This window comes from Leptopilina boulardi, unplaced genomic scaffold (assembly GCF_019393585.1).
Source record: "Leptopilina boulardi isolate dan_hultmark-lab unplaced genomic scaffold, ZJU_Lbou_2.1 LbouV2_243, whole genome shotgun sequence".
NCBI classification, from domain to species: Eukaryota; Metazoa; Arthropoda; class Insecta; order Hymenoptera; family Figitidae; genus Leptopilina; species Leptopilina boulardi.
Window position 1 is genome coordinate 80469 of NW_026137800.1, and position 72089 is coordinate 152557.

The window sequence follows — 72089 nt, forward strand, 5'->3', positions numbered from 1 at the left end:
AAAAAAATTCTAAATGATTAATAATAAATTAAGAAGTTTTTATAAAAGTAAAAATAAAAGTTAAAAAAAAGTATATATATCATTCTTATAATGGGATTCAACGCGCCTCCCAGCTAACTCATCTACGCTAAATGCAGCTAGAGTTGCTGAGAATAATGCTAGTGTCTCTCAAAATTTTGATTGCCAATAATTATCGATCATACAATCGATCGCACACCTTTCATTGAAGCGAAGTAATAATAGGCTTGAAATTACGCTGAAATCACTATCATGCCTCTTCGAAAACATAAGCGCGAAAGATTAAACTTTTCAAAAAGTTATTCTAGTCATTCGATTGAAATTTCAACGCATTCCTTAGTAAAAGTAATTACGCGAAATGCAAGTAACTTTACCGAGTACTTTGCTAGTGATTTTTCAATTGACGATGAGTTCATCTCGCACTCACTGAGTAACCGCAGTCAAGTAAATGATCGCCTCAAAAATTTTTATTGAAATTAAATTTAAATTATAACAAATGTAAATTTCTTATTTAAATCGAATAATTGTTTAACATGAAAAATAGTAATTAATACTCATAAAAAAAATTTAATTTAAAAATATGTTAGTTAAAAAGCGCCGCAAAATAATTAATAAATGCGCCATCCACATTACAATCGTTTCTCCCAGGACCGAAGGTGTCTCTCTCAAATTGCTTTAACGTCTTATATTGCGTTTGGCCAGTAGAGATTTCACGCAGTAACTCCAAAAGCGAAAACGTACATTGCCTTTGCTCGCGAAACGAGATAGAATACTTAGACTCTAGCGGGGAACTCCCCTCCGTCGCGCCGAACTATCGCGTGCGGTAGGCCCAGTATATCCCCCCTTACGTCGCTGACTATAACAAAGCCGACCGCTTGCAAATCCGCACCAACTGGCCAGTCTATAGTCAGAGTATTTGAAAGGCTCGCGTACTGCCTTTAATTTCTAATCATATTATGATTATTAAACGCATCGATTGAATAATCAAAATAAGGAATATTCAAAAAAGATTAATCGCGATAAACTATTGTTATCGTTTCAAAATATATAAAAAAAACTATGTTTTGTTTTTGAATGATCAATAAATAGAAATTTCGTGAATCTGATATTAAACAAAGATATTTCGTTTATTTAAATAAATAAAATAAAAACTATGTTCCACTGTAATATTAACAAGTTAACCAATTATTTTGTAGCTGATGTGCAGCTAAGCCAAGAGCGCATTATTTTATGAAAATTGAAAGTAAAAATGACTATTTCCATGAAATATATATATAAAAAAAAGAGATGATGCTTATCACTTAGATAAGACGCATAGAAGCTCCATTCGTGATCTTCATCTCCAATCAATTGTTAATTGATCAACTCGCATTAAACGATACTCTCATCGTGCTTCTTATAAATTAGCGTTTATTATATAAAAAAAGGGTATTTTTGTACGACGAATAATAAAATTTAATAATGATTAAATAGTGTCGTCAAGTTTTCGATATCAAAAAAAAAAAAAAAAAAATCAGTAGATTAACTATCGAAAGTAGCGTAACGAGAAATAGCTTCTCCATCATCAGCATCCGCGTTCGCGTTACACGCACCAACGCAATGATCGTCAAAGTTGCTACCATAAACTAGCCGCTTTCTTCGAATTGGTTTTGAGAACACCTGAAGGAAGGATGATTCCCATCAACCGCGCTATCTCAAGATTAGTTTCTTGGTAACCAAGGTCATGTGCGTTTCTTCATCACCTGAATCCAAGGGTCTACAACACTATTCATTTCTTATTTACGGTTCACAACACCATGATATGCTGAAGATGCCGGACCAGACGTTCAAGGCTCCAGCGAATCCATTGGTATCGATAAAAGGAAAACGACTTCTTGTTTCAATTATCTACACCACGATTCATACTAGTGCTATCACCATATGCACGAATCTGATGTGTCAACGCACGCCACTTGCATTCTACACATAAAGACGAGAACGATTTACTGTGCTCGCAATTACATTCGCATAATTTTCGATTCGAAGGCAAAATGATGTTTCATCCGCAGCATCATTATCGATGGTCCATATGGCTTGGCGCATCGCAAACACGAGCGTGCCTATTCTCTGGACGTTTACGCTTCCTTCAGTCATAATCTGACAGATACCTCGCCATCGTCTCCAACGTTCAAGAATGTCTATCTTCCGAGTGCGCAGAAAAATTCCGAACTCTGTGCAATCCACAACAATCAAGGATGACAGCAGGCCATCTTTAGGGACTGGGTTAACGCGCATGACATGGTTGATAAGAAACTATTCGTTTCCCCACCAACATGAAAAAATTCAACCAACAATTCGCAAGGAGCCACTCCAGATAATGAATCATCGTTGCCTCGACAATATGTTTTGTTTTCACGTGTTTCGTTATATTCGTGCTATTACGATATTTTCTTTTCGTTAAAATTCTAACAAGGACATTTTTATTTCGACAACATTTTCCAATGTTTCTTTTAAGCGCAATATTATTTGTAGCAAGTCACTACCTCGTTCGAATAAGCACACATTGTATACGACACTACTTAGCGAATAATAACTAGAATTAATTCTTTGAGCAGTTGCGAATCAATTATCAAAACAATTAAACTTTAATTTAATTTCATTATATGATCCGATGAAAAAAAAAATTTTTATTTTATTAATAATTTTACTTTTGTACTCTATTTAGCAAACTGCTTTTACTATTGAGACGAGTGAATACCAGGTGAGATTTCTATCTTTAAAGGAAACGATTGATCGAGCTTGGACAAACCACCGGTAACTGCAATTTAGAAGGGGGGAATTGTAACGATCCATATCGTTTTCTATTTCCTCGAATAAATATGCCGTTCCCGGTTGTTTCCCTACTTCCTAATTTCTCGCGTCAGCCGTGAGCGTAATTGTCTACGACAATGATCGGTCGTTAACCGAATCATATATTCGGGTGTCATCGTGCTATATACGAAGGATGTCATGGGTCACGATGACGATTGCGGTCGATCCTCTCATCAGAGAGAACCGAGACTTCTTACCGTAGAAGCACCTTCCGTCATGATTTTTCGCGCGTAATCGATGCGCTGATTCGCATCTTTATAAATTGTTGTAAACGCGCATTTTATTTTATTAAATGTTTTGTTTGTTCAATATAATATTTTGTTTATTTTGTGTTCACACATCCGAAGGATTATCCTTCAGGAACTCCGATGTGCGCCACAGCGATTCGACGATCTGCGAACTGGTAAGTTCGATCAATCGATCTCTATTCCTCATCTGTATGGACTCGTCTCGGATCAATTGCTCGCAGCTGCTCATTTGATTGTATCGCAGGTCTCTGAAACAAACAACTTTTGTTTAAGGCGTAAAAAATTTTTGTAAGTATTTAAAAAGTTTCATTTAACACTAGGAAGTACCCAGAAGCATATTTAAAGTTTAGGTTAATCATATTTTGCATGTTAATTACTTATAGGAACCTATTCAAGGTTTCAGTCTGAGATCCAGGTAATTAATCGACATTTTCCAATGTATTAAACTGAAAAAAAATCAATAGTCGATTACTAGGATCTCTCCAGGTTCTTCTCTAAAAGTTAGTTAAATTTCGATAACTTCTTCGAGGAAGAAAACCCTAAAATATGAAAGACGATCGCTATAAGAGATTTCCAGGTACCTATGATTACTCAGGGTAATTTTTCGTCAACTTCTGGAACAAGTTAACCTTAAAACGTGATAAATGATCACTAGGAAGTTTCAAAATACTTTCCTAGTGTTCAGGTCGTTTTCATAAACTTTTTCAGGGAAGTTTAATGTTAAACAGCTCAATCGTTTACGAGAAGCAATTATCATATTACCTAAACTCAGTCAAAATCAAATATCTACAATTAACCTTCAAATATTTGCTCAGGTCAATTGATTTTTATCAACTGTCTCCATCAAATTAAATATAAATCAGTTAATTATTTATTCCATGTAATTTCAAACAAAAAGTTTTTATCATAATTAAAATTTTTTCTTCTGATTATTTATTTATCAATTTATATTTATATTTTTAATTCTTGAAAAACAACTAAAATATCTTCAAAAATATCGTTGATTTTTAATTTTTATTAAACTTTTATGTACAGACATTTACTAAATTACAGAATAAAACATTTTGATTAATTTTTTTTAACTATAAAACATTCTCGAAGTATTAAACATAACATACAAAAATACCAACAAAATTGTCTGAATTTGAAATTTCATAACCTAAACTTTAAATATGCTTCTGGGTAATTCCTAGTGTTAAATGAAACTTTTTAAATACTTACAAAAATTTTTTACGCCTTAAACAAAAGTTTTTTGTTTCAGAGTCACCTACAATGCTTCACGTAAGGGTTAACAAGTTTGCGGGAATTTTTTCTGAGAAATTCCCGGGAGTCTCCCGGGAACTTTTTCACGTGGGAAGATTCGTTGCAGGATATTGGGACAGGGATCCTGTACAGGAACATTACTTACTTTGGTTCCTCTGCAGGTTCCTTTGTCTAAAAGTTTAAAACAAATTTTCAAGTAAAAATTCCTGAACATGAACCTCCACAGAATCCCATGCAGGAACCTTTGTTCCTGAATGTTAACAACTTTACTTGTTGCGCAGTAAGTTTCTATAGCTCCTACGTCTGCGTAAATGACTTTTCAAATTAAGTGCTTTAATATATATTCATCACAAAATTCCAAAAAAAAATTTTATTGTAATTAAAAAAATACACACTGGATCCTGCGTGGTATCCTCTTATGGTTCCTACAAATACAAATTTTCCTACACAGGATCCTATACAGCATCCCTGTTCCAATATCCTGAAACGGATCCTGCGTAGGATTCTTAACAGAATCCCTCAGGGAACCTTTAAGGATCCTTTACAGGAATTTTTAGCTGTGTGGATATATTTAATATATAGTAAACTTTTATATTAGGTAATATAAATAAGTATCTCTGTTTTAAAACTAGTAAAGTTAAGTTTTTTTGTATCTATTTTTCTCAGTGTATTATATGAATGGTAATTACGTTGTTATCTGATACAGATTGTTAAAGATGAATTTTGAAAATTAGAAATTAGTGTTTATCAATATCAATCAAAGATTGATATTTTCAAAAACTCTAAAATATCTTGGTACTTTACTATACGTTGCCTTTCGGACAAATAATGTTGTATAGGTAGTGGATCCCCTCCTTACCTCACTATTATTCAATGAGTCCCTATTAAAAATAAACACGTGTAATTCCACGTGTCGATTTGGACATGTAAATACACGTGTAGATACACAAGGAAAAGTTCATATACACCCCTAGCGGATGGGTTCAACGCGATTTGAACGGAATAGCGTTGAAACACCGTTGGGAAGACAACGGTCACTAAAAATGTTATTTAAACAATAAAATATAATAAAGTATTTATTGGTATTTGTAGAAAAAGTGTTCATGAGTAATTTAAGACCTTATTTGTATCAATTTGGAACACTGTTATATCAGGGTTTTCTGTCAAATTTTTATATAATTCAATGAAAAGTGTTTTAGCCCTACCGGAAGGGTGGTACTGGATTGGAACTGAGATCTCAGTACCAACTCAGTACTAATTTGGTGCATTTTGGTACTGAAATGGAACTGGGAAATTTACCTGCAAAAAGGGTCGAGTTACCGTTAATACCCTCATAAAAGTGAAAAGCAACTAGCTTTTTCAATATGTTTAAACTAAAACTTTATATTTATTTCAATATTATATTTGTTTTTCATGGATTTATATTATTTTCATACATTATTATGCATATGATATTTCCTTTGTCAGCTAAATTCAAAAATGATGTCTATTTTTTTATCAAACTTAAGGTATACGAGATAAATTATAACTTTTTTAAATGTAATTATTTTATGATAAATTTTAGATATTCATAATCTGGAAATATTAACGAATCTGAATATATATTTTTTAAAGTTGAGTTATTAAAATTACAAATTTTTTAAGCAATAAAACTCGGGTTAAAATTTTAATCCTTCAACAAAGGACCTAGGGGTCTATTGTTCAAGGAGGGATTGCAATATAATTTCCAAACTTAACAGAAATTTTCTACAAACTATTATGTTTTTTTTTGCTGTTTTACACGTATATCGTGAGAGACGGTTTGTTGATCTTATATACCTTTAAAACTATTGTTAAAGTACTTTAAAAATGTCTTCTTATGGGTTATCAGGTAGTGGTACTGAAGTGGAACTCAAGCCAAGTCCAATTCAGTACCATTCCAGTACCACTCTTTCGGTAGGGAGATATGATTTTTTAATAATAAAAAAACAGTGAAAAAGTATTAATTTATTATTTTAAAGCATTTGAAAGGGTAATAAATAGTGAAAATTAATGTGTTTTTTGTGTACTATTTGTGTGTACTGGACAACGTTTATCGACTGCAAGTTACAGGTTACATCGGTGAACGCTAGATGGCAGCACAGTAAACAATTAATAAGACTTTGACAAGAAAATTATTTAACACAGTGAACGTCGATGATGCATCTAGACACAATTAAAAAAAATGCTAAAGACTTATTGATTATTCTTAAAAAATGTTACTAAGGGGTTTTTTAAGACAATTTTTTAAGACTCTGATAAGTTCCTCCAACGTGACCGGATGATCCAATATTTGTTGGTCAATCTCGTTAAAATTAGACACAGTGCAAGGAAAGAAAAGTACTGGTGCCATTGTTCCAGATTTACATTATTTGATAAAGTAACTTTAGGCCTATATTTTTTAATTAGTAACCAGAATGTTTTAGAGTCTCTGCAGTTGTTGATTGATTCAAAAAAAGTTTTGTAAAATAATTTTTCTTTCTCCCCCAATACCTGTCTAAACTTTTTTTTGGCAGTTGTGTCCTCTGCAAGGGTCAACTTCCTATTTCTCTAACGTCATGTCTAAGCAAGCTTATGGAAAGAGTAGTACATAGAAGGCTCGAGCATTTTTCCGAGAAAAACAGATTAATTCCTCCTCATCAATTTGGTTTCCGAAAGGAAAGATCCGCCTTGGACTGCGTCACGGTTCTCGCGACGGACGTTGTCAAGAGATTCGCTAAGGGACAGGGAACGGCGGCGGTAGCGCTGGACATAAAGGGAGCGTTTAACGCCCTCTTGCCAGCTGCTGTTTTACAGGAGCTGTCCAGGTGCGGGGTCGATTCCAGAATTATTAACTTTGTTTTTCATATGATCTCAGAAAGAAACTTATACTTTCGCGAGGATCAAACGGAACCGAGGGTGTGCGGGGTTGGAGTACCGCAGGGGGGTGTACTCTCTCCCATTTTGTTTAATTTGACGTTACGTGGAATTATAAAGATCTTGCCACCAGGAGTCCGAATCCTCCAATTCGCGGACGACATTCTGCTCTATGTCAGGTACGACAACTTGAATGAAGCCCAAGCATTGATTGAACGGGCAGTTGATTTACTATCACCGTGGCTTCTCGCCTAGCAAGACCCAATTTTGCGTATTTTCCCGGGGGAAGTCTGATACTGAATCTGAATACATTAGGATTGAGCAGGAAAATATTGAATGTACAAAGACACTGTTTTATTTAGGAGTTAAGCTAGATTCGGTGTTAAATTGGCACGAGCATATAAGATATATCTCGGACAGGGTGACAAGGTCTCTTAATGTCATGAGAGCTCTTTGTAAGGTTTCATATGGAGCACATCCTGACTCCATGCTGGCAGTCTATAGGGGTTTCACTAGGGCCATCCTTGAATGGGCTGCAATTCTGTTTGCATCCGCTGGAAGAGGTATTCTTGCAATCCTAAACAGAGTACAGTACGCGGCGCTTCGTATCGTACTGGGGTGTATGAGATCAACCCCGACACCAATTCTGCTCTCGGAGGCAGGTGAGCCTCCACTCGAGTTCAGGCGAACTCTCCTCCTGAATAGAAATGCGGTTAGATTATCCGGATGGTCAGACAACCCCGTGGCTCCGAGACTGAGAAGCCTTGGAGAATTGGAAAACGTTCCTAAATATGTCAGCAAGTTCCCGCCCTTAAAGTATGTTAATCCTATCAACGAGATGAGTAGACTAGCCAATAGGCCTCGTCGACCCTCTGATTTTGATTGGCCATGGCAGGACATAGTGTTGGAGTTGGGAAACTTTTTCGATACTGACATAGGTTACGAAGTAAGATCGGCTAAAAACGCTGAAAGGGCTTTGCAGGACTTTCTCAATCAGAAATATGGCGAATATATGATAATTTATACTGACGGATCTTTCTCTGAGGTCAGAGGTAGGGCAGCCTCAAGTATCTTTATCCCAGAAATTAATTACAGGCAGGGGACTAGGTTGATTGGTTGTAGGTCGGCTATTCAAGCCGAGCTAACCGCCATATACGGGGCGCTTAAATACTCCTTGTCGCTAAAAAAATAGAGGGATAGTTATTTGCACAGACTCTCTAAGATCGTTGAGCGAAATCAAGATAAGGATCGCTAGTTCTACTTCTTGGATAATAATCCATGCCATAGTGGATCGTATCTAGGAGCTGCTTAGCAGGGGCAAAGATATCAGATTCATATGGATCCCCTCTCACGCAGAAATTCCAGGAAACGTTGAAGCCGACAGGCTGGCTAAATTCTCGCTGAGTTTAGAGGTGGGGATAAGGTCGAATTATTCCGGGGAAGATCTTAGAATCGTTATAGAAAATGATTTTAAATCCAATTTAAAAAAAGATTGGCCTTTTTTCCAGGAAGCTAGGACCCGTGAGAAATATTTTAATTATATCACGGCTAAAACAGAGAGACCTTGGTCTTGGAACATTCCAAGTCAATGCCAGTGTGGAGCTGAGCAACGCTCGATCAGTCATTATCTGAACGAATGCGAATTGTTCTCGGAGGGCCGAGAGCAATTTAAGGATTTTTTTGAAAAGAAGTTCAATTCTAGAGACATATTTGAAGTGCAATGGAACCAGCTGATTTATCATCCCAATTTAGAAATTGTGCAAGAAATCGGGAACTTTCTCAATCGGGAGGGAATAATTATTTAATTCAACGGTCACATAATATCTATGATAAACACAGTACTTAAGTTTCAAAAGAACTAAATGAACAAATAAACAAAAAATCTTAATTTTTTTTTCTCATTTTTGTTTTTTTTGTAGAGTGTAAGCAGAGCTAGATATTAAGCATTTTCTTTTTCGTTTTTTTTTATGAGACTTCCTTTTTTTGTTGTTATAAGAAAGCAAGGAGACTGCTGAGCATAAGCAGAGCTAGATATTAAGCATTTTCTTTTCCTTTTTTTATGAGACTAGTCATAATAAACTTTTTATGGCTACCAAACGTGCAAAACAATACAAACAATTAAAATGTGCAAACATTGAACAAATACTGTAAATCAGATATCTAAAGAGAAGATTTAACGAAGACTAAAATTTATGAGTATATATTCTAGAGAGACTCGGAGTTCATGTTAATAATTGTTCTAGGTTTAAGAAAGGAAGAGGAAAAAAAATTTATATTTCTGGTTTTCTGACACATATCACATATGCAGAGATATAGGAATGAAAGATCAATTAGCACCACAGTAAAAAAGTTGTATACCAGAAGCCTGGATTCCGTATACCAACTCCTAAGAAGAAGGCGCTGCTTCTGTTCGATTTTAGTATTGTGTTTGCACAAAATCGACCTACAATATTTATTCCTCAAAAAGTTCAGATGCTGAACTAAATTTCTCTCAGTGTAGGTAAACTGCATATGTTTAATAAATAAATAAAATACACATTGTTTGTACAAAATTTTTTATTTATTTTTTTCACAAACATCACAAAAGCTCCCTTTTGTTATACATGTAATTTAGAGAAATTTAATAAATATTTAGATTACATATACAAATTCTATAATTTCCACTGCCGAAACTTATTTATACAGAATATAAAGCATAAACAATTGTAAAATATTGATTTAATGTTTAAAAAGTAATAAAAATTATAAGGAGATTCACAAATAAAAATTACTTAATCATTTGTTGAGAATACTATATTATTAGGCATACATCCTGTACTATTATTTTAATAAAAATATAATACATTTTTGTAAAATACTAAGTTTTCATTTCTTGTATGAAAATAATAATTAAGTTTTCTTTAGGAAGATCAACAGGTTATTGGAAAGAAAATCTATTTTAAAAGAATACATTTGTTGTCAACTATCATGCATTAAGTATATGGATAAAAGGTGAGAGGTTTATGAATATCCCATAAAATTCATTAGTTCAAATTTTTATTTAGATAGAATTTTTTTTAGCAGAAAATTTATTTTTTTGAATTATCATTTGACAGAATTTATTTTTAAACGAATTTTTACTCAACACATTTTTTGGATAATTTTTATTTTAACGAATTTCTTTTTACTAGCATTTTATTTAATGTAAACTTTTTATCAATTAAAAATTATTATTAATTATTAATTTATAAATTAAAATTTTTGATTAAATTCGAAAAATAAAAATTCGAATAAAAGAAAATTTTATCGAAATTTCACATCAAATGAACATTCTGACTAATGAACATTATTGGATATTCGTGCGCTAAAAAGAGATTAAACCAACCTAGGAAAAAGGTACATTTTTAAGAAGAAATTGAAAAATAATTAAAAATAAATTTATATGACATATTTTTCATTAAATTTTTCTTATATATTATTAAATTTTTTTCCATTACTTACAACAATTTGATAAATGTGTGACATTATTTCTGCAGTCGTTCATAGTTATAATATTAACATTTTAATATTGTTCAACGTAAATTAAATTTTTTTTCTAAATTAGAAGTAAAAATCCTGCAATTACTTTTTAGAAATCATTTTAATTAATTTTTAGATACTGCTTGAGATCTCTATTGTTCAGAATTAATTAAATACGAAAAAACTGAGTTAGGATTTTCTTTAGAATATATTTCCAAAAATGTACCTTTCAACTATTGGTTTTATTTTTTCAAAAATGTACTACTTTTCTATATACACTGTTTTAATATATTATATATTCATTTGTAAACAAATACGTGAGTGAAAAAGTAATATGATATTTTTTACTAACGATCTGCTGGAAAATTTGTGTTCACAACAGTAAAAAATATAATATTTTTTTTGTTACATTAAGGAGAATGGAGCCCCTAACATAACCTCAAAACTGAAAAATAATTTTTAACGTTAACACAAATTTAATAAAAATCAATTGCAAACAATTTTGGAAAAATTTAGTTATACATTTTCCTTAAAAAAATTATATTGAGTGAAAATCTTTTGATAAATAATTTTATTTTTTTTTCATTTTGACTTATTTCTTTCAGGTTAGACAAAAAAAGCAATTTTTATCGAATTTTTATAAACAATAGCTTACATTATTGTAATTATTCTTTAGAATACTGATTATCCCTAGGAGGTTTGTAATTAAATAAATACAATAAAAGTAGGTATATTGTTAAAAAAATTATAAACACAAATATTTATTAAATAATTTTTTAGTAATATACTTTTAACAATTGAAAAAAGTTTACATAGAGATAAAAATTCTGATTTTTGTCTGTTCTGAAAGAAAAAAGTAAAAATTAAAAAAAAATTATTTAACAAAAGAATTTAATTCAACATATTTTTTTCCGGAAAGCGTACAACTAAATAGTTCCAAAATTGTTTAAAATTTATTTTCATTGAATTTTTGTTTTCGTTAAAATTCATTTTTCAGTTTTGAGATTATGTTAGGGCCTCCATCCTCTATAACACATCTTGGAGGTTTTTTTCTCTTTTTTTCCCCCAAAAAATGATAGTATTAAATAGGAGAAAAAAATTTAAATGAAAACTTAAGTTATTTCTCTATAAATATTGAGAAAACCTTATTAATTTTTTAAATAAATATTCTTTGACAATTACATTTTTGTTCTGTTGTGAACACGTTTATAGTTCATATTGTAAATTTCATCGGCATAAAAATATGTTACAATCCAAACAACTTCACGAAGAGAAGAAGAAGAAAAAACTAACTGACTGTATTCTTCTCTTCATGCACAAATTTCTTAGACGAATAAACACACAAAACTTTTCATAACCGTTTTAATTAAGGCACATTTGTATATTAAAAATCCTGCCCTTGTAGAGAGTTAAGTTTTTATAAAACTTTATTATTATGACACAATTGATATAAAACTTTCGTATAACTGATATGCTTTTCATAATTACAATTATTTTCCAATTAACAAAATTTTATTACATATAAGAATTAAAATTCTAAGCTGTTTCTTTTTCATTTATATATATATATAATTGTATTAACTGAATAAATAATTAAGGTTTTGTTTCTCTTGTCACTATAGTTCACACATTAAATAAAGCAGAGTTTATACAAAATAAAGACAGAATAAAAAATGTTTTAGAATCAAAAGATAGAAAGAGTATCTTTTGTATCTAAAAACGTTAGAAATAATTAAATTATTTCTTATTGGGTAATTCTTTATGCAGAAAATTTAAAAAGTTAATTTAACTTTTTCAAAGTATTTTTAAAAGTATTTTCAAAAGTATTTTAAAATTTCACTTAACAATTGTAATAATCTCAATTTTTTTTGAACAATGTCCTGCTTTACACGACAAAACAAGTTTAACATTGTTTATTTTATTTGTAATAAAGATGTTAAAAAATATATATACTTAGTTTTTTCAATAATACATTTTCGAAAGATAACTTTAAGAATTATTTTTTATCCCAAACATATATATTTTTTTCTTTTTGTACGCAAGAAAAGTCGTACTTTCATAAAACACAAAGAAGACACGCTTGACGATATGAATAGTATATTTTTTGGATTCCTTATTTAAATGTTATCACTGATGATGATGATGTGACGCATAATACATCAATCTACCATCAACTCAAAGTGTACAGATCCTAATTTTTCATGGCGATTATGTATTATATTTTTTGCCCATGCTTTGCATTCAACATTTATCAGAATTCCTCCTGAAAAATTAAATTTAAGAATATTATGCAATCATTTATCAAAACTATTTTTACAAATTGTGAAATTTTCTGAGAGATGTGATGGTTTTATCAGATTTGTGATATTTTTTTAATTACTAAAGTTACAGTGGAAAATATACACGGTGTTTTTAGAAATAGCGCAACTTTCAAATTTCGCCTGGGTTACGCTAACCCAGTCACAGTATCCTGAGGGTTAAAAAAGTAAACTATAAAAAAAATTTTTTTTAAACTATTCAAATATATGGGACGCATAAATATTCCCCACATTGAACTTACAAGAATTTTCGCGGTGTTGAACTAAAAATTATCGAATTTCTATTTAAAAGAATTTTATAAAGTAGATTTTATATTCAACTGAACTTTTACATAACAGACACTCTACCCGGTAAGAATGCTATTGGCTAAATTTTTGACATTTAACAACTAATATTGGTATCGTCTTCTCAATTTCCTTTCCTTACAAGCGACGCCTGGAAAAATTTGCCCAAGGGCGCAAACAAGGCTAGGACCGGTACTGAGTCCGGCTAAATGAAAACTTTACGATATAAAAATTCTGTTGGATTTTATAATTTATTTTATAAACTTCTGTTAAATATAAAATTCGATAATTTTTAATTCGATATCTTAAAAATTCTAATAAGTTCAATATTGGGAACATGTATAAACGTCGTTGACACTTTGAGACCACATATTCTATGACAAGTAATAGAGGTATAAAAGGGGTTAAGGATCATGATGCAGCATCATGAAAATTTAGAAAAAAAATTATTAATTAAGAACTTTTGTAATAGAACTTAAAAGTCAGGAAAAATTGAAATTTGAACTTCTTTCACAGTTTTTAATATTTTTCTTAGACAATTTTTTAAAAACTTTTTTCATCATTCTGAACAATCAATCGTTAAATGGTTAAAAAATGTCAGTAACTTTTTAAAAATAACATACTTTATGGGAAATAGGAGTATTTTTACCTGAAAATGTTTTAAATAATTAAATTTTATAAGAACTGGATAAACCAGGAGGGGTTCTTTATATTTATTTCATAAACATTTTGCTTCCTCGTGGAGGAAGCTATGAATTTTTCTAATTCAATTGATTGATTTAAAACATTTCGAGTTAAAAACTGATTTAAATTATTTAAATTTTTTGAAAAATTAAGAAAATTTTAATTCATTTTGGGTGTAACATATACTTTATATATACGAATCGATTCGTTTCAATGCAAGGAATTCAATTATTTTATGTATTAACTTGAATTAAAAAAAACACCAAATTTTTTAGCTAAAATGTAAATTTTTGATTTTTTAACTTTCATTAATTCTTTAAATTTCAATCAAATCTATACTTTATATATATCAATCGATTGGTCTTGGTGTAAGGAAGACGATTATATTATATACAACCTTAAATTTTTCTATTTAAAAATTTTTTCAATTAAAAAAAAATTTTAGAAAAAAGGCGATAAAATTTTTTTTTTGGTATTTTTAAAAATCCTCTCGTCATTTTTGAGAGATTAATGTGATAAATAAGCCTACCAAATTTTATCCAAATTCATTAAAACCTGTTAAAGATATCGTGTTCACAATTAAGATTTTTAGAAATAATTGAATTACAAGAGATTTTAAATTGAAATTTTTGTAAAATTTAATTGCTAAAAACTTTTTATAAATTACAGACAATAATTAAATATTCAAAATTTTTTAATTAAATTAAATAATTAAAAAATTTTCTAAATAATAATTTGTAATTTAGAAGGAAAAAGACCGGTTAAATTTCAATTCAACAAAATTAATATTGTTTAGGATTGTCAATTTGTTTCCTGACAAAGTTGAGTAATATTAATATAATATGAAAAATTAAAAAACCATTAATTTGTTAATATTTTTTTAAATAAAACTAAAAATTCTCGAAAATTAAAAAATTGAATTTCTCTCACAATTTCTTTTATTTTTATTGGTGATTATTTTATAGGCTTTTTTTATTGATTTTAAACAATCAAACGTTTAGATTTTAAAATACAAAAATTTTTTAAAACATTAAAAATGTGAAAAATAAAAGAAAATTTGAAAAATAAAAGAAAATTTGTAAAATAGTTCTAAAATTAATGTTTTTTATTTTTCATAGTGAAATGTGATTTCAGATTCTGAGAAAATGCCAAAAAAAATTGTTTACCCCTAAACAAGATTAATTTTGATTGGTTTAAATTTTACTTACTTTAAAAATTCAACTTCATCCACAATTTTAATTATTTTTCATCGTCGAAATTTTATACGTTTTTTTTATTATTCTGAACAATCAATCGGATGGATTTTAAACATTTTTAATTTTTGCAAAAAAAAAACAAATTTCCAAAATGGAAAAAAATAATTTTTTTTAATTTTAATAATATATAATATTAGATCCTAAATAATGACAGAAAAAAATGTATATCCATTAACAACATTAATTTCGATAGGCTGAAATTTCACTTAAATAATAAATTAAATTAAAAAATACATAAATACTTAAATTTCCCCTTAAATAATAAAATTTGAATTGCTGAAGATTTTTAAAATAAATTTGAGACAATAATTGACTTTTAGAGAATTCAAATTTTCAAAATAATTGAATTTTGAAATATCTTCAGTTTGCACCAAAAAAAGTTATATAGGTATTTTGATTGAATAAATTGATTTTGAATAAATTAGGTAATTATTGTTTAATTTTATTTTGTAAAATAAGAAGGTATCTTACTTGTTAATCGTTTGAAATGCACAGCAACTAATGGACTTAAGTATCCTTCTGCATTTTCAAAAGGATAATAATAACCAGGAAATCCTTGTTCTTTTGGTATTATTTCAATAGGACCAATGTTTTCTTCATCAGCTGGATTTTCACCTTCACAAGATACCCAGATTGTATTCAGCTTTCGAGAATCTTGCATTTTCAAGGTACGAATATGACTTTTCAATGATTCTGGCATATTTGATGGCAATTCTTCGGTGTTATTGTAAAACTCAGGTCTCCATCCATAAATCTGAAAATTTTTTATTTTCATAAACAATGTAAACATTTTTGTTTTAAGAGAACAAACATTTTCTCTGGAAATTCTTATTAGAAATTCCAATTGGAAATTGGAAAATCTGTAAAAATTTCGATTAAAATTACAATAAATTTTTTTGCAATTAATAAAAATGTTATTTTAAAATTTCTAATATTTCCAAAAATTCTTTTCATCAAATTCTTTAAAATTTTCATAATTTCAATTTTTTTTAAATTGTCGTTGGTTATAAATTCATAAAAATAACCGATAAAACTAAAGATCAAATTAGTATGAAATTTCAAAACATCGAATTCGAAACTTTAACACATTTAAAAAGTTAAACTAAACATTAAATTTGTAAATAAAGAATAAAGATTTAATTTTGCTTCCTCATGAGGAAGCTTTGCATTAGTGACATTTTTCGATTTTTTAAAATTGGGTTATATAGACTCATTTTCAACTAAAAATAATATATATATGAAGTCCTGAGCAAATGTGCAGATGTATGTGTGTGTGTATGTCACAAAATATTGTGTACAAATTATCTCAGAAACGTTTTAACGGATTGTCCTGAAATTTTGTATGCTTATTGTAATCATTAATACCTAAAATCTGACACAAGGTTTTCCGAATATATTCACAACATTTTATTTTTTACAATTTTTTCAAAATTAAAAAAAAAATTTTTTTTTCTAAATATTTTTTTCTTTATAAATTTAATTTTGTTTAGTAAAAAAAACTTATTTCTTGCATTAAAACGAGTCGATTAGCCTATATAAAGTTCATATTTTACTGAAATCTATAGATTAAATCATTTTTTTGAATTTTTGAAAATAATCGTTTTTTGTATTTTTTGAAATAACTTTTTCTGATATAAAAATTTTAATTAATTCTTGTCAAAATTGTATTCCTGGCATAAAAACGAATCGATTGATGTATATAAAGTTTACATTTTACCAATATTTGTAAAATTGATCGCTATTTTAGTTGTAATCCCTCTTTTAATCTTGAATATAAGTGTATCATGATGAGGAAGCTAAATGGTCATGAAATGAACACTTAGTTTTATTTCATCAAATCGGATTGAAGTTTTTATTTAATTTACAAATTTTATGTGTATTTTAAATTTTAAGTTAAAGTTACGAGTAAGATGATTGCAAATTTTTTTTATTTACATATTTATGTAGTTTTTCCTGAAGTTTCTGAAAATTTTAAAAAGTTAAAAAATAATTTTTTTATTATTTGTAAAAAAAAAATATTTATTTACGATGGTAAATAGGTTTCTCTTATTAAGTATTTCATTAACCTAATCATATCTGATAAGGTAGAAATTTTATTGACCAACAGTCAAATTTGTATGTACGAAACTCGTACAAATATTTTCGTGCATGGTTTCTGAAAAAAGTGGATCGCCTCTCGCTGCTGGGGTATGATCCCAGAACTCTCTGTAGCTCAATTGGTAGAGCATCTTACCGGCAATAAGAAGGTTCTGGGATCATACCCCAGCAGCGAGAGGCGATCCACTTTTTTCAGAAACCATGCACGAAAATATTTGTACGAGTTTCGTACATACAGATTTGACTGTTGGTCAATAAAATTTCTACCTTATCAGATATGATTAGGTTAATGAAATACTTAATAAGAGAAACCTATTTACCATCTTAATTACAATATTAAATTCAAAACAAAATTACCATCCTCACTAAAAAATATTTATGTTTGAATTTCCAACGAAATTTTCGTGGATTCTTCAACCTGAATTTGCCGAAAATCATTACTCGTGACGATACTTCTATAATGGTATAGTTTTAGTTTCAAACTTTTAACTTTAATTCAAGATTACTTCAGTTTCACTGGTTTATACACTGAGAAAAAAAATTTAGTGTTCGCAGCAAAATTGTTTGATTAGGCAATTATGCTTCTTGTAACCAAATTTTGGTTGGCTGAAACAAAGTCGTTGAGTTATCTCAACCAAACATTTGGTTTGGCCAACAAAATTATTTGGTTGAACATTTTTAAATTCCAACCAAAATTCGGTTACGACAACAAAATAATTTGGTTAACACAACAAAATAGTTTGGTCTAAAAAACCAAATGATCGTTTGTTGTCCTAACCAAAATTTGGTTGCGACAACTAAATAATTTGATTCGCTCTCAGCTCATAGCTCAAGAGAACAGTTAGTTTAAATCTCTCACTAGGATGGGTAGTCCAGTGATCAGAGCTCCCGATCTTCAGTTTTAAAACAGATGTTCGATCCCAGACGGAGATGAGATTTTTCAAAGTCCACAAATATTTCAATTGGATAAATATAAATTTAATGTTAAATTGATAATAAATAAATAATGAAACAAATAAAAAAAGAAAAGAAATAAGGTAGAATAAAATTTTTAATTTTACAAAAAAAACTGTTTGTTTGATCAACCAAACATTTTTGTTGACCTAACAAAAAAAATTTGGTTGAGCTAACCAGACATTTTTGTTATGCCAACAAAAAACACTCAACCAAATTTTTTAGTTGACTCAAACAAATAGTTTGGTTGCTTAAATACCAACAAAATTTTTTTGTTGGTCCAACCAAATTTTGGTTGCTCTGACTAAACATTTTTCTCAGTGTAACATTTTTGCAGGTAGTATTATATTGGGCTAAAAGTTTGCAGGAAACTAACAGCAACTATAGTGTAAATATATGATTCTTTGTCTTATAAATCATTTAAATTTATTGCATAGTTACAGCTGCTTTGTACAATTACAGCCCACAAGTATTCATTACAATTTTGTACTGCAAATTTCCTGCAAGTCTGTTAATAAAATTATCACAAGGTGAACATTTTCGTACTTGTTTCATGTTTCATTTTATGAAATATAAAATAATATAATATAATAAATTTGAACTGAGTTCTCAAAAATTAAGGGTAGGTTCTTGTAAGGTAGCGCCATCTACATCAAAAACTAAAATTTCGAAAAATTTTAATCAGAACTTACTTGAAAACAAAACAAAATGCTTTGTTCTTTAGAACAATTTATTATTGGCAAAAATACACCATCCAAAAAAAGTGCTCATACGTAATTTATCGAATGGTAAATTATCCTAAAGAACAAAATATATATATTTTTGAGTAGTACTGTTAAAAATTTTCCGAAATTTTAGTTTTAATGTAGATGGCGCTGCCTTACAAGGACCTACCCTTGAATGAATTTCTATATTACAGAATTATTAAGCGAATTTTAATTTTATAGATTTTTTATATCATCAAATTTGAATTTGACAAAATTATTATTTGCTAAAATTTTCATTCGAAATAATAGTCATTTAAAGGAATTTTTATTTTACAAAAAGAATATAAGAAAGAATCCAGACAAATGAAATTTCTGTAAAATAAGCATTCGGTTTTCTAAGAATTCCGTCAAATGTAAATTCAAACAAATGAAAATTCATCTAGTAAAAAATTCTCAGACTTATGTCTAATGAAAATTCGATCAAATAATAATTCAGTCAAATTCAATCGATGAAATAAAAAATATGTAAATGTAAAATTCGCTTAAGAAACAATTCTGTAATAAAGAAATTCAGAATTTCTATTAAATAATAAGTCGAAAAAATAAAAATTCGGTTAAAATTAATTTAAAGCATATTCATGCGTCTTTTTTTTCATCACACAAAACTTTACCTTGTTCAGCTTTAAAAAGATGCATGGAGCTGATTTATGATAATTAAACAAATTTTTCTCAGTGCATGGATGAAATTTGTAAATATCCACATCGCATACTTGTCCGGGTGGAGGATTATTTCCATATTCACAGTTATAAATATTTGCTCCTAAACCAGTTCTTTTTCCTGGAGTTCTATATTCTATAACGCATGAAATTGGTATGTATAAAAATATTGTTTTTAAATTAAAATTTAATAACTAATTTATCATTAATTTTTATATTAAAATGTTGCTATTTATTTTGCAAATTATAACTAAGATTTTTATGTACATAGTATACAAGAATAAATAAATAATAATACTAAGTATTTTATTTTCTTTTTTAGAAATGGTAAAATAATAATTACCTGTCAAAAACTCCTCTAAAGATTTCACCCAGTATTTAAAGTTATCTGAATCTGTTGCTTTGTACCAAATTAAGGTACTTTCAACATTTTCTGATGGTGGTTGAGGTCTGAAACCCAAACCTGAAATATGATTAAAAAATTATTGTTTAAAGAAATATCTTTAATAAATAAATATAGGGTAAGTTACCGATGGTACACCAATTGTCGATGGTTTTAATTTTCTTTTTCCGATAAATAGTATATTGTAGAAATATTAAAAACCAAAATAATTTCTAAATTAACCTTATATTTCCAATTACATATTTACCCCATTAAATTTCATATCGATGGCAGATCGATTATTGACATGGGAAAAGGAATATAACGTAATTAACGAGTTTCAGTCGGCATTGAGAGGGGGAAGAGCGCACAGAAAAAAAGGTGGGTAAAAAGTTGTAAAGATAGAGGATAAAAGTCGTTAGGATACAAGGATAAAGGTTAAGGGTAAAGGATAAACTTGTGATGGATAAAAATGTTACTAAAATATTACTAAAAAAATGGATGTCATATTTGAGTAAACTGTCGACTTTTAATAAAAATATAAGTAATTTTACACTTAACTTATTAAATCCAGAAATTTTTTATAAATAAGTAATTGCATGTGGAAATATTTTGCCTATAATTATTGTCTATTAATAAAAATGTCTTTGACTAATACAACTGACAGCTGACGACAGTCCGTAAATAATCAGAACTGGGAAATTACAACTCAACGTCTGTATTGTTGCACGAAAGCAGAGTTGGGTAGTAACTGAATTTTTTGTGCAAAAAAAGTGTCAGTTCATGGCTGTGTCAGTTCATCGAGATATTTCGAGTTCAAGATATGACGTCAGAGGCCTGGAGGCACAACAAACAGACGACACAATGTTATTCTTACGGGGAACAAAATTTGTTTCCACTTTCATCAATTTTATTCATAATTTAATTATGGAAAACGTTTGTTGACATATAATAAAATTAAAATGTGTGTTGATAATTAATTTTGTTATATATTTGATTCATTTGCATTGATAGATTCTTTGAATTCGTGACATTTTACATTTTAACATTATTAAACAATATCCAGTATGCATGTTATTAAAAAAGATATAAAATATATATTTTAAGTGGGAATTACCGCAGCAGTAAAAGATTTCAAGTTAGTAAACAAACACCCCTAACCTCAAAATTTATATTTTATCACGAATTCAGAGAATCTATAAATGCAATTGAATCAAATATATAACAAAATTAATTATCAACACACATTTTAATTTTATTATATGTCAACAAACGTTTTCCATAATTAAATTATGAATAAAATTGATGAAAGTGGAAACAAATTTTGTTCCCCGTAAGAATAACATTGTATCGTCTGTTTGTTGTGCCTCCAGGCCTCTGACGTCATATCTTGAACTCGAAATATCTCGATGAACTGACACAGCCATGAACTGACACTTTTTTTGCACAAAAAATTCAGTTACTACCCAACTCTGCTTTCGTGCAACAATACAGACGTTGAGTTGTAATTTCCCAGTTCTGATTATTTACGGACTGTCGTCAGCTGTCAGTTGTATTAGTCAAAGACATTTTTATTAATAGACAATAATTATAGGCAAAATATTTCCACATGCAATTACTTATTTATAAAAAATTTCTGGATTTAATAAGTTAAGTGTAAAATTACTTATATTTTTATTAAAAGTCGACAGTTTACTCAAATATGACATCCATTTTTTTAGTAATATTTTAGTAACATTTTTATCCATCACAAATTTATCCTTTACCCTGTATCCTAACGACTTTTATCCTCTATCTTTACAACTTTTTACCCACCTTTTTTCTGTGAGGGTGTTTGGATAACCTCTTTACATTGCAAGCTGCAATACAGATTCATTTAAATAATCCTAAGGGGGTGGTTTATGCTTTGCTTGTAGATTTTAAGAGTGCTTTCCCCTCTGTATCCCATGATATTCTGTGGAGTAAGCTACACTCGCTTGGCATAAGTGTGAGGTTCAGAAAAATTGTTCAGGACCTATATAGTAAGTCTATGGCTTGTGTGAGGAGTAGCGAGGAAAAAACATATTTTGTCAAAGTTTCTCAAGGTGTGCTCCAAGGAGAAGTACTTAGTCCGCATCTGTTTTCATTATTTATTAATGACATAGATGAATTTTTGAGGAAAAAAAATTGTGGAGGATTATTGTTGATTGTAGTATGAGGAATGCGTGTGACAGTCGAGAGAAGGATTTTAGGAGAAAATATTACACGGAAAGAAAAAATGTAAAGAATATTTTAATACTGGTATTGAAAAGTTGGATGAAATGGGATAATTTTAATATTTATTTGATTTGCTAAAGTTTCTTTCAAGACTTTTAAGCAATTTTATTATGTGTATAATAAAATGTCTGAGACGTATTAAGAAAATTATAGCTAATAATTATTATTACATAATGAAAGAAATACTTTCAGATGTAGTAAATTTAATATTATATTTTACGAAATTATCATTATACAGAACCTAAACTCTTTTAATACTTATGAGAAAGATGATTCTAGACAAATTTCCAAACCATGCTTAAGAAAATTATTATACTGTTTAAAAGATTTTGTAGAATTGCGCATGTGTCAGTTGCGCGCTAGCCTGCTGCGCATATCAGCCTGTTAAATATTCAGTTGTGCCGCTTTTTCTCAAGTTTCGCACGTGTTTAATGTGTATTCCGGTGATTTTTATTATTGTGAGAGTTTTTTGTTTTATTGAAATATTGATGGTGAGTATAATATTTATTATTTATTACTCTGTGTCATTATTGTTATTTTTTAAATTCATTTGTTTCTTAATTTACAAAACACAATTTTTATTTTTTATTTTTCAAAGTAGATTTTTATTACTTATAAAATTTTTTTATATTAGGTTTCGAAATGGATTCTCTGCAGCCTAATGTAAGCATTTATATAAAATATAATGAATAATGTGAAAGGGGAATTTTACTTAATTTTAAAAACTTATATTCGAGTTCTAAGTTTTCAATTAAATTCCAGAACTGTTGCCGTGTAGAATCGTACGAGTTTGAAGGCAGTGTAAACAAGCAGTTTACAGATTTGAGTCCTGTTTCGAGGTCAAATATTGTTGATGTCGGTGCTCCCTGTTTGTTCACAAATGTATCTACAAATAATGATAACGATTTAAGTGAGAAATTGATTTCTATTGTACAAGAAAGTGTACATTATAATGGATCCTGTTTAGAAAAAGACGTACTTAATTTCACTTTAGAGCAAAATGATAGCAGTTCAATGCTAAATGATTGCCGTTTAGAGCAAACTGATTGTACTTCAGGATCTTCAGTCAAAAACACTTCGAATTGGGTAAGTAATAAAAAATTAAATTCCATGAAATATTATAATTATTAATAACTATTAAATACTCTCTAACTTGGCGACTTTTTCAATAGATATAAATTTGTTATTGTATAAACTTCAATATTTTTACATTCTCATCACATGAGAAGGTATTATTTATAACAATTTTTGGTACAATTTAATTACCTATTTTCGAAAAAATACTATTTTATGATGAAAATAACTTACTTACATTGTATTATAATTTACTGTTTTTTACGAACTGATTTAATTTAAATAAAAACATTGATTTTAATTAAGAAGATACATAAATCAATAAAATTAATTTGAAAAATTATTGTTTTTGTTAGCCTAAATATTTAGCAATATTACTTGTTTCAGGTTTTACAACATTTCTTGGAGAGCAGTGGCGAAGGGAAGGTAATTCTCAAGGCCTACATTGATAACAGAAACTTCCTCAGTGATCAATCAAGGACTCTGTTAGTGCATTTGATAATTAGAAGTGAAAAGGAGAAATTGCTTAAGTACCTCAAAGTAGGAGAACAGATAGATGATTGGAAGTAAGTAAAATATAGTTAAAATGAAATATGGTCATCTCTGTTTTATTCTCTTTTAAAAAAATTAATATTTAACTGTTTTTGCTGAAGATACTTTTAAATAAATATTGTATTAACATTACATATTTTTAAATTCCTTTTACTCTATTGGGATTTAGTACTTAGTTTATATTTCATCTAATAATTAAAAAAGAAATAAAATAAAAATTATTCTATTAACAATTTTTTAAATAATTTTAAAACTTTAACCTTCGCTTGACAAGATGCCCACCCAGGGTGGGCCAGACAAATTGAAATTGCCATATCTTCTAAAGTTTTGCCTTAATTGAATCGCGATTTTAAGTCACTGAACAAAATCTTAAGAACTTTCAAAAAATGTAAAAACAAATTTTTAAAAAAAATTTCTTCTTGATTATTTATAACTTTTATCAATGTATGTACGGAGATAACGGGGATAATTCAGATATTTTTTTAATTCTATTTTACAAAAAGACTTGAAATCATGCAGACTTTTCACTGTGAGTGTTTTATGATGTCAAATAGTAGATATAAAAAATATTATATTTCATTTTTCATTTGTTTAAACAATTTATTGTTATTATTTATTAACTTTCTTTGTTCTGCACCTAGAAAGATGCAGTTTTTTTCTAATTTTGCAATTTATCAAGCGGAATATAATAAAAGATAGATTTGATGTAAAATTATTAATTCAACAATTGTTTAAACAATTATTGTTATTATTTACTAACTTTTTTTGTTCTGCACCTAGAAAGATGCATTTTTTTTCTAATTTTGCAATTTATCAAGCCGAATATAATAAAAGATAGATTTGATGTAAAATTATTAATTCAACAATTGTTTAAACAATTTATTGTTGTTATTTACTAACTTTTTTTGTACGGCACCTGGAAAGTTGCCTTTTTTCTAATTTTGCAACTCATCAAGCCGAATATAATAAAAGATAGATTTGATGTAAAATTGTAAATTCAACAATTGTTTAAACAATTGGTTAAATAGTAAATTCATATAAAATCTTTGTGTTATTATGTTGTGCTTGTTAAGTTGCAAAATTAGAAAAAAATTGCAATTTTCTAGGAATATTATGAAGAATGTTAATAAATAGCAACAATTATTTGTTTAAACAATTTATAATAATAGTTGTTGCAAATTGAATTATATATTTTATTTTATTTATAACCTTTGAATTAATAACTACGAAGAAAATGTAACAAATTTATAAAATTCTTCTACTGTCGTATGTATATTTGAAAAAGTTATAAATTATTAATAATAAATTGTTTAAACAAATAAAAAATCAACAAAACATTAATAAAATATATTATTTGGTAACATATAACAATTTTGGAAAAAAACTGAATGATTCTAAGTTTTTATTGCAATATACAAAGAAGAAAACATTTGGCCCACCCTGGGTGGGATCTTGTCAACCGTGTATATAAAAAGTATCCAGTCCGGCGAAGGTTAATTAATTTACGAAGTTTAACATATTTCTGTTTATTTTATAGAATCGATAAACGTAAATTTAAATTTTTGGCTTCCGAAATTGTAAAAACTTTTCCAAACGAAGGGGTGGCAGTTTATTATTCGCCGTTTCACATCGAAAACGGATGTAGAATTTTAGCATCAGGCAGGCTTTATGATAACTTTAATTACGAGAAAGCCAAATTGAGGAAAGCAGGCATATTAAAGCCATCAAAAAAAACTAAGCCGGAGGAAAAAACGTTCATAATATCAGGTTAAACTTTTATTCACTACATTTTTTTAAAACTTTACAAGTAAAAAATTTTTAAACGTGAAATTAACTTATTGCAATTTTTTATAGCCAATAAGATTAATTTAAATTACTTGTTAAAACAGAAACGTTTTTTTATTCTTTATTTTTCAAAACAAATCATTTAGATTCACAATCAAGAGATCTTCGTTGGCTGGAGGAAAACTCTACACCTTGGGACGTTATTGAGAAGCTTTGGAAATCAACATTTTCCGACCGAAGGGAAATGTTATTGTCTAATAAAAAAAGCTTAAACGAGTACCTTGATTCAATTAAAGCTTTTAAAGAGCACGAAGGAAGAAAATTAGTATTTTATTTTTTTTTATTAGATATTTTCTTTAAAAAAGTATCACTGATTTTCATTATTTTAATGACAACTTTTTTTCAGATTGAATTAGACTTCAAGCTGTTGTATCCGGATTCGACGAATCCTTTTCCTCAATTTTGGAATGTAGTTAAGCCAATTTTAGTTCAACATTTAAATACAACTAGAATTGCAGATGCGAATGATAAAATTCTTTTGTCGTTATTGTCAGCTCTGGATTCCTGTAAGCAATTTATTCTTTTTTTAACTTTTACAATTTCTTTTTCTTTTGCAACAATTTACTTTTTTCAGCTTCTCAAGATGTTATATTGTTTTATTTGTTGCTGTATGTAATTCCCTGCGGGAATTCTTTTGTTCAAGGAAAACGAAAACGAAAGGACCAAAGCAACGAATTAGCAAAACAGTATACAAAATTAAATACACAGGAAAAACGTGATACTTACATGTTGCATGTCAAGGTAAGATGATTTTAAATAAAATAAATAATTTTTTTTTATATAAAACAAATTAATTTGTAACTGCAATTTTTTAGACCGTAAGCGAATTCCAGCCAACATTAGACAAAATACGAGAGAACGCTAACGAAAAAAAGGAAGATTTTAAACCACTCACAGTTATTGTTGGCCCATTGGTAAAAATTGAAAAATTTTACGTTGTCTTCAGTAACATAACCTATGAATGTGATACGTTGCTTAATGCCTTTCACTTGAGTTTCATGAGTTTTCAATCTTTTAACTGTGAGTACCCAATGTATTCGAAATCTATATGGCATTTTATTCAAAGCGCCCTGTATGGAATTAATATCACCGGGAAAAGAATTTCAAACAAACTTAATGTTCTTATAGCTCAAACAAAGCAGGCTATTGAACTTTCGAAAGTGATAGAAAACTAAGCGCCTGTTAATATGTTTTAATTTTTAAAACAAAGTATTTTTTTATTTAAGCAGAATTTAAATACAAGTTATTTCGTTTTTAAGTCTTCTAAAGACAAAATTTTAAGTTGTATTGTAATGACTTTAACGGGTATTTTACGATTTCTTTATTTAGCGATAATAATTTTCGTTATGTTTCGTTGTTTTGTATGCGAATCTTCTTTTGCTGATAATAAGCAATTAGTGGCACATATCCAACTGTCTCACGTTAATTTAACGACTTTTCGTTGCGCCGAGTCAGATTGTTCTCGAGCATATTCAAAATTTAATTCTTATAAAAAACATCGATTTTTTAAACATGAGATATTACAAAAGCAGACAGTTGAATTTAAAAAGGCAGAAAAACTTTCAGTAGAAACGTTAGAAATAACAAATGCGGAAGATATACAAGAATCTTTGAATTTATTAGATGAAACCGATGATTCATCTGATACTTCGTCTGATGCTTCAGATGTAATTTTTGAAGATCAAGATATTTTCTGGGAATTTTCTGATACATTAGATGAAAATTGTTTGAAAGATTGTCAATTTAAAGAAAAATGTCTCCACTTTTTCGCGAAACTTTATAAATTTCCGGATATATCAAGAATAAGAGTAGATGAAATCGGGCACGATGTAATGACATTGGTTCACAATCAATGTGATGATATTCGAAAAGAAATTCATAATCGAGCTACACAGTTAGGGACTGATTCGATTTCCGTCACTGAAATTGATTCAATTTTTAAAAAAAAATTAGAACCTTTCGATGCATTAAGTACTGAATCGCGACGTTTTTCTACCTATAAAAAACTTGGAACTTTCATTCCTCCTCAATCTTACGCGCTTGGTAACCAAAAAGTACCAGTTGAAAAAGAAGGAAAAATGGAATTAGTTGACAAAGTTATTGTGTCCCAATTTATACCAATCAGAGAAGTTTTTAAAAAATTTTTCGAAATGCCGAATGTTTTGGAAAGTACTCTTCAATACTTAAAAAACGCTGAAAAACATTCCACAATAGTTAAAAACATTGTCCAAGGATCTCTATGGAAAGAAAAATCTAAAATTTATGACGATAAAATTGTTCTTCCCTTAGTAATGTTTTTCGATGATTATGAAAATAACAACCCTTTAGGAAGTCATAAAGGAGTATCAAAGTGTGGTGCTTGTTATTTGAACATTCCAGTGTTACCTCCTGAATTTCAAGCTAAAATAGAAAACATTTTTCTTTTTATTCTTTTTAATACAAAAAGTCGTGCAGTGTTTCACAATAAAAAAATTTTTTCTAAAGCAATCGAAGAGATTAACTCTCTTCAATCCGAGGGCATACCTGTAATAATTAATAATGAAGAAATTCGAATCTACTTTTTATTGACCCTGATTATAGGCGATAATTTAGGTCTTCATGGTATTCTTGGTTTCACTGAAAGTTTTTCTGCAAATTTTTTTTGTAGATTCTGTTTAACTGAGCACAAAAATATTTCCAAAATATTTAACGAACGTGATTGCATACTTCGCGACAAAAAAAATTATGAGTCTCTTTTATCCCAAAAAAATGCTTCTCGCTCTGGATTAAAAGAAACTTGTGTTTTTAACGAAGTCGATTATTACCATGTAACTCAAAATACAGCTGTTGATCCCCAACACGATCTGTTAGAAGGTGTTTGTCGTTATGATGTCGCGCTTGTGTTATATTATTTTATATATATAATGAAATTATTTTCACTACAAGATTTTAATGATAGATTAAAAAGTTTTATGTACGGTTCGAACGATAATGAAAATAAACCTCCACCTATTTTAGAAAAACATCTTAAAAAAAAATGTATAATAATGTCGGCTTCTGAAATGTTATCTCTAATTCGAAATATATTACTGATTATAGAGAGTACCAAATCTGTATCAGAGGATAACAAGCAATGGTTACTCCTTAAGAAACTTAAACAAATTGTCGATATAGCATTCAGCAAAACTGTTCATGAAAAAACTTACGTTTCTCTTGATAATTTAATCGAAGAGTATTTAAAGTTACATTCTGAAATTTTCCCGGGTAAAATGAAACCAAAGCATCACTTTCTAATACATTATGCTCGTATTCTTGAAGCTCTCGGTATTTTAAATGTAAGTACGTGTATGCGTTTCGAATCAAAGCACCAAGAGGGAAAAGTGACTTCTCATGTATCTCGTTGTAGAATAAACGTTTGCCGAACGATCGCGATTAAGCATCAACTAATTTTAAATTATAGATTCTTGAGCAAACATTGTTCTTATCCTCTGTTTACAAGTGGTACTATTAAACAAGTTGCACTTACACAAATTTCGGAATCTAACGAATTCATCTCTCTGCTATCTCACTCAAATGGTTCAATTAAAAAAACACAGTGGATTAAATATCTGGGTCGAAAAATTAAAGTAAACAGTATTATTGTCGTTCCCTCAGAAGAGGGCCCACTGTTTCATGTAGTACACGTAATTAATATTATCGAAAAGTATGACTGTCGCATTATTACGAAGAAACTTAATGATGTGTTTTTTGATAATCATTTACAAGCCTTCCAAGTATTTGATGATAATAATTATTCATGGGATATGTTAAAGTTGTGCAACCTTCAAGATGTTACAATCACAGTTAGAAATAAGTTACCGAATGGTTGTCACTATATTTGCAAGTCTTGGCTGTGAGTAATGTAAAATTCCATGTAAAAAAATTGTATGAAAACGTCACATGGAATTTTCAAATGAATTATTTTGTGATATTAATTGTTGGTAAATAAATAAATGTTAATTGCGATTCTCAATTAACTTTGCAATTTAGATAATTTGTACTTCTTGTGATACTGAACCTGCAAACTCCTATAAAATATCAATACATGTTTATACTGAAATAACTCAGTTTAAATTTTTTTAAGAAATAATAAAATAAATAAAACAAACTTATTTAAAATACATATATAAATTCTAAAGATATGATATGCAACTTTATCATTATTATTACTTAAAATTAACTTATTAATATTTTCAAAATATTTGAAATTTTTTCCAATTTTTCACATTATAAATTATTAATTTTTTAAATATAATTTATTATTAATTAATAAAATTAATTTAAAAATATAAAATGAATTTGTATTTTAAATATTTAAATATATGAAAAGAAAGGTAATTTTACTGTAATGCAATCAGTAAAATATATTCATAGAGTAATTATGGACCTAGGGCACTTCAAATCTGTAGTTAAAAGTTTTTATTCTAAAGGAAGAAGGTCATCGAATATTGTACAGTTTCTTGCAGCGAGCGTTGCGTGGTTGGTTGGTTAGGGTTGCGATCTATAAGTTTTAGGGCGTGCGTTCAATTCCTTGCGTTGGAATATTTTCTGTTAGGTAGGCTATTATTAAGTATATAAATAACCGTTAGAGGTTAAAATGTATATAAGTGGTGAAGGATGAACAAGTTGTTGGGTGCAATATCAAGATATGTGGTGATTAAATAAACTAAAAGTGCGAAATATTATTTTTTTAAATAAATTTAATGTATGAAAAAAATTACTATACTGTCTTAAAAATGTTTTGAGCAGTATGAAGACTATCAGGTTTTATATTTATATACAGTATTGTAATTCATTTTACACTGATTCGACAAAATTACTATACTGTATTAAAAATATTTCAACGAATATGAAGATTTAATATTTCATGGACAGATTTCACATTTCAATACAGTATTGTAATTTATTTCACATTAATCGAAACTTTCATCATATTCAGCCTTTTTTTCTTTAGACTTTATTATAAGTTATTTCTCTGTTAATTTCAGATACAGTATGAGATTTTTCTTTAGAATTACACTTTCATCCAACATTTTAATACTGAGTATCAAAATATTTCTCAGATTTTTTCTTTCCGTGTATATAAGTAGGGATTTTAATTGCCAGGAGTATGCGCGAGGAAAAGGAAGGGTTTTGGCGGGCATTGACGCGGAAATCTAAGTTAGTAAGCCGGGGACTAAGCGTAGAATAGGGCCTTTTGATTTTTGTACTGGGATTTTCCCATAATTTGACTGATTATAATAAAAGTGTACACAACATATTTTAATTGTTAAATTTTGTGTTTTATTGTGTCTTTACCCTGAAAAATAACAATTATCAATTAATAGCAAGAACGATGTTGTGATTTTAGTTTACGTGGACGATTTAGTATTGCTTGCGGACACACCAATAGAGTTAGAAAGGAAATTGAAGGCCTTATAAGGATATTGCGAATTGAATGCACTTGAAGTGAATGTTAATAAGACTAAAATCGTTGTTTTTAGAAAAAGTAAAAATTTATCAGTAAAAAATTTTTTGGCGTTTAAATTCGGCGAATAAAGCATAGAAGTGGTCAATCAATACACTTATTTAGATGTTAGCTTCGATTGTACTTGTACTTTTAAAAACGCGTTGGAATTGTGCACAAGTTCAGCAAATACAGCGGCGGTCAGTGTGTTAAGAATTGTAAACAGTGTACAGGCGGATACATGGCCTACGCACGAAAGATTATTTGAAAGTCTAGTGTCTAGTGTTTTCTTTTACGGTGCTCAGGTCTGGGCTTTAAATCATATTTTCGATATTGAAAAGATACAGTTGGCCTTTTTTAAAAATCTTTTACACCTCCCAACTTGTACACCAAACTACGCCGTACGCCTAGAAACAGGGAAGAATACCTTGTCGTGTAAGATACTTGAGAGATCATTGTCTTAGATCGGGAAGATCTCTAAAATGGAGGAATCTCGTTTTCCAAGGCAATGTTTATTGAGGCTCATGACGATGGCTAGATCTCAGTCTGGGGAATGTAAATTTAATTGGTTTAAACAGATAAAGCATTTTTTTACGGACAGTGGGGAGGGAGATTTATGGGAGTTTGGGTCCTTAGAAACAATAGTAGCTTCTTCAAATCGAATAAAAGAAAATTATGAGAAATTCTGTCTCGAACAGGACCTAAGTTGCCGAATTAACTCCAGAAGCTTGCAGGTATGGCCGTTTATTAGCCTGGGACAGGGAGCGCAATTATATCTAATGAATAGAATGAATCTTTATTTAAAAAGAGTTTTTGCTCAATGTCGACTTTTTAACAATCACATCAGATATATATTTATTAATGGTCTTAAACTAGAACTGCCAAATTCCGATCGCCGTGTTTGGTGCTACGAAGAAGGTGAAGACTTTGAAGAAATTAGTCATGTTGTAAAATTATAAATTGTTAAAAAAAAGCAAAAAAATTTTTTTAACTATGTCAGAATTTCAATTGATTTTTGTAAAATGTATTTTATGGTATGGGCAGATTAGCCTAATAAAGACTTAATAAATAAATTCTTCATCCAACTACACAAAATTCAAAATTTTAAGTACATTTACTCCTGAGAAAAAAATATCAAATTCACATGTTGTCTAAAATCATCGACAATTGGTACACCTACCCTATATAAGGTGGCGATTATATAATTTGATTCCATTTTCACGTCAAATTCATTTTGACTTTGAAATTTAACTTATTTTGTCATTTTACGTAATTTTAAAGTGAAAAGTAAAGGATGTTAAAGATTAATATATCAATACTCAAGGCCAAACGACAAAAACATAGATTAAAACGAACATAACCTCAAAAATCAAGATCATATATAAAAAACTTAGGTTTTTGACGTAGTTGAGACGGACATAACCTCGAAATTAGTATCAGAAGTCAAATTCTAGGGCAAAGGTTTCCAGGATTCAAGACGTTAGTTCAAACATAACCTCAAAATTCAAGGTCATGGATCAAATATAACCTTAAAATTCAAGGGGAAAGTTTCCAGAATTCAAGGACAGACATCAAACATTACCTTAAAATTTTAGGGCATATATAGCTTTCCAGGATTCAAGGCCTTAGTTCATAACCTCAAAATTCAAGGATATAGGTTATGGGACCGTTGGGTTTGAGGCTATGCTCGAAAACATAATTTCAATTTCCTCTAACCAAGAAACGAACATAACCTCAAAATTTAGATAAATTTTAGATGAAAGTTAGTTAGTTTTATTACTTTTCGAAGCAGATTTAGTATGTAACTGCGGAATAATTTAATAATTAAATTTGGGGTGTGTTTACATTTTAGTAACAGTTTCAGGATTAGTATTTGAATAAATTTTTGGATACATTTTAAGATGAGCTTAAAAATTAAATTTAGGACATATTTTAGGATTAATTTTATAGTATCAGTTCTAGGACGTAGTTCAAGATTAGTTGTTCTCTCACATTAGCAGAATTTAGAGGAATATTCTATACACCTGTAGAAATGGAAGTATCTCCTAATTAAATTTCCGTTTCTGCTCATGTTTTAAATTTTCTTGCTCAAGACTTTTAAAATTCCCTAATGTTATCAGTAACGTCGTAAGAGTTGCATAAAATATTTACGAAACTTTCATTTTGCTCTTGCTAAATTTCAAGAAGTAATCATATAAGGATAATAAAAAATTAATGCCAATGTATAGCTATAGATTATGTATAGATACTCTTGCCCCTGAATTCGGCTTTGACGAGAAATTATAAGAAATTACTAGAAAAAAATTTTCAGTAAAACTTACCTGGATTCGTTCCGATGAGAGATTTATTTAACTGCCAAGTTGGTATTTTTGGATCAACAGTTTGATAAAATCCCCAAAAACAGATAGCTACTAATGCTGCTAATACTCCATAGAATACTAAGTAGAACAGTCCAATTTTACCTGCAAAAATATTTTGAAATTAATTATATAACATTTCAATTTCAAAATGAACAGAAAAAACTATATTTTTATTTTAAAATTTAATTCAATACAATCAAAGAAAGAATGGACAAAAAATCAAAAATGTTTCGGCATGAAAAGGTCAACGCGAATTGTTGCACATGGGCACTAATTCTATTAGATTAAATAGATTTATTTCCCATTTGTGTATTTAAAAATAAGTTATTATTTTCATTTCGAAATTAATTTTAGGCTAATTTAACGGAATTTTAATTTAACATAATTCTCTCATTCATTTTCTTCATAATTTCTGATTGGTCAATTTTTAAAATCGCGCGGAAATCTTTGTCGGTTTTTTATTTGATTAGGTATTTGCAATTTCGGGAAAATGAAGATTCGTCGTTATCAGAATTTTATCAAATAACAATTCGTGTAAATAAAAATTTGTACAAACGAATATTCAGTAAATTGAACATTCTGACATTTAAAAATTAAAATCACTAAAAATTCAGTTGAATTAGAATTATGCTAAATTAAAAAATTGGTCAAGTGTGAGTTACACTCGCTTACCTAGGGTTCCGTTCACGATTATTTAAATGTTTATATTATATTTAAAAAAATAATTTTCCTCCTATAATTTTCTTTCAATTTGCCAGTAAATATATACATATATATGTACAAAGTTTGAGATGGTTGGCTAAAAAATTGTTAAAGTTAAGATAAAAAGGAATTTTGAGCTTTCTTCAGGAAATTTGAGTTTTTCTGGCGAAGCAATGTTTAAGTTAATTTCAAAAGGGTTTGCTATATTTTTCGTGAAATCTACACATGAAATTAAATATGTGTACCAAGTTTCAGTTTTTTAGCTCCAAAACTGTAAAAGTTAAGACGGGGGACACACGCTTCTTTCGGAAATTTCGAGTTTTTGAAATATAACTATATTAAATTCAATTCCAATCGGGTTCGCTATAATTTTCCTTTAATTTACTCGCAAAAATACGTATGTATACCAAATTTTAGAGGGGGGAGATGATTTTGTGGACGGATATGAGTGAAACCATAAGGGTTCCATTTCGGTTCACTGTGTGAACGGAACCCTAAAAATTCGCTACCTAAAAATTCTATTAAATGATAATTCGAAAAATAATTATAACTCATTTTCATTATAGGAGCCCTTTATTTATAATGCATAAAAATCGACGACTATTTCGAATTAATGTGTTAGAAGATAGAAATCTCAATAAAAATTCACTTGAACGAAAATTACATGAAATGTTTGTTTAATCTCATAAATTATCACCTCTTCTCAAATAATTGAGATATCGTTTTTTCTTGTAGAATTCGCATATGTTGTGTTAACGTAAAAAATTTCAAAATTTATGTTTAAAAAAATGTGTTTCAATGTGATTTAAAATTTTTTACCAAATGTAACAATTATACGTAAAAATTTCCAATTTAAAATTTTTTAATTTACACATTCAATTGAAAATATTTCTTGAAAACTTTTAAATACAATCATTGAAAATTTCAAAGTACATGTCATTGCAAAAGGCTTAGGGCAATGATCCAATTCCAAACTTTAAATTCTATTTTAGAAAAGCGGAACACATTCTATTTTTAGTTTAAAATTATCAATGTCATTTCGGAAGGTTGGAACTTTTTATCTTTATGAAATAATCGGAACAATAAAGTTTAAGATATAACAATGTTTACTACCGGCATTATATTGTTTCAAGGTATTTGGAAGTCAAGATCAAAAAATTAATCCTTACAATTGTAATTTTTCAAAAGCACTATCTTATAGCAAACAAGAATGTTCAACTTTTTTTTTTATAAAAGCAAAAAAGTGCAAAAAAATAAAATAAAAAAATTTAACGTAAAATTATTATATTAATATTTTTTTGTAAAACTGTATTTCTTTAATAATCAGTCCTATTTAAATGTCATTCAATTTTTATTAAATATATTTACACAAATGAATATTAAGTATGTAATATATTTAGGTACTTAACATTATTTCTTTATGATTATTTATGATTATTATTATTATTTCTTTATGTATTTATTAATACAACTACACTTTATTTAACAGAAAATATTAATAATTATTGAATTTATTGTAAAATATGTGAATGTGACGATTCGGTGATTCTCTATGTAAAATTGGCGCTTTAAAGGTGTAAAAACAAAAAAATCAATTATGAAATTAGTTTCTGACGTAATGAATCTACTTGGGAGAGTGAATTATTACTTCTGCTAAGAATAACTAAGTTTTGTTTTAATTTTTCTAAAATAATTCAGTTGAAGTATGAACTTTTTGTATTCATGAAATGAACACTTTGCTTTCTCATGGATATTTTTTGTGATCAGTTTATGGTAACTTATTTAGTATATTATAATAATTTTAAAGGTGTTAAGTTGTATTTTTTGGGAGTTTGCAGAAATAGATTTTTCAATAATAACATCAATAATTTCGTAACATTTTACAATAGAAGGTTCAATAATAGGTCAATTGATTCATTTTTAAATATTCTCCAAGTTGTTCATAATACTTTTAAAGTTATATAAAGATTTTTTAATGAATAATAAAAAAAATTGCAGGATTTTAAAAAATTTTCAATTTCAAAATGTTAATAACTCTGAATAAAATAACAGTAAGATATTCGCTGATAGGTCAAAAGATGCGTCTTGAAAAACTTTACAAAACTAGAGATAAATATCTATTGGTGTCAATACATTTTTTTAAGTTATGGGCAAAAAACGTTTTTCAAAAATTTTTAAATGCAAAAAAGGAATAGTTAATCTTTATTAATATAATTCAAAGTACTCTCATTATTTGACCGCAAGTGAGACCTATTATTAAAAAAATATTATCCCTTTAGTTCTTATAGTATTCGAGATATTTATGAAAACGCAGTGTACACACACAAAATCTGAACTAGTGAAAAGTGAGAAACTAATTTAAATTAGTAAGAATTTTCACTAATTTTTAATCACTTTGTACTTAAACTTTAGTACAAAAATTTTTAATTTCTAAATCAAATAGTAATATTTTACTAAATATTAGTAAAAATTCTGACTAATGTGAATTAGAAGCTCATTTTTACTAATTTAAATTTAGAGAGCACACACACGGAATATTGTTTAAAAATGTGATTTTTGGATTCCTAAGATCGAAAAACATAAAGATACATCAAAAAATTTCCAGAAAATTAAAATGATCGGGACACATGAATATCACAGAAATTAAATTAATTATAGAATTTTCATTTTTAAGAATAGAACATTCTTTTAGCAAAATTTAAATTTTTACAAATATCATTTAAAAGAATTTCTCATTAAACAAAATTTGTAGGTAATTCTGTTAAATAATAATTCAATAACCCACAAAGTCCAAAAGAATGTTCTATCTAATAAAATTCTTTGAAATAAAAATTCTAACTAATTTGATTTATGAGATATTCATGCGCCTCAAATGATCCATTGTAAACAGTAATCTATTGTTACCTACTCTTTCCTATTCCTGGCTGATTCACAATTACAAGACACCCTGTATGTATGTATAGTTATACAGGGTGTATCAAAAGTCCCAGGACGGCTAGATATCTCGAGTTGCATGAAAATCGGTTTAATGGAAATTCTATCAATAAATAATTCGAAAAAATACAAATACTAACAAATAAAAATTCTGTTAAATGAATTTTTGATTTTAAAACAAATTCTGCAATATAGAAAATCGATTTAATGGAAAGTCTGTCAAAAAATAATTCAAAAAATAATTTGCAACAATTTGCGAAAATCTGATTTTTGGCACAATTTTTATATAAAGTTTTTTGTTGTCAGTTTGAGTTCGTTTTCTCAAACTTGGGTTTTTTGTTTGTAACCCAAAATGAAGGGGATTAAAAAGTCGAATGCACAGGTAAAGACAATACTGAACCAATAAAGTGCCAGGACAGAATTTTCATATCTATAAGGTGTTTTTTTTTATTTTTGTCTCTAATAAAAAATATTGGACCAACTTTTTATTAATTCGTAGCTTGATATTTATGGGAAGTATTTAAAAAAAAGAATAAGGCGGAAGGAGATTGCACATGTTTCACGATTCGACACAAACATTCATACGCCTTTCAATGGCAATTGTTAAACTTCCCTTAGAGCAAACGTGAACAACGAGGTCAATTGACGTTAAATAGAGTCACATTACTGCATTACGTAATTTAGGGTCATTTTGAAGGGTACACCTACGCGACTATATGACGGCCATGCAATCATTGCTACATAGAATAAACCAGAGTCCCAAAACCGGATCGGTTAGGATTTGTAGCGCGACGTAACGTCTCTACCGGATGTAGATAAAACGTCTAAATACTTTTGATTATTACGATTGTTGGAAAATTGTATACTTTATGTCAATGTCTTTTTTATTATACTTGTGATTTATTTTATCAAATGTATATTCTATGATCAAATTTAAGGCTCAATTAATTGCACGGAAGAAAAAGTTTGGTATTTATGTAGTTTCAAATAGATTACACTCTAAAAAGAAGGTATTAAAATAGAACCAAAAGGCAATTTAGTACCTAAAGTTGGTATTAAATTAATACCTCTCGTTTTACAGCGTATATTAGATATTTGTTGAACCAACTTAGCTGACTATATAATATTAGTTTCTTTTTATTAAAAATTAATATAAGGATTCAACACCAGTATATGAAAAATAAGTAAATAATATCTGTTTCAAGAATTTGTAAGTTTATTTTATAAACTCCTTTTTTCTTTCTCTTTAATTTTTCATAATCTAAAATTTCAAATTTCAGCAATCTTCTTTTGGTTAAATTTTTGTTAATATCTTTTTTATATTTATTTCAGATCTCATAAAACTGATTTCTAAAAGAAATTTTTTATAAAATATATAACAAAGTAAATAAATTATATATTTATTTTTACGTTTACTCGAACGGACAGTAAACGGAAACTTAGAATGCTCCGATACAGGTGGTATGTAAAGTGACGATAATACGCCTGCGTTGCATAAAATTTATTAAATATTATTATAATATATTTTATAATAATAAGATGTAAAGACAATGATCACTCTGAGTTAATGCAAAATAAACAAGTTAAAAATTTATTCATTTCACGACCATTTAGTTTCCTCATCATGATAAACACTTATATTATTAGTTTTAAAAAAATTCAAAATTTCAATTTTTTGTTAAAAATAAAAATACCAATCAATTTTATAAATATTGGTATCATGCAAACTTTATATACATCAATCGATTCGTTTTTATGCCAGGAATACGGTTTTGACTAAATTTATTAAAAATTTTCATAAAAAAAAAGTTATTTCAAAAAATACGAAAAAAAATTTTTTTTTCAAAAATTAAAAAATGATATAATTTATAGATTTTAAGTAAAATATAGACTTTATATAGGTTAATCAATTTGTTTTAATGCGAGAAATCAGTTTTTTGGACAAAAAAATTATATTTACAGTGTAAAAAAATTTTTGGTTAAAAAACGTATTCTTGAATTTTTGAAAAAGTGACATGAAAAAAAATTATGTGGATATTTTTGGAAATCCTTGTGTCTGATTTTAGGTATTGATGACTGTAATAAGCCTATAAAATTTCAGGACAATCCATCGAAGTGTATTAGAGATAATTTGTATACAAGATTTTGTAACATACACACATACATCTAGACATTTGTTTAAAACGTCAAATATATGCATTCTAGATATAAAAATAAGCCCATATAACCCATTTTAAAAAAATCGAAAATCGTTACGAATACAAAGCTTCCTTGGGAGGAGAGGAAGCAAAAAATAATACAATTTTTTTAGCAACAAAGATGAGTGTCCTCTTCAGAAGCTGTAGTTAGTGATCGTTATCTTCACATATTAGTATCTTTTAATGGAAACTTTCTTATCATCTGTTTAATATATCACAATTATAATCTCGTATTATTTTTATATAAGAATATTAAATTGATATATAGAATATAAAATAGAACTTTTATCAAGAATTAAAATTTTTAAGTTTCTGAAGAGGATACAACGGAGCTATCGAAACGTTAAAGGCTATAGTGTTATTTTTTTAACTTGACTTTAATTTATTGATATATTCTACTTCCTCAATAAAATAGAAGTGCAAAAATTAATAAATTTTAAAAATGACAGGCTCACTTCAACCAACTTTTATCAGGAAAACTTTATGGTATTCACTGGAAATTTACAGAAAATAATTTTTTTTTTTACTAAAGATTACCGAAATAAAGGTCGAACGTTTAAATGAAAAATGAACTTACTTTATTTTAAATAAGAACCTTAAAACCACATAAAATTTAACATTCAATAAACTTTAACGTTTAGAGTCAAAATTTTCACGAGCAAGAAGTTACACGGAGATAAATAGATGGTACAGGGTACTACCAGATACCATATTTGATCTTACATATACGGACAGCTATCTAGATTCTATTAGTTATAATCCAGATTGTGCGGAGTAACATATTGATTGTAGTGGGTAACATAACCATATTTTTTGTAACATATTTTATGGTACCGAGTAACATAATGATGGTATCGGATAACATCTACTTTTAACCATAAAAATCTTACCATCCATTTCTCTCAGTGTAGCAACGCCATTTTGTTTTTTTCAAAAAAATTATTTTTGGCCAGTTTGTGCTGCAAAGATTTATTTGAAAAAATAATATAAATAGCACTATACATGTGCCAAAAACAGATTTAGTATACCAAAGTTATACATAACTTATCGTATACTATGGATGACTATATATAAATCAAAATAGATCATTATTCTTTTTGCATTAAAACCAAGTAAACATTGCATTTGCGTTCGCAATAATCTATCTTTCGTAATAAGAGATCTCTGCTATATACATACATATACTTTACATGGAAATTAAACAAATATTTAAATTTCTGTTCATTAAAAGCGATCTCGTTATGAGTTGCTTCTATACTGTATATATTATAAAAGCAAGTCATTAACATTGAAGAAGTAGTACTAGAGAAAGTATCACAAACTCTGCGTGATCATTTGCGTCTCTAATAGCTGTAATATTAATTATTATTGATGGCAAATGGTCTTTTGATGAAATAGCAAATAATATTCTGTATATCAACTAAATCATTAGAAAAAAAGCAAATAAATGGCAGTTAATGTATATTTGCTATAGTTTCTCATATGAGGTAAAATTTAGATTTAAAGTCTTTCTGCAAGAATTTTAAACTAAGTTAAAGTTAACCTTTAAACTGTTATGACGGTCTCTCAACATTTTTCATTCATTACTTTTTTTTGAAACTTTAGCTTCTCAGTAATTTTATATATTTTATAAAAAACTGTTTGGTGACAATTGTTTCAAAGTTTAAAATTTTTATTTTAATATAATATTAATGAAAATGTCGGTCTGTGATACCAGTATTAGCCTTAGGTGTAAGCACGGGTGTAAGTAAATTCTTGTACACTCGTAGTGTACAGAGATGTCTAACGTGACGTCACCTACGTCGGTAAATTCACAGAAAGTAGAGTGATTACCACCGTGGTCCCAAGTTTCCATTGGCTTATATGGGAGATTTCAGAAATTAATTATTTTCTCTGAAATTAGAAAATAATTCATAATAACTATTTTTGTTTCAAATAAAATAGTAATTTATGCAATACGTATTTGCATATAATTGTCATCAATTCGGTTAAATGGAATATTTATTTTTCATATGGGTAATTTAAAATCAATAGAAAAACACAAAAAAGGAATAGCAGTCTGTTAAACCAAGAAAAGTACTAACATATAATTTTTTAGCATCGCGTTTAGCTTAAACAAATTATAAATGTTCTAAGTTACCATTTTCATCATATTCTGAGATAAAAGTAAAAAAAAAAGTTGATTATTTCGAGAGAAAGAATGAGAGAAGATATTAACGACGCTATGCTAAAAAAAATAGTTAGTTCAATTAACTCGAAAGTTTTAGCGAAAATGTCAGTTAACCTTAGACATTTCATACTGTCCCCCAGAATTATCTATATCTGAGATCTGTAACTATTACGAAATATATTGCACCTTTCGGTTTGAATTTAAATTTTTAAAGGAAAATTAATTATTATTCTTTTAAGGGGAGGCTACTACCTTTATTTTGTTATATTATTTTCTTGCATTATTTGGGTTCTTAAAACATACAAGGTGCTCAAAAAAAGAAAATCTTAATTTTTGACAATTTTAGAGTAGGTATATATTTTGAAAAAAAAAAAGATTTTTCCCTCCTAAACTATCAATCATTAAGTTTTCTATTCCTATACGTTACTCTAGACATTATGTACTATTTCTCATACCACGCTATCGTACAAATTATGAAATTAACTCTGTCATTAGTAGGCTATCAATAAAAGCGAATACGATTGCTGATGACATCGACTTTTTTAATATAAGCTTAAATGCATTTGGTACAGCACTGCGTAATCTATTATTTAATGATTAGTTTCTTTCTTTTTTACATAGCAGCGTTATATAGATATATATTATACAAATTGTATTTAAAGGGCACTTTATTTTAAAATCCCGTATAGAAATAAATAAATAAATTTTTCAAAATAGAACTACTTTCACAATTTTTATTATTTTTTGTCGAAAATTTTTTTACAAGCTTTTTTAATGATTGCTTAGAATCTCTAGCGCAGATTTTCAAAATTTTTAACAAAAAGAAAGGAAAAAATGAGTTGAAATTTCATTAATCTTCCCTTTTAAATATTTAACTACTTTTACAATTTTGACTATTTTTCATCGACAATTTTTTTACACCTTGTCTGTTTTAGGACTCAAATGATGCAATAAAAAAATATAACATTGTGCGATCATTAACATTTAAGGGGGTAAAAATAAAGGTGGTGCCTCCCCTTAAAGAATGAAAATAACATATTGTTCTAAAAAAATAAAATCAATTACTTAAATGAATTAAACAAGTTTAGAATATTGGCGATTCAAACAGCTACACTAGCGCCACAGTTGAACTAACGTAAGCGTGACTCGCTCTAAAGCAGTCTCTGTTTTGACAGTTTATTTCAAATTATTTAATTATTCTGATATTTTTATTGCGTTTGTAAAATAATTTTGAAGCGTTAAATAAAAAAAAATAATTTAAAACACATGGAGTGCTACAGAGCGAGTCACGCTTAAGTTAGTTCAACTGTGGCGCTAGTGTAGCTGTTTGAATCGCCAATATAAATTGGAAATTATTTCAAAATAAATATTTTTTAATCATTGAAAAGCATATGAAAAATGTATTAAAAGTATGTAATAATAATTTTCTAAAGTTTCATGACATATAATTGGATATAAATTTCATTTTACAGCCGAGACATCTTTTATTACATAAATATTACAATTTTACATAAATTATAAGTTGAAATAAAGCATAAAATGGCTTTAAAATACACTACATAATTAATTTATATTATTTATTTATAATATTAAAAAAAATATTGATATGCACTGAAAAAAATAATTTAATTTAATTAATCGATTACTTGACTATTATCAAATAATTATTATTTGAGTCAACAATACTCCAATTACTGGTTCAAATATAGTTCAGTTGATGATTAAAATGAAAATTATTTGGTGTAAGTAAATATTTAATTGATAATAGTAATAGTCGCAAAAAAGTGGTTTTAGTCGATTTATATTCTAAGAAAAGTCGAAAAAGTGTCGATTTTTTTCGTTTGAATAAATGTAATTAGTTAATAAATATTTTATTTCAAATAACTGTTGTTATTAGATATTAAATAAATTTTATTAATTCCTTAATAAGAATAATTCTATAGGAATTTAACAGTATCAAGAAAATTTATTTTGAATATCTCAGAATTGAACTAAGACAAATTTTCAAGGTTTTAATTAAGTAGGCCTAGGACAGATTTCTAAAAAAAAATTCTTAATATTCCATTTTTAAACAATTTTAAAATCGAATTCAAGCAAACTATTCTAATTCAAAATTTCGGCATAGTTTTTAGTTTTAATGGACAAAAACATTTCTGACATCAATTGAAATTTTGAAACTTTTTTAAATAAGGTAAATGCACTAGTAATCGTCACCTTAAGCCGAATTGACAACTTTAATTGTGTATTAAACAATGTTGAACGGTATTTCTAAACTAATAATTAATATTTACGAATAAATTAAAGTCTAAAGAAGCATAATTAACTCTTGTTTTTTAAAAATAGTATTATTGTTAATAATTATTTATAAATAAAGTTTATATAAATTTATTTATTTGTGTAAAAAGTTTTAAAATAATAATTTTATTTTATAAACGTTTTTATTTAATAAACGCGAGAATAGTTTAACGGTGTAGAATTTAAAAAATAAATTGTGAACAGTTTAAATATTGTGGAATTTAACTTTGTACAGTTTACCGTACGTATACAGTTTAAACGTTGTTGAGTTGAAATATGTAGTGTTTGAACAGTGCAATTTTTAATTAAAAATGTTTTCAATAATTCAATCTTCAAAGAATTTGATCAAAATTATTGGTTGACAAATAATTGAACAATTAATTCAAAATAACATTTTTTAAAATAGTTGAATTTCACAAAGTTTTATATTGAAAATTTTAGAAGTAATTAAATTTTATAAGGTTTTAAATTAAAATTATTAGAAGTACCTAATTGAATATCAAAAGATTACAAATTGAAAATTTTTTTAATTTCGGTGAATAATTAAATTTTACAGAATTTTTAATTTAAAAAAATGTTTTAAATAATTGATTTTTTTAAGAACTTGATGGTAATTATTGGTTGAAATTTTTATTGATTATTAAATTATTAAGTTGACATTTTTTTAAAAAACAAAATTATTGAATTTTTGAAAATGTTTATTTGAAAAATATTTTCAGTTAGATAATTGAATTTTTGAAGAATTTTATTTAAATTATTGAAAAATAATTAATTTAGCGAATAATTTTAGTTAAAAATTTCAATATAATCTATAACTCAGGTTCCAGGTAACAAATATATTAACATTTTAAATAATAAATAAATAAATAATAACTATTTTTGAAATAGATAATGATGAATATATATAGTTTTGGTTCCTTGCACATATAAGTATGTTTTGGTTGTTTATTTTTTTATTAATTTTTATTATATTTATTTTTTGTTGTAAACAATTTCAATATCAAAACCTTTTGTTTTGTTAATTTTCAAGAGGCTCCACATTGATACAGCGTAAAAAACTTAATTCGTAACAATGTTAAAGGAACTCCATTTTGTCATCTTTTCTTCATAACAAAGAGTGATAGATTCTATTGTGAAGTGAAATATTCTTAAATTGAATAAAGTAATAGAATATCAAAAGAGAAATATTTCTTTTAAAATATTTTTAATCTAAAACTTTTGTTAAATAAAAAAATAAAACTTCTTTCTGTTGGCAAATTTAATTTATGAAATAAGAAAGTTTAGATTTTTCATTTTAATTTATGAAAAAAAAGCTTTTAAAATTTATTTATTTAGTCACAAAATTGTGAATATAAAATAAAATTATGACGCATATGAAAAAAAGAAAAAATTATATTACTGATATTTGAGTCAGTATACATGAGACATTCCCCCACTTTTCATCAACCGCACAGTCCTTGACACTCGTGTGTCTCTTAATATAAATTCACAAGAAGTTTAAAAATGTACCAACATTTTATTATAAAAAAAAAAATGTTTTAAAATAAATTTTTCTTATTTTGAGTTTAAAAAATAAATTTAAAGGTTACAACTCTGTATTTTTAAAGCTCTATATTAAATAACAGAAACAATTATTGCATAAGAAGACCTTTCTATTTTTAGTCATAATATTTATGTTTACGTTGACAATTTTTATTCAACTATTATCGGTCAAAAAATAAAAATTTTTCAGTTGCAAAATTATAATGATAAATTTCTTTATCAATATTATTTACTATCTTTTAACTTGAATATCATTAAAAACTAATTTACTTGTAAAAGTTTTAATATTGGAATGGAAACATGTGACGTAAACAAAGGCGTTCCCGTGAGTTTTAATGCAGAGAAGGCTAATAATGGTGTCCAAAACATTTTTGACAGCTGCATATTTAGTAAACAAAAAACTTTTTTTAAAATTAAATTAGAAATTAATTTTTTACTAATTCGTTATTTTTTTTTAAAAATATGTGACATTTTTCAAACGATATAAACTCACCCCAACTACTGGCAGTCCTGCCCATAAAGGCACCGGTTTCATGGTTATAAAGAAATGTTCGTATAGACTGACCAACTGGCATTGATGGAGGTTTTTCATAAGGATTTGCGAGCTCAACGGCTGGTGTTTTTGAATCTTTGGCAACCATTGCGATTGAAGTTATTTGTGAAGAAAGAATAAATTAAAAAATATACATATATAATTATAAAAACTAAAGTAATTCTAGTGTTAACACTAAACACAAAAAATGCAACGATATACTAGTGAACGAAACTATAGTAATTGAAGGCGCGGTATAACACAATGTTTTTCGAAACGAAAGCCAAGTTTAGTAACTTCTCGGCGCCAACAGGTTAACTGAAGCTCACTGAATACAAAAGGTTGAAAGCGTTAGCTGCCTCTCCTATGCCCCACCACATATCTCCCACCATGACTCACAAGTATTTAATGCAAAGAACGGAACCGCTTCCTTGAAATACATATGTACACATAAAATATATACACATTTGTAAAATTTTATTTCAACGTTCCAAAATCCATATACTTCATCTAAATTGTCAAAAATAAAAACCAAATAAAAAATTTCAAGGTCGGTCATTTTTTTTTTCTAACATAAAACAGGGAACTTTAAATAACAATTTTCCAAATAATGTATAATCATTTTTAATAATTTTTTTCCGCCATTGTGTAAAAAGGGTGAATTTTCCTAGTCAATTGTTGCTTTGAAAGAAATAACGTTTTCGACGACCGTTACCGTTGTTTGTGTTTTTATTATTTTCAATTTCTTTTTCATTAATTTTATATAAAAAGTAATATTTTTGGATAATTTGGCCCTTAAAACAATTATAATATTATGAAATCCAAAAAACTTATTTTTTAAATCAAAAGAATAATATTATTTATTATTCTTGCTTTTTTAATAATAATTTAATAATTTTAATTAATCCCCGTAGCGGTTCTTTTTTTGCAGAATTTCCATTATACCTGTATATATATATTGTCTATATTACAGAATTGCTATATAACTGAAAATTTACTTCACAGAATTTCTATTCCTTCGAATTTAATTAATTAATTATTATTATTAATTATTTATTTAATTTAATTTTAATTAATCATTATAAGATCTTGAAAAGTTACTATATTTTTAAAATTAAATTTAAAAAACTGAAAAATTTTAAAACGGTCAAAAATCACTCATTTACCTAATGAATTTTTCTTTCATATAGAATTTTCCTTTAGCCGCATTTTTATTTGTTCAAATTTTCATTTAACAGATTTTCTATATTACAAAATTTTTAAATAACCGAACATTTACTTTACAGAATTTCTTCTATTTGATCGAATTTTTATTTTTGTCGCAGAATTCCCATACAACCCAAAATTCATTTAACAGAATTTCTATTGGATCAAAATTTGTTTATGACCACTTTCATTTGTTTGAATAAAAATTTTAGTAGAAACATTTGGGCGCGAATTTTAAAATTAACCAATAAAAATATTTTAGGTAATTTCTGATAGGTTAATTTTAAAATTCGCGCCTAAAAGTTTCCCACGATAGTAAATTCAAACAAATGTAAATCCTTTCAAATGAAACTGCGATCAAATAGAAATGAAATTAATCTTCGTTTATGAAGAATTCTGTTTATGAAATGTCTTTTATATGTATGGAAATTCTGTCAAATAATAATTTGAAGAAATGGAAATTCGTCTAAAAGAAAATTCTATGTAATATCTATTAAAAATTCATTTAAATGGCTATTATGTTAAATAAACATTCAAACAAATAAAAATTTTGGCAAATGAAAATTCGAACAAATAGAAATTCTGTGAAATAAATTTTCAGTTATATATAGTAATTCTGTAATATAGATTACCTTAAAATTTTTAAGTAAAATAATAAAAAAAGTCATGTTTTTTAAAAGTTTGTTTTTCAAAACATTAATAACTTTGGATAAAATAACGCTAGTACCAATAAATCAACAAAATAAATTTAAAAATACTCTACTTTTAAGAAAAACATTTTTTGGTTGAAATATTTTTTAAGATAAAAAATGTTTTTTCTAAAAATTAAAAAAGAAAAAAAAATACTTAAATTCTTAAACTTTATTAATCGGGCTCTCATTTGTGTCCCCCTATGAAATTTAAAAAAAAAATAAAAAATTAATGAAATTCTATCAAATCTTCAATTTATTGTAAGTATAATTTTTTTTTCTATCTCCTTCAATTTATCTCAATCTATTCCCTTCATATTCACTTGAATCTTTTTCAATCTTCTCTTCTTCCTTCCTCTTTTTGAATTCCCTTTATTCCATTTAATTCCTTCACTATTGACTTCATGTATTTTCTTCTACATGGGATAAATATTAGGGCTTTTTAGTATAACGCACTACCTACTCTTCTTATTTCGTATACGTACTCTGTCATTAGTTTTTAGGCAAGAACAATAAGCAATAATACCTGGACAAAGCAAAAATTGGAACCAGTAGATGGACAGTAGCAAAAATAAATTAAAATAGACCTCAAATTAAGTAAAAATATTTGAGATACTCTTTAGATAATAATTAGCTTTTAGGCAAAATAAAATTTATTAATTGTAGGAGTAAAAAAAATATAAAAAACAATTTTTCTACAATCGCTGTCACTGTCCAAGTTAACCTACCGCTTTAAATGTTGTACCCAATAGTTGGACAAAGATTTAATTCAGTTAACTCAATCATTTTAATTAATTTAATTAATATAATTAGTTTAATTATATTTTAGTTCAATTATTTAATTTATTAAATAATCAAAATAAATAAATAAATTTATTATTTAATTTACGCAAAAACTTTTTTTTATCAATTATAAGGTAAGTGTGTCAATTACGGCGCGTTCATAAAAATAACTATTATTACTATTATATTTAATATAACTGTTGCAAAATAATTTTTAAAAAAATTATTTTAATCTTTTTTGATACAATTACTAATAAATATGCATATTTAAACGATTATTAATTTAATTATTTGAGATGAAATTTTTTCCCTCGCCGTATTTGAAATATTTTTAAGATTTCCATTGGCTCCAATTACGGTGAGCAAAGTATCTTCAAAATACACGTAATTTTGGTCACTGTAATAATTGATACAACGAAACTGATAAAAAACGCGCCGTAATAGGAAATTACGGCATTAGTTTTAATTTGTCATATTTGTTTAAATAATCGATTTTTATAAAGTTAAAATATTTTTTAATATCTAAATAACATAACCTTTTAGTTTAATAAGTCTTAAATTGATTTTACGCAATAGATATGTTGAATTTTCTTTTTCAAAGGTGTTTTGACTCGAATCGTGCCGTAATTAGTACATTTACTCTACAAATTTTTGCCACAGTTTGACACTCTATTTTAGAACTGAAACTTTATGAAAAAAATTTTGCAATTAACATTTCTTTCATGCCAAAACTCGCTCTTTTGAATGATGCATATAACAATTTTTTAAAAAACTAATTATACTTGTTTTTTAAAAATAAAAACGTGAATGTTAGAGGTTTCATAAATACCCTGCGCTTCATTTAGTTGTAAAACTTTTTTATTTTTTCGAATTTTGATTTGGTGCACTTTGGAATTAAATTAGTAAAATGATTTGGAATACGAAAATTAAAAAAAAAATCGATTTTTTAAATTGATTAAAATCTGCAAATCATTCACAAATAAATGGTAGAGATATGATTTATTGTTTCTTTCTGAGTAGAATTTGACAAAATATTTACTTTCTTTCGGCTAAAAATTTCAGAAACATTAAAATTATCCATGTATTTGCTTAATAATTTACATTTTTAATCTATTATTACATTTAATCTATTATTATATTATATTATTAATCTTTTATTATATTAATTAAAACAGTAATTAATCATTTAAAAATTAGAGGGGCCTACAAAATTAAAAAGTGAAACGATATACTTGCTTAAATTTGTTTATTGACAAAAACCAATAAATAAAATGTTACATTGATTACGTCAATTAATAGTTTCCAAATCATGGGAAATATTTATTCTTTCTTTTCTCCAACATTTTCTAGAAAAAAGGGAATTAAAATTGCATGTAGATTAAAAAAACTGTATTTTTAAAAAAATTCATAACTCAAAAACACCTATTTCGATTTGGCTCTAATTTTCAGGAAAGACAGCTGAAAAGCTATACTTTAAAATGGTTATACCTAAAATTTGCATATTTTGAGTTTTTAACCATTTTTATGCAAAATAGTAAGCTAATTCAAATTTTTTCAAGGTTTCCTTACAGTATTTGCTTTTTGTGCGCATGCGCAGTTATATAAACAAAAACTAAGCCCAAATTCAAAATTCTCGAAAAATTTCCAATCAGTTATCTATATTCATACTTAATTTTTATTTATTCTAAACAAATTTTAACAGACAAACAAATACAAGTTATAATTAAGAGCATAACAAATATGAGAGTATTTAAAAAAAAAATTTATTTTTTACGTTTGTTTTTTCAACTTAACATTTTTTTCAGTTTGGGGATTTATTAATTTTTGATGAAAGATATTTTGTACAAAGAATTATAAAGCAGCATTTTTCTATTTTATTGTAATATAAAATTTATACTTTTTTTGGAAAATTATAATCTCATATTATCTGGCCTCACAAATTTTTTTGCAGATGTTCATTAAATAATTTAACAACATTCGTGTGATTTAGCCTGTACTTATTTGATGATTGACCTAAGGATCTATTGACGTGCAACATAATATTTTTGAGAATAGAACAGTCAAGACAGGTGACCATTCAAAAAAAGTGTTTACGCTTTTATGCAATGACTTTTTTCTGTTTACACTTTTCTCTTTAGATTGTACCTGTCTTGACTGTTCTATTCTCAAAAATATTATGATGCGTCAATAGATCCTTAGTTCAATCATCGAATAAGTACAGGCTAACTCACACGAATATTGTTAAATTATTTAATGAAATAAAAGTATAAATTTTATATTACAATAAAATGGAAAAATGCTGCTTTATAATTCTTTGTACAAAATATCTTTCATCAAAAATTAATAATTTCCCAAACTGAAAAAAATGTTTAGTTGAAAAAACAAACGTAAAAAATAAATTTCTTTAAAATACTCTGACATTTGTAATGCTCTTAATTCCCCATTAAAAAACCCTGTACAAGATCTTGTACAAGAAAATGTACATGTTCAGCTGCTGAACTTGTACCTGTTCTGGTAAGATCTTGTACAGGGATTTTCAATAGGGTTATAACTTGTATTTGTTTTTTCTGTTAAAATTTGTTTAGAATAAATAAAAATTAAGTGTGAATATAGATAACTGATTGGACATTTTTCGAGAATTTTGAATTTGGGCTTAGTTTTTATTTATATAACTGAGCATGCGCACAAAAAGCAAATACTGTAAGGAAACCTTGAAAAAATTTGAATTAGCTTACTATTTTGCATAAAAATGGTTAAAAACTCAAAATATGCAAATTTTAGGTATAACCATTTTAAAGTATAGCTTTTCAGCTGCCTTTCCTGAAAATTAGAGCCAAATCGAAATAGGTGTTTTTGAGTTATGAATTTTTTTTAAAATACAGTTTTTTAATCTACTGCGCATGCGTTTAGAGATAGCTCAAAAATTCCAACGGCATTGGATTCTTTGGAAAATGTCCCATCGACCTAGTACCTTTCAATTTTTTTTTACCAAAATTAACATTTTTTCGAGCAGAAATGAATTTTTCAATCTTCATTTTGAAAGATGTCACTTTTCACGAAATTAACGATTGTGTGTGTTCTTTGTGAGATAGGGGCTTGAAACTTTGGCTAGTTGAATATTTTTAGAGGTAGAATACGCCTAAAAAATTTGAGCCAAATCGATAACTTGTCACCGACAACTGTTCGTTTTACCCGTGGAATCTCTCTTTTGTAATATTTACGTGTGCATTATATTAAAAGAAAATTAATTATAATTAAATCTAAATAAACTTTTATTTTATGTATTTAAAAATAATAAATAATTTGTACCAATCTTCTTGGAGATACACCACCTGAAGCACCCTCCATTGAGTCGTCATCATCATTATTTTCTTCTACTGGGAACATTACATGAATCTGTTTTTTTTAAAAAAGAAAATTATATGAATAGTTTGAAACTGACATATTTTTTGAAAAAATGATATATTTCGGCATGAGAAACAATTATTCGTATGCATGTTATATAATAAATAAAGGGTAATTGTAAAAATAAATAGAACTATATACTCATATTTACGGAAAATGACAAACTTTGCGTTTTGGTTTCTTATACACTTACAATAGATTCATATTTGACAATGGAATTCCAGTATTCCAATGAAAGTTTTAAAAATCCCAAAATAATCTGCAAAAATAATTAATAATTAAAAATAATTTCCATTATGGAATGAAAATAAACAGTAAAATTATGTACTTGTTTTGAAGCATTTATGATGTCATCTGTTAACTTGAAATTTAATTTAAACAAAGCTTTTCGAATATGATTAATATTAAGTTTATCTTTCGGATCATAACCATGTATTATTGCATGTCGTTTTAAATTTACAATTAGCAATGCAAGTGTATTTTTTCGAATTACAGGAAGCTCTTTAATTAACATTTTAAGTCCTTCATTACTTTCTTGTTTTACAGCATTTTCAAATTCAGAAAACGATTTCGATGAAATTAAAGATTCCTCCATATTACTAAAATTAAAGAATTAGTTGAAAAGAAAATTCTGATTCGACTTTACCGGCAATGCGACATCTATTAAATGGCATCTATTAAATCTATGATTATGTTGATGAGTTTATTGATAAATATCTATTGAAGTTAAATTTTATCCTAAAAAATAAGCCATTGTAGAGGGCACCGAACATCTAAGGGGAATCGAACCCCTCTTAGTATGGCTATCTATATTGCTGGACTATTACCCATCCTTCTCGACACGGTCTGAACTTCCACGTGTATATTTTTTTTGTTCTATCTCAAAAGGCCCTGGCCGTGTGGACTTTGAGAAGACTTTGGGTTAATTGATGAGAAAAGTCTTTTAATGGATGAAATTTGATAAAAATAAATTAGAAAAGGTTAAATGAACATTAATAGAGTTAATTTATGCATGAATTATAATAAATAAAGTGATAAATAATAAATAATTACTTGAAATGAGTTAGTGGTAGGAACCACTAAATTGCTATAGGTAGCAATTTAGCATATTGGGTCAACATTAGGAATAACTTAAAAGAAATTGATAAATAAGCTGAAATTGTTCAAAAAACATTTTGTAACTGAGAGATGGACTTCTTAAGAGTTCACTTCTGCATTGTTTATGTTAAATTAATTCAGAATTCTTTAATTATTAAGGAAAAATTGAAATTTGTCAAATCTGTCACTTTACCCTGTGGGCAAAAAACCATGTTCGTTCTAAAAACGTTTTAAGAACGTTTCATGTCTACCAAATAATGTTCTGGAACATTATTTGAACATCCATGTTCTTAAAATGTTCCAGAACATTATTTGGCGGACATGAAACGTTCTAAGAACGTCCTTAAAACGTTTTAAGAACGAACATGGTTTTTTGCCCACAGGGTAGATATGCACGATACCTATAGCAAATTACGTTTCAATTCCGAACGTCGGAACTTAAACTTAAACATTTATCCAATGGAGAATATCTTTAACTATCGCCCCATATTAGTTGCAGACGTTGTTAGATGGCAGCAGCATGCAGGCAGCACAAAGTTGCAGCTGTCATATTATTTAAAATTAATGATTATGTAGGATTATTAATGAAAAAGAACAATAAACAAATAAATTAAGTGAAATTATTTTTAAATTCAAAATAACGTTGGTTTAGCTCGGTAGACGGCGCGAGTGTTGTGAAGAGAAGGAAGAGAACCCTACCGAAAGAGTGGTACTGGAATAGTACTGAATTGGACTTGGCTTGAGTTCCACTTCAGTACCACTACCTGATAACCCATAAGAAGACATTTTTAAAGTACTTTAACAATAGTTTTAAAGGTATATAAGATCAACAAACCGTCTCTCACGACATACGTGTAAGACAGCAAAAAAAAACATAATAGTTTGTAGAAAATTTCTGTTAAGTCTGGAAATTATATTGCAATCCCTCCTTGAACAATAGACCCCTTGGTCCTTTGTTGAAGGATTAAAATTTTAACCCGAGTTTTATTGCTTATAAAATTTGTAATTTTAATAACTCAACTTTAAAAAATATATATTCAGATTCGTTAATATTTCCAGATTATGAATATCTAAAATTTATCATAAAATAATTACATTTAAAAAAGTTATAATTTATCTCGTATACCTTACGTTTGATAAAAAAATGGACATCATTTTTGAATTTAGCTGACAAAGGAAATATCATATGCATAATAATGTATGAAAATAATATAAATCCATGAAAAACAAATATAATATTGAAATAAATATAAAGTTTTAGTTTAAACATATTGAAAAAGCTAGTCGCTTTTCACTTTTATGAGGGTATTAACGGTAACTTGACCCTTTTCGCAGGTAAATTTCCCAGTTCCATTTCAGTACCAAAATGCACCAAATTAGTACTGAGTTGGTACTGAGATCTCAGTTCCAATTTCCCAGTACCAATCCAGTATCACCCTTCCGGTAGGGAAGGGACTCTTTTGTATTTGATTAGTTAGTGTTAATTTGGCTGTCGTCATGTAAAGCATATATTTTATATTTCTGTATTTTCTAATTCTATTTCAAATAAAGTAATGTTCAAATTATAAAGTTACGAATACTACAATTGGGGGCTCAACCGGGATACGAATATATTTAATCGGATGTGAAATCGCAATTGATGTCGTGTGTTTAGAATTTAATTTCTGAAAAAGTGGATCAGACGAAAGACGCCATCAAGACGAAAGACGATATAAAAAGACGAAAAGGCGCAATAAAGACGAAAGACAAGACGATTAGAGTTCGTGACGAAGGCCAAAAAAAGGATAGATTGTGTATAGAATTTGAAGTGATGTAAACGCGTTCTTGCCATTGTGTGAAATCGTAGTCGAAAGCGATTTGGAAGCCATTTTTATAAGTGATACAGTTCGAGTTGCGCAGTAACAAGCATGAAGCGCTTGGAACAAATTTCGAATATTAAGAAGAAAATAAAGTTGGCTTCGCGAAAAACAATAGTGGCTCTTCACAAAGTTGCGTTTGAAGTCGAAGGTGATAGAGGAAATCGCCAGAGACTTAGAGAATGGGCAGGGTTCACATTTAATGAAGATTCCGATGAGTATCGTAATAAAATGGAATATATGGGAGCCTTTTCTATCGGAGATTTGGTGTCAATTTGTAATCTGCTAGGAGTGGATCACGAGGGAACTAAAGAGCAGATGAGACAGAATATTATCAAATCACTGATGGATATAAACACTCTAGTGACTGAAAACGACGATCATAGTCAGGATGGCAGTGATACTAATGACGACGAGATACATCGAAATAATCGAGGAAACGATCGGAATGGAGCTGATCCAGGGGAAAATAATCAAGTTCAACCAGATAATCATGCTAGTGATCAAGAAAGTCAAGATGGATTAAACGACAGGTACCAGTTAGCAGACGAAATTGGAACAGACCGGAACAGTAACAAAAGTTCAATGAAGTTCGCATTAAGCTACAAGGATGTTGAAGATTTTATTCGTCCTTTCAATGGTGAAGATGATTATCCCGTTGAAAGATGGGTGTCAGATTATGAAGAAGCAGCAGTACTGTTCGAATGGGACGATCTTCGAATGTTGATATTCGCTAAAAAATCTTTAAAGGGGTTAGCGAAAATTTTTGTTCAAGGGGAAAAATCTGTGAAATCGTGGTCGCAGTTAAAGCAGTCTTTAAAGTGCGAGTTTTCATCTAAAATAAATAGTGCAGATCTACATAAATTGTTGACTGAAAGAAAGATAAAGAAGAATGAAGGAGTTCGCGAATATTCAATTGCTATGAAAGAATTAGCTTCCAGAGGATCGATCGAGGATGACGCGCTAATTGATTATATCATTCGTGGTATTGATGATAAACCAGCAAATAAAATGATGTTATATGGAAACCACCCTATACAGTGAATTTAAAGAACGTTTGAGAGCTTACGAGAAAATGAAGAAATTGGTTCCTGAGACAACAAAATCACAAAAAGGACAACGAGATGATGCTTCAAAGAAGACGATGAAACCAAGTGAAGGTAAAAGTGTCCCAAAAAAAGTGACAGATGTTACAATTGCGGCGAAGTGGGGCATCGATCAAGAGAATGCTCAAAGAAATCCTTAGGTTCAAAGTGCTTTAAATGCGAGGGATTTGGACACATTGCAAAAAACTGTACTGCGAGTGCTAGCAAAGTGGAGGTTAAAAAAGATTGTAATCTTGTGAGTTGTGTCGTCAGTAAATGTGAAAAGATTGTGTTTATCAACGATGTTAAAATTATCGCTTTGGTCGATTCCGGAAGTGATTTAACATTAATTCGAGAAGAACAGTATAAAAAAATAGGTTCACCTCCACTCTCAAAGCGACAGATCCAGTTTCGTGGTGCTGGCTCTGGCAGATTTGACACATGGGGTGAAATAAATGTAAATTTGATTATTGACGGTGAGGTCTATCCTATTATTGCTCATGTTGTTCCAGACGGAGTAGTGCAAAATGATTTAATTCTAGGAACCGATTTCCTACGCACAGTCGAATTAAACATAAAGAAAGGTGTAGTGTCAATTTCAAAATTACAAGACAGTGAGTGTGATTTACCGGAAGTTCTCAAAATCGATATCACTGAAAATAATGAACTAGATTTGTCGCACATTAAAGATAAAGATGTCAAGAACAAAGTGATCGATTTGATTGTGAATTATTCGCCGGAAAAAATAAAAGACACTGGTGTAGAAATGCGCATTGTTCTCATGGATGATATTCCTGTATATGAACGACCAAGAAGATTCGCAGATTCTGAAGAAAAAGATGTTGAAAATCAGATTCGTAAATGGTACGAAGCTGGTATCATTCGATTTTCTACATCTGATTTTAGCAGTCGTGTTGTGCCGGTGCAAAAAAAGAACGGTCCAGTGAGAGTTTGTGTTGACTACAGAAAAGTTAATGCGAAGACAGTGAAAGTTCGGTTTCCTGCGCCAATCATTGAAGATCAGTTAGACAAACTGCAAGGTGCAAAAATATATACGACGATGGACATGGAAAACGGATTTCTTCACGTGGTAATAGAAGAAGGTAGCCGTAAATATACTGCGTTCAGTGTACCGAGTGGACATTATGAATTCACAAGAGCCCCGTTCGGCTTTTGTAATTCACCCGCATATTTTTTCAGATATGTGCAAGCGGTATTTTGTGAATTGATTCAGAAAGGAATTGTCGTAGTGTATATCGATTACGCGTTTATTGCTCGAACTTTATCGGATTTATTGCGAAAGGAAAATGAATTTCAATTCGGAGAGTTGCAGGAAAAGGCATTCAATGAATTGAAAAAAGCACTGGGTGAGAAGCCAATACTCCAACTTTACAAATCAACAGCTGAGACGGAGTTACACACGGACGCATCGAGTTTGGGATTCGGAGCAATTTTGTTGCAACGCAGTGATGACGACAATCTTATGCATCCGGTTTATTTTGCGAGTGGTAAGACATCGCCAGCAGAATCAAGGTATGACAGTTATAAGTTGGAAGTTTTAGCTGTCATCAAGGCCTTAAAAAAATTCCGAATATATTTACTCGGAATCGATTTTGTAATTGTGACGGACTGTAAAGCGTTCACTACTACATTCATCTACTCAAGTGACGAATTGGGCTCTGTTTTTGGAAGAATTCCGCTTCAAAATTATTCATCGACCAGGGAATAACATGCGACACGTAGACGCATTGAGCAGATTTCCTCTACCTGCAGCAATGATCATCAGTCAATGTGAGACGGGCATTGTTGAAAAGTTACGGGCAAATCAAGAAGAGGACGAAGAATTAAAGGCAATTCGTGAGAAGATAAATAATGGTGAAATTGTCGACGGTTATCATATTTCTCGAGGACTTTTAATGATCAACATAAAGGGGGAAGATTTGATGTATATCAAGTTAGCAATGCAACTTTACAAAATTAAATTTTAAACAATTTTAGAATAAGCCGTTAATTAGTCGCTAATTAATTGTGAAAGAATCAATTTTACCGTTTATCGATTTTTTTATTTTACAGGGGTGCCTCGCTAACTTGACGTCAAGTTAGCAAGGCACCCTTATAATAACGATAAAACAATAGCAACAACAAAATGTCCTTCACAGAAATTAGCCGTTTTTTAACCGTAAACCAACCGTAAAACCATTTTTTTAAATAATCAAAAGCAATTAGATAAAAAACAATTTATCAAAAAATATCGAATTCTTCTTAAACGCACAAAATATATAAAAAATATAAGCAAAAAGAAATTTCATTGAAATTGTAATTCTTTGTAGATTATTAGTTAATAACATAAACAAACCGACTTTCAAGACACACTACTAATTTTAGCAAGACTAACGACTAATTATATACATACCTATTAACACCCGGAGGGGGTAAAAGTGAACATAAATAAATGCCTTGTCAAGATTTCAATGAAATATTACGTCTTTTTAGTTTCTTAGTAAATCAAATGAAAATTTTGACTTTTTAAACACACGACTAATTTCAGCAAGACTAACGACTAATTATATACAGACCTATTAATACCTGGAGGGGGTAAAAGTGAACATAAATAAATGCCTTGCTAAGATTTCCATAAAATCTTACGTCTTTTTAGTTTCTTAGTAAATAAAATGGACATTTCGACTTTTTAAACCCACGACTAATTTTAGCAAGACTAACGACTAATTATATACAAACCTATTAATACCTGGAGGGGGTAAAAGTGAACATAAATAAATGCCTTGTCAAGATTTCAATGAAATATTACGTCTTTTCAGTTTCTTAGTAAATCAAATGAAAATTTCGACTTTTTAAACACACGACTAATTTCAGCAAGACTAACGACTAATTATATACATACCTATTAACACCCGGAGGGGGTAAAAGTGAACATAAATAAATGCCTTGTCAAGATTTCAATGAAATATTACGTCTTTTTAGTTTCTTAGTAAATAAACTGGACATTTCGACTTTTTAAACCCACAACTAATTTTAGCAAGACTATCGACTAATTATATACTCACCTATTAATACCTGGAGGGGGTAAAAGTGAACATAAATAAATACCTTGCTAAGATTTCCATAAAATCTTACGTCTTTTTAGTTTCTTAGTAAATCAAATGAAAATTTTGACTTTTTAAACACACGACTAATTTCAGCAAGACTAACGACTAATTATATACAGACCTATTAATACCTGGAGGGGGTAAAAGTGAACAAAAATAAATGCCTTGTCAAGATTTCAATGAAATATTACGTCTTTTTAGTTTCTTAGTAAATAAACTGGACATTTCGACTTTTTAAACCCACAACTAATTTTAGCAAGACTATCGACTAATTATATACTCACCTATTAATACCTGGAGGGGGTAAAAGTGAACATAAATAAATACCTTGCTAAGATTTCCATAAAATCTTACGTCTTTTTAGTTTCTTAGTTAATAAAATGGACAAATCGACTTTTTAAACCCACGACTAATTTTAGCAAGACTAACGACTAATTATATACATACTTATTAACACCCGGAGGGGTTAAAAGTGAACATAAATAAATGCCTTGTCAAGATTTCAATGAAATATTACGTCTTTTTAGTTTCTTAGTAAATAAACTGGACATTTCGACTTTTTAAACCCACAACTAATTTTAGCAAGACTATCGACTAATTATATACTCACCTATTAATACCTGGAGGGGGTAAAAGTGAACATAAATAAATTCCTTGTCTAGATTTCAATGAAATATTACGTCTTTTTAGTTTCTTAGTAAATAAAATGGGCATTTCCACTTTTTAAACACACGACTAATTTTAACAAGACTTACGACTAATTTTTATTGATTGAATAATAGAACTAGTATTCATTATGTAGTTTTAACACATAAATTATTATGTTATTTTTTGTCATTAGTTTGTATACAAGTTTTTGCAAGTGTGTAATTTATTTCTTTGCGTATATCAACAATTCGACGCATAAATTATAGGATTGTGTAACAGTTTTTGCTTTTTCGACCATATCATCATAAATAATCCAATTGATGCTCCTTCTTGTTGTTGCAGTGTAATGCCCTACGTAGTTTTTACTACGAATTTTAACATTCGATCCTTTATACTCCACAACTCCTAATAGAATATAACAATCACCGCTTTTTGGACATACGTAAGTCGTTGGGATTGATTTTAGTTCAACTTTTTGGTCCATATCGACACCAATTACTGTAATGTTTCCTAGAAAATAATTTACAATTAATTTCAAATATTTCAATGCACTTCCCCGTTAGAGTACTTACCAATTTTGTGAATTTGGTTGTGTTCCAAGTTTCCACAATTATTCTGCCGACATTTAACCCCTGGAATAACAACGTGATCCCTAATTACTTTCTCGAATGGTTGATGTAATTCTTTGTGTGAAATTGTTATTGTGGAAAGTGATTTTACTCGGGTTGGACATCCAGCTTGACAATGTGAACTTTCTTGAAAGCTTGGCGTTAATTTGAAAAGAAAATCTGCCAACGATACTACGTTGCAAGCACAATCAATTTGCTCAATTAAGCCGGGTTCAGGTTTTTTTTTTAAATTCAAGAAAAATTTTCGCACGCGTTTGGTACGTAGATGTGGTGATTTTCTTTTCGAACACCTGTAAAACCATTTCAAATAACATATTCGACTTTCTTTCTACAGTGACATATTGCTTTACATTTTCATGATCTGTAATTCCAGCCAAAATAATTTGGAAAATACTATCCAATGGGCAAGTGTTGTACAAAGAAAATGATTCCTGGTCTATATTAATCAATTTCAATTTTGGACTGTTTCCATTTTTGAGAATTGGAAGAATGCGTAATTTGCTTGATGTGAGTAACTCATCCAAATTTTTATTGCTTTTGCCAAGATACAAAGGGCGTCTTGTTTGCTTCTTTGGACGTCCTAAATTTTTCCAATTTTCAATATTATTTAGACCAATTTGAGTCTCTTTCATTGAACTTTTGTTGCATTGAATGCACAATCTTCATTCTCCATAACCTTCGTCTTTCCCTTCTATTCTTAGAGAACATCCATCCAGTATATGAATGTTCGTTTTACAAATAAAACATTTATGGCTACCGGTAGGGAAATCTCCATTCGTGCAGGCTAGACAAGCTGAGTTATTAAAATTTGGTTCCGTAGAATCGATTGAAATCGATAATTTGGTGTCTACTGAAGAATCATTTAAAATGCTTTGTTCTGGAGAAACTTGTTCAACAGAATCTTCAAGATAATTTGAATTCATCGCTTCTACTAAAGGTTCATTTGAAAAGTTTTGTTCTGGAGAAACTTTTTCTACAGAATCTTTAGGATAATTTAAACTCTTCACTTCCGCAGTTTCTTCAGATTCATCGTGAGCATTTTTATCCCCTTTATTTTTAATGTTAACAGAACAATCAACTAATTTCAATTTCCCCTTATAATATTTCACTAGACGTTCGACAGCAATGTCTAATCTTTCTTTTTTCGTAAGAATCTGCTGTTTTAATATTTTAAATTCTGATTCGACTGGTGCACTGCTGGCTGGAATTCTACCATAGCCAAATTCATCCCGACGGATGCAGGACCATACTGGAATGGTATAAATTGTTTTCAGAAGTCGAGTTTCTACCTTAGGACAATGACGAGGATTTATGTCGTCGCCTTTTTCTTTTGTTATTATTTGTTCGACTTTTTTTTTAATCGAAATTGCCCAATTATGAAGAAAACCTTCAGTTCCAATTTCTGAATCTACTGCTAATTTTTCCTCAGTTAATTCGTTATTATCGTCTTCTTCTAAAACATCGTTTGCAATTTTTTCAAGTTCTGAAGGCGAATTTTTTATTAGATTTTTTATAAAATCTAATGATGTTTTTAAAGAATTTGCCCCATCACCAGCAGTTTCAGATAGAGCAATTATGCAAAGAGCTTCAATAATTTGCGATGCTTCTGTTTGACTTCTGGTCAATATTAACTGACCCACGGCGAATAAATAAAATTGTTTTACCGCTTTTTTTCGGATTTTAGGAAGTCCACCCAGTTTTTTAAAAAATGCGCAACATCGATTCTTATATATACTGGCGGTAATTGATTTAACATTAATGCTTCTGAGTATTTTTCAATAGTTTTGAAACCTGTAAAGCAGCAGCAACATGCATTGAGCAATGCACTAGATGAATCGCATACCTAAAAATAAACAAAATTACATTTTTGACAAAATTTCGAGTTCTGAATAATTTTCTCTTCACGGTGTCTATCAAAAGTGTTAGTAATTTATACGCTTATTGTTATCAATATTAATTTTCATTATTTATTTGTATATTTTATCAATAATTTCAATATTCACATTATACTGGGATCACAGTTAGTCCCGTTTTTTATCCACCTAAATCAATCAAATCTCTTAAAATCATACATTTTCTTCCCTTCACCTCTTATATTTTTAAGAGAAACTTATCAAAATTGTAATTTTTGGAAGAATAATTTTTAGTTATGCTTGAAGAAAAACATTTTTACTTTTTGCAAACTTTGAAAAAATTTTAGATGTTTGAAACTTGAAAATCTTCTCATATTATTTCTTAGAGTTAATTGTAAATTTTACTCTTATAGGAGAAAAAATTTTACTTTATGGAATTTTAAAACAAAAGTAGCGTTTTAACAAAAATTTTGATTGAAAATTAAAAAAATTACAGACGATGGGAAAAGTTAAACAAAAAAATTTGATTCAAAAAGCTGTAATTAAGACAAAAAAGTAAAAAAAAGTTAAAAGTAAATTGTATACTTTATCATACGATAATTTTTTATTTATTTAGAAGATTCCCCGTTTTGAAAATTTAAATTCTCTTTCCACCTGATATTATATACAAAAATCACTGTAATCCTTGCATTATATGTGTACGTCCGCATGAAAAGGGACCTCTTTGTCGGTTCTAGAATTTGAAAAAAAATATCGAATCTTTTTTATATTTTAATCTATTGGACTCAAGACGTCTCAAAATTTTCCAAATTTAATTAATTTAAATTAATTAAATTAGTTAAAATTATCTTTAATTAATTAAAATTAATTAATTAAAATTAATTTAAATTTATTAATTTAATTTAATTTAAATGTGAGAAATTTTACCATATAGATAAGTCTAATTGTGCCAAAGTGGTCCCTTTTCATGTGGACGTACACATATGTTATATATTTTATAGACTTCTTGAAGATGAAATTATTTAATCAATAATGAAATTATTTTCCTAACATACTATTTCTTTAGGACTTTCCGCTCCTGACTGGATCCATCTCATTAGCCAATTACAGATGGTGACTGTGTCTTGGGTCTCAGAGAACATTGCGGGAACCGTAAATTGTGTTTCTGAACAATGCAGAACACCAATATACAAAAAAATGTGTTGCGATTTTTCACCATCTGGATGTATAATGGAACACGCTAATTTTCCTGTCGCATCGACACAGAGTAGAGCATCCTCTAATTTTATTAATTTATTATAAACACGGTTCTGATGAGGAGACCAAACATGAACCTTAATAGGATCTGATCCAATATCCCGAACAACATTTTTTCCCTCCTGACTCCTTTTAAATTTTGATAAAGCTACTATTGGATTCGAATCTCTGCGTTGTTTTTTTCGATTTTCATATTTAGCGTTTCTTAACACATTTCCTTTATATAAGTGAGGAGGTTCTTTTAAATCACCTTCTCTCATATATTTATCCGCCATTTTTGCCCTTAATGACTCAACAGATTCAGAATCCAATTCCTTTATTATTTTTTGTCTCGTTTCTCCTCGACATTGTCTCTTGCCACAATTTTTGTTACCATCAGAAGCAGTGCATCTTATTTTTATAATTTCGTCTTCTTCTAATGAAGGTAAAATAACACAGACGAGTTTACTTCCACACTTACAATGTCCTGAAATAGTTCCGATGATTATTAATATTTACAATCAATTATTTTGCTAAAAATTTTCGAGGCAATGATTCCAGTTGAAAGGAGATGAAAACATTATATATGCAAATGGAATCTCAAATAAATCAAATTTCTATTTCTAAAATCATTCAAAAAAACTTGAATTCAAATAGACGTTAAATTTTCTTTATAAAGATAAAAATATGGTGATATCGCGATATCAGCATATTTAATTAAATTATTCACAGTTTATTAAGGTTCAAGTAATTATACTATTATAATATTTTCTTAAGTGGTTACAGGGGCAAATCAATTTTTAAAAAGTGAATTTTTATTTTAATATCTGATACTATAACATGTTAAGAATATTTTCTGGGAAGTTTTGTTAATTCGTATAAAACTCTAGGAAAGAAAGAACAGGCCTCGAATACTATGAGTTTTTCAACTATTTTAAAAAACTGCGAAAATCTATTTTTCTAGAATTATAAAAATTTTGAAGAGAAAACAATTTTCAAAAATGTCCATTAAAATTCTTGAAAACTGTTGATAATAGTGTAAAAATTACAGTTATAATTATTATATAAAATTTAATTTTAGTATTTAAATAAATTAGTTGTCGAAGAACTTTCAAAAAATTATTGAAAATAATTTGTTTAGATAAGCAGTATAGATAAAAATACTATAAAATAATTAAATTTTGCAATTTTTAAAGTTGTAATTTTAGAGACGATTAAAATTCTCAAGTTTTAAATCGAAATTTTTAAAATTTTAGTTTTGTGGAATAATAAGTAAGGAACAAGTATTTAAATATTTATTTAACAAAGTTATTAAAGTTTGGAAAATTGAATTTAGAAATTTGTGAGCGATCAAGAGTATGCAAGATCCAATTTTTGTGACTACTTTATCTTAAATCTACTTAATAGACTTTAAAGTCTATTTCAGGCCTGAGAGAATTTGAAAAACACTTTGTGTTTTGAACTGCATCTATCAATCCCGTGTAACCTCCTAAGTAAATTAATTCTAAAATGCAAAAAATTTAATTTTTATAATACCTTTAAAACCACCTGATTTTCGATCATTGTTAATATAATTACTATCAAACTGAAAAGCATGAGTTAGACGAAATTCATCATAAATTTTTTTTGACATTAGTTCCGTCCATTTGCCAGGTTTTAAAATATTTATGCTTCTTATACGTGGATTTCCTTTTTTATCCTTATATTTTTTATTTGTTTCTACAATTAGATCGTCGAATTCAGATTTTCCGAGTGTCAGAGTAAATACTAAATTGCACTTTTTTTCGGAAAAGGTGTCATCATCACTAATTGTAGACGTTGTCGAAGGTGAATTAATGGATTCTGGTTCAGTATCACCCAAAAGCAATGATCTTAAATTGAATTTGTTATTGACAACATATGAATAAAGAGAATTCGGCTTTATTTTCCTTTCTAAATCTTCGGAAATGAGAGACCACACAGGCGCTTTCTCAGAAATAATTAATTTTTCCTCAGATTCCACAATTATTTTCTCTTTGTACTTCAACACAGTCTCAATTAATAATTGAGGGTCCACAATAGGTGGACGTCCTCGAGACATTATGTTCACTCTAAATTAACCAAACCGATCAAGTTTTGTGGAAAAAGGAAATATTTTTTACAGAAAATTCACTTAAAACTGCACGTATTAACGGGTTAAAATGGTGAATCACACGAAAAAGTAACCATGATTTTCTACAATATCAATCTTACCAACCGCATTTAATATTCACATGTGGGATACATATTGACAACATACTAATTTGATACAGTGAGAGGGCGCAATAGGTTGAATCGCCACCTTATTCAATAAGCGGGAAAATTTGAATTACGTTATACTTTTAAATTATATAAAAAACGTTAAGCTATTAACATTTATTATTATTATTATGGACGTTTTAAAAAATTGAAATAAAATTACAAAATAAAATTAACGAACAAATTATAAAATCCAATGACCAATTTGTCACTTTTATAATTTAGTAAATTATTTATATTACTTATTTTGATTGATTAATTTTAATTATTATACATTTTTTATAGTTATTAAATTTTTATACATATTAGAGGTGTACAAAAAGCTCGAAGCTCAATTGAGCTTTTTCGAGCTGAGTTTGAGCCGAGTCGAATTTTTATTGTACATTTTTCGAACATTTTAGCCAAAGTTATTAACATTTAAACAATTTGAAATTTAGAAAAAATAACATTTTCGTTATTAAAATTGCAACAATGTATGATAATAATGTAATTTATAGAATTCATAAAATAACATTTTTATGAGAAAGGAAAGTGCTCACAAAATAAACACAAAAATTAGAGTTTCAACTTTTCCGCGATTTTTATTCATTTGGTTTAAATACATCGGTCTTCAGCATACATACTTGGATATACAAGAGTTTTAAAATCGTAATTAGTCTTTTACAATTTATCTATACAAAAACTTGATACGTTGCCAAAACGCGACAATTCTAGTTTTCATTTATCTTTCATAAATCAATTGAATTACTAATTTATCACAAAAAAAATGGAACAAAAATTATCAACTATTTGAATTAATACTATATTTTGGGTCTACAGAACGACTTAAAAATAGGAGCACCAGTGTGTGTTGCAGGCTAGTTGATGTCTTCCTTGTTTAAAAGACTTCTGCATAATTATGTCCTCTTCTAGCAAGTCTTGTTTCAGATGCACATTGAATCAAGACCATAATAATTATTCGTCAGTCTTTCTTAAATTAGTTGTGAATAATAAAAGTGGATTTGCTCATACTATTTACTAACAAAATAAAAAATAAATAAAAATTTTATTGACCTATGGCAAGGCATTTATTTATCTTCACTTTTACCCCACTACTGCATATTATCAGTCCGTGATAACTAGTCGTTAGTTTTGCTTAAATTAGTTGTGGGCTAGAAATGTGGATTTGATCATTTTATTCAGTAAAAAACCGAAAAGACTTACAATTTTATTGAAATTTTGGCAAGGCATTTATTTATCTTCACTTTTACCCCACTACTGCTTATTATCAGTCCGTGATAATTAGTCGTTAGTTTTGCTTAAATTAGTTGTGGGCAATAAATGTGGATTTGATCATTTTATTCAGTAAAAAACCGAAAAGACTTACAATTTTATTGAAATTTTGGCAAGGCATTTATTTATCTTCACTTTTACCCCACTACTGCTTATTATCAGTCCGTGATAATTAGTCGTTAGTTTTGCTTAAATTAGTTGTGGGCAATAAATGTGGATTTGATCATTTTATTCTGTAAAAAACAGAAAAGACTTACAATTTTACTGAAATTTTGGCAAGGCATTTATTTATCTTCACTTTTACCCCACTACTGCTTATTATCAGTCCGTGATAATTAGTCGTTAGTTTTGCTTAAATTAGTTGTGGGCAATAAATGTGGATTTGATCATTTTATTCTGTAAAAAACAGAAAAGACTTACAATTTTACTGAAATTTTGGCAAGGCATTTATTTATCTTCACTTTTACCCCACTACTGTTTATTATCAGTCCGTGATAATTAGTCGTTAGTTTTGCTTAAATTAGTTGTGGGCTAGAAATGTGGATTTGATCATTTTATTCAGTAAAAAACCGAAAAGACTTACAATTTTACTGAAATTTTGGCAAGGCATTTATTTATCTTCACTTTTACCCCACTACTGCATATTATTAGTCCGTGATAATTAGTCGTTAGTTTTGCTTAAATTAGTTGTGGGCTAGAAATGTGGATTTGATCATTTTATTCAGTAAAAAACCGAAAAGACTTACAATTTTATTGAAATTTTGGCAAGGCATTTATTTATCTTCACTTTTACCCCACTACTGCTTATTATCAGTCCGTGATAATTAGTCGTTAGTTTTGCTTAAATTAGTTGTGGGCAATAAATGTGGATTTAATCATTTTATTCTGTAAAAAACAGAAAAGACTTACAATTTTACTGAAATTTTGTCAAGGCATTTATTTATCTTCACTTTTACTCCACTACTGCTTATTATCAGTCCGTGATAATTAGTCGTTAGTTTTGCTTAAATTAGTTGTGGGCAATAAATGTGGATTTGATCATTTTATTCTGTAAAAAACAGAAAAGACTTACAATTTTACTGAAATTTTGGCAAGGCATTTATTTATCTTCACTTTTACCCCACTACTGTTTATTATCAGTCCGTGATAATTAGTCGTTAGTTTTGCTTAAATTAGTTGTGGGCTAGAAATGTGGATTTGATCATTTTATTCAGTAAAAAACCGAAAAGACTTACAATTTTACTGAAATTTTGGCAAGGCATTTATTTATCTTCACTTTTACCCCACTACTGCATATTATTAGTCCGTGATAATTAGTCGTTAGTTTTGCTTAAATTAGTTGTGGGCTAGAAATGTGGATTTGATCATTTTATTCAGTAAAAAACCGAAAAGACTTACAATTTTACTGAAATTTTGGGAAGGCATTTATTTATCTTCACTTTTACCCCACTACTGCATATTATTAGTCCGTGATAATTAGTCGTTAGTTTTGCTTAAATTAGTTGTGGGCTAGAAATGTGGATTTCATCATTTTATTCAGTAAAAAACCGAAAAGACTCACAATTTTATTGAAATTTTGGCAAGGCATTTATTTATCTTCACTTTTACCCCACTACTACTTATTATCAGTCCGTGATAATTAGTCGTTAGTTTTGCTTAAATTAGTTGTGGGCTAGAAATGTGAATTTCATCATTTTATTCAGTAAAAAACCGAAAAGACTTACAATTTTATTTAAATTTTGGCAAGGCATTTATTTATCTTCACTTTTACCCCACTACTGCTTATTATTAGTCCGTGATAATTAGTCGTTAGTTTTGCTTAAATTTTTTTTGGGGTATAAATGTGGATTTTTTCATTTTATTCACTACGAAATATTAGTAGATTCGCAATTTCCTCATAATTGCCCCTTGACAATCTTAATAATACATTCTCACCGCTCTTCTGGTGTAAATAATGTATAATAATTAATCGTTATTTATTTTAAAATTAGTTGTAAGGTATAAAAGTTGTTTAATTTTTTTATTTTTAAGCTAAGAAGATTGAAAATTTTCTCGTAATTTTAGCATGGCATACGTCGACGTACAGTGTTGTTTTGAACAAGAATTCGATATTTTTTGATAAATTGATTTTTATCCAATTGCTTTTGATTATTTAAAAAAATGGTTTTACGGTTGGTTTACGGTTAAAAAACGGCTAATTTCTGTGAAGGAAATTTTGTTGTTGCTATTGTTTTATCGTTATTATAAGGGTGCCTTGCTAACTTGACGTCAAGTTAGCGAGGCACCCCTGTAAAATAAAAAAATCGATAAACGGTAAAATTGATTCTTTCACAATTAATTAGGGACTAATTAACGGCTTATTCTAAAATTGTTTAAAATTTAATTTTGTAAAGTTGCATTGCTAACTTGATATACATGAAGATTTGATAGTAGTGCCGAAATTGATGCAAACTTCGTTGATTCGAAAAATTCATGAGAGTGGACACTTCGCCAGTGCAAGGACTATTCAGTTACTCAAGGATGAGTACTGGTTTCAGAATATGCAGGTGCAAGTTGAAAAAGTCATTCGAAACTGCCTTGTATGTATTCTCGCAGAAAGAAAATCGGGTAAAAAAGATGGTTTTCTTCATCCGATTCAAAAAGAGGCTCCATTGGACACTTATCACGTCGACCACATCGGGCCAATGCCATCGACGAGAAAAAGTTTCAGGCATATTTTGGTAGTCATCGATGCCTTTACCAAATTTGTGTGGTTTTACCCAACCAAGAGTACAACTTCGGCGGAGGTGGTGGACAGATTAACGAAACAAGCGCTAGTTTTCGGAAATGCAAGGGTGATCATCAGTGATAAGGAAACTGCGTTTACTTCCCAAGAATTTCAAGATTATTGTCAACGAGAAAATATTCAACATCATTCAATTGTGACTGGAATACCACGAGGAAACGGCCAAGTGGAAAGGGTCAACAAGACGCTGATTCCTATGATGACAAAATTATCAATGCCCAATGCTGAGCAATGGTACAAATATGTTGGATTAGCACAGCAATATTATAATCACGCACCATGCCGAAGCACAGGATATTCTCCCTTTTTTCTTCAGTTTGGAGTTAAAATGAGATTGAAAGAAGATTTACGAGTGCAAGAGATTCTTGAAGAAGAGACATTATTGGATTTCCAAGAAGAACGCTGTGAGCACCGAGAAAAAGCTCATTCACAAATCAGAAAAATGGAAGAAGAGAATAAGAAAAGCTACGACCGTAAGCGGAAGGCTCCACACGAGTATCAGATGGATGACATTGTGGCCATTCAAAGAACTACGCAATGATCGATACATCGTGAGTAGTTAAGCTAGGGGGGTTCTGGCGCACTTACCGACAGTCGGTAAAGTAGGAATCTGTTTACCGACATTTTTCTCTGGCTTGGAGTAGTGTTCTTCTTTACCGACCGAGTTAGTTCCGGTTACCACCGCTAGATGGCGCAACTATATTTTCGCGCCGAATTTAAAATGGCTTGCAATATGGAAATTCTTTTTTCATGCAATTTTAAGTGGCTTGGAGTGGGGTGTTTGAATTTCCCGCTTAATTTATCGACCGAGTTAGTACTGGCTGCCACGGTAGATGGCGCCCTAAAAGTTTATCGGTGAATTTAAAGTGGTTTGGTGAATGGGGTATTTTGAATTTTCGCGCCAGTGTCGGTAAGTATGTACCATCAGTCGGTAAATATATATACCGTCAGTCGGTAATGTAGATCCCTAACATGAATCTTGACTCGGTCGGTATGTCAGAGTTCTACCTTACCGACAAAGATAGTTAAGGTTGTCACTAATAGATGGCGCCACTTAATGTAAAGTTTTACCAAGGGATGATGCGCGCGCCAGTGGAGTGGTGGAGAGCACCGTAGTGGGAGTAGAGTGTGGTGGGGACTCGGGTATATCTGGCGGAGCGCAAGCCAGAAGCATCATTCTTTCTTGTTCACAGGTTTCAGCAGCAGCAGCAGTTTAGAGCGAAGAGTAGTAGTCCTTTTTTTCAGAGTTTTTCTTTTCAGATATTTTATTTTTCAGTTGTTTTTTTATTTTAGGTATTTTTTTATACTTAGGTTTTTTTTCATTTTAGCTTTTAATTTTTTTCAGGTGGTGGAGGGTATTTTTGGTTAGTTTTAAGATTTTTCAGGAGGTGGTGGGTTTTCTTCTATTTCAGGTTTTTAGGTTTTTTGGTTTACGATGCCTAAGTGTAGGGTGTCAAAGAAATCGCGACAGCGAATGACCCTCGACGAGTACAATGAAGTGTGTCTCGAGTCGGACAATTTCATCGAAATGGCGGAACGTCAATTCATCGCTACAATGTCAATGTCAGGTGAAGAAAAGTTCGTTAACGCATTTGAATGGCAAAACAAGTGTCAGCGTTACAAAAACATCATGCGAGCATTTTTGCGCAAATCCGATTTTTTGCCTTACCAAACATCAAGATGTTTGAATTTGAGCCAAAAACTTGAATACTTGCGTTGTAATTTTGATGTGTTAATGAAACAGGGTGCAGGTGTGCAAGTAGAGAATGAGCGAATGAAATGGGTGGATTTTAAGGGTGCATTTGAGGGTCGTCTGCAAACCAGTGCTATTATAAATATTGATTATATGGATATTAACGAGTTCCTTGACGATGCTTTTGTTTTGTTTGAAAGTAACATTGAAAGAGCTTTGAACAGATTTGGTCCAATCAAAGTTTATACCGTTTTAGGTGCGAAATTCAAAAAAGATTCTATTAATGGTCAAGAAGAACTATCTGATTTAAAGACATTTATCGCAAAGACTGATGAGATTTTCATTACAACCCAGTTAGATCAGTGGTACAATGAAAATGTTAAACAACCTAC

General features: G+C 28.7%; 2 protein-coding genes across 4 annotated transcripts; one reads left to right on the forward strand and one right to left on the reverse strand.

The window, feature by feature from the left end:
- Window positions 1-11114: 11114 nt before the first annotated feature.
- Window positions 11115-46413, reverse strand: LOC127280386 (sodium/potassium-transporting ATPase subunit beta-2-like). Its single transcript, XM_051303343.1, has 6 exons — window positions 46037-46413; window positions 33664-33804; window positions 20113-20232; window positions 19724-19905; window positions 15766-16048; window positions 11115-13014 (listed from the first exon to the last, which is right to left on the reverse strand). Exons 1-6 carry the CDS (start codon window positions 46182-46184, stop codon window positions 12911-12913), a joined length of 978 nt encoding a protein of 325 aa, XP_051159300.1. The 5' UTR covers window positions 46185-46413; the 3' UTR covers window positions 11115-12910.
- Window positions 22719-27056, forward strand: LOC127280385 (uncharacterized). 3 transcript variants are annotated; one of them, XM_051303341.1, is made up of 8 exons: window positions 22776-22898; window positions 23170-23493; window positions 23869-24047; window positions 25571-25800; window positions 25965-26143; window positions 26225-26384; window positions 26453-26619; window positions 26694-27056. In XM_051303341.1, exons 1-8 carry the CDS (start codon window positions 22839-22841, stop codon window positions 27051-27053), a joined length of 1659 nt encoding a protein of 552 aa, XP_051159298.1. In that variant the 5' UTR covers window positions 22776-22838; the 3' UTR covers window positions 27054-27056. The 3 variants fall into 3 exon arrangements, with proteins under 3 accessions (XP_051159296.1, XP_051159298.1, XP_051159297.1); XM_051303340.1 differs by adding an exon at window positions 23042-23070 and having other exon boundaries at window positions 22798-22898; window positions 25965-26384; XM_051303339.1 differs by having other exon boundaries at window positions 22719-22898; window positions 25965-26384.
- Window positions 46414-72089: the final 25676 nt, after the last annotated feature.

Coding starts and splice junctions, on each gene's coding strand:
- LOC127280386 (XM_051303343.1), bottom strand. CDS start 46,184: ATGGTTGCCAAAGATTCAAAAACACCAGCCGTTGAGCTCGCAAATCCT. Junction 20,233..33,663: donor TCTCATCGGAACGAATCCAG/GTAAGTTTTACT, acceptor ATCATATTTCAG/GTTTGGGTTTCAGACCTCAA. Junction 19,906..20,112: donor TTTAGAGGAGTTTTTGACAG/GTAATTATTATT, acceptor CATGCGTTATAG/AATATAGAACTCCAGGAAAA.
- LOC127280385 (XM_051303339.1), top strand. CDS start 22,839: ATGTGTATTCCGGTGATTTTTATTATTGTGAGAGTTTTTTGTTTTATT. Junction 26,385..26,452: donor ATTGTCAGCTCTGGATTCCT/GTAAGCAATTTA, acceptor TACTTTTTTCAG/CTTCTCAAGATGTTATATTG. Junction 26,620..26,693: donor CTTACATGTTGCATGTCAAG/GTAAGATGATTT, acceptor GCAATTTTTTAG/ACCGTAAGCGAATTCCAGCC.